Here is a 72089-nt window from a genome sequence, read left to right as displayed (position 1 = left end):
CACGGTTTTATTGGCGGTAAGAAATTCAGAATCATACAGATACCGCCACTACAATGTGTGATTTACACCATTTCTGTAATACAGGTAAGAAAAAACACATCATTATTTGTGTAAATAATATGTTACGATTGGATAGGTTTGACCTCATCATTCACTTGTCAAGATACAAATGATATAAATGTGATTAGATTAATTAGGGGTGCGCGGGTCATAAATCCGCGGGTTATAGTAAAATTCACTCTCGTCCCGTCGATAAACGGTTCTTGATTTTAAGGAACCAAACTTGTGGGTTTTTTACGGGTTTAGGATAGACGGATCCATGGTGAGTTTATAGAGGGACCCAACCTTCACGGGTCGAAACCTGCATAATTTAAACATGTTATTTGTTTTAATAATTTTTAAGTTTTACGCGAAACTATTTATATATTAAAATGAATGACCAAACGTAAAATCTTAAATTAAAACCAACGTGAATAATATCGATAAATGTCAAGAGTAGATCAAAATTAATATGATTTAACTATAAATTCATTACAGAGAATATAAATTGAAAGTTTTATAAGACAAGATTTAAAATTAAAATATATAACTATAGACAAAATGAGACAATATCGTTGTTAAAGTAACTCCAATGCTAAATATCAAAACTGAGTTATCAAATATTTATTTGATATTTGAGATAATATTTTAATATTGATTAAAATTCATGTATTCCAACCATATTAAATTAATTATCAATTGGAAGTTTATGGGTGATTTTATTTGTAATTGTCACGTGTCAACTTGTGATTGAATACTTAGATAGTTACATTTTTGAAAACTCAATTTCCAGCAAGTATTTTTACATGCCAAGAGATGAATTATCAAAATAGAACCCTCATTTGATAACCCCGTTGGAGTTAAAAATTCATATTTTTTAATGTGTAAATGGTGGTTAATGGTTTGAATACCATGTTTGATAAACCCATTATTCATGCATTTTATATTATTAAAGTTATTATACTACATAATATAATAAAACGACGTCGTTTTGTATGGCAGGGCGGGACGGGTTTCACGGGTATTAAAAAAAATTGAACCCGTTTTAGACCCTAACCCACGAATCTTTTCCATTTCAGGATTCATTCCTATTGATGGATTTATCTGTCCGATCTTAGCTGGAATGTTTTTACCGAGTTTGACGGGTTCAACGGGTTGATGTATCTGACCAGCTCACTTCGAAGATTAATCATAGATACTTAATTTATAGAAATTAAAAGGACGACTATTGAAATTATGGGGAAATAATAATGGTGGGAGGTTTCCCGACAAAGTATCTAATTGAGATTATATGTATCTCAAAAAGACCCGACTCTCCAACAAATGAGCATTTGGATTCTGAAAATACACTTTGTGCACTCCGAAATCTACGGAATTGTCTTTTATTAATCATTCAAATAATGAATTCGTCTAGTCGCTGATCTGATTGTATTTGTTATGTGTCGAAGTCTCATTGGGTGTGTACTTCTTTAATTTGGACATTTTTTTTTTAAACCGGGTTTTTGTCCATAAGTCCCCAACCAAGCATCTTTATTATTCTAGGTTTAGGGGTTATATCTCTTTCACCAATAAGTCCATCCCTTTAATATTTATTATAAATAAAGGAAATATTCATGTATATGTCAATATTACCCCAAACATTTATTTCCAATTCTTAATTGTAACCCAAATTTAATCAATTTTGTCCACAAAAATTAAATTTTGACCACAAAAATCCAATTTTGACTTTTTTTTTTCAAAAAAATATTTTTGCTGCCGGATTCCGGCGTCGATTTTTTTAGTGTTTTTTTAAGTTTTTTTTTTTTTTTTTTTTTTTTTTTTTTTTTTGTTTTGTTTTGTTTGTTTTTTTTTTACGTCCGCCGCTAAACGTTGACCGTAATTGTGCTGTCACTGACAATAAATTAACGTAATTATACTGTCAATGACAGTTAATTAACGTAATTGTACTGTCGTTGACAATACATTTATGTAATTGTTGTGCCGTTGACAGTAAATTAACGTAATATTATTATTTTTTATTTTTTGTTATATTTTTTATTTTTGTTTGATTTGTTGACAAGTCAACGTAATTATATTACTGTCGTTGACAGTAAAATAACTGTAAACACAATAATATTACTGTCAACAACATCAATATTATTATTTTTTTGGGTTTTTTGTTTTGTTTGAGTTATTCACGGAGTAACGTAATAATATTACTGTCTATTATTGTAATATTACTGTAAACACAATAATATTACTGTGGTTGACGGTAATATTACTGTTATTATAGTAATATTGTTGTCAACCACATCAATATTATTATTTTGTTTGGATTTTTTTGTTTGTTTGAGTTATTCACGGAGTAACGTAATAATATTACTGTCTATTATTGTAATTTTACTGTGGTTGACGGTAATTTTACTGTTGTTATAGTAATATTACTGTCACTCACAATAATATTAATTCTTTTGGCTTTTTGTTATGTTTACATTTGTTGAACGGTCAACATAGTAATATTACTCTATTACACAATAATAATGAGTTTTGTTGTGTTAATATTACTGTGATAGAGATTAATATTGCAATATTACTGTGTTAAACTGTAGTTTAGTTAATTTTACTGTGTTTAACAGTAATATAGTTAATATTACTGTCAATCACAGCAATATTGTTGTTTAAACGAAAAAAAAATGTTACAGAAAGACAGAAAAAAAAAAAAAAAACGAAAAAGTCAACGCCGGAAACCGGCGAAAAATTCCGGAAGAAAAAAAAAATGAAAAGTCAACGCTGAAATCCGGCGGCGAAAAAAAAAATTTGAATTTTTTTTTTTTTGAAAAAAAACAGTTTTGCGTCAAAATTGAATAATTTGTGATATTAAGATTGATTGATAATATCACTTAAGTAATATTTATTTGATATAATAGTTCAATAGTTCAAATATATATATATATATATATATATATATATATATATATATAGTCTTTAACATTTTTGTTTTTTTTAATCGATGTATGGCTTAATCATAAAATAATTTATGGACAAAATAAATTGTTTCATTAAATCTCATCTCTGTTTTTTTTTTTTTTTTTTTTTTTCTAGTAAACAGTATTAAGCATTTCACAATGAAATATATACATTGATGAATTATATAAACATTATTACTGTGAGACTACTTGGAAAAGAATCGTATGATAAATTTGATTCAGTATGTCATAAAGAAGAAGCTACTCCATAAAAATTCAACGGCCGTAGCATCATAACATAGCATGTCATCTGTCCGGCCATTACATAAAGATTATTATTACAATCTTCAGAAATCAAATTGTTTGGACCATATTTATTTATCATATTTCCTGATTCAAAATCCCTTGAAAAATCTTAGAAAAGATACTTATGTTGTGTATAAGAATCTACGTTGGATCTTCTTTTTTCACTGCAGCCTTTCCCTTTCCTAGAGAGAATCCATTAATAATTATCCCTTTTCTTTCACGACAAAAAGGGGACCAATTATGAATTATTACATGCAACTATCCTGTACAATCTTCACCACTGTCCTAGCTACTAGCCCTAGCTACCTTTTTTTCATGCAGCGGTCAAACTTTGCGGCGATATATAAGATTTCTGATGATGTAATTATAATGTTATATACAAGTAATAATATCATGATTTTCGACTATCAAATTAATTTGGGTTACATGATATTAGATTACTTTCCTGACTAATTAATTATTTAATTATTAAGGTGTTCGGTTTTTTTTAATTAAAATTTATATTAGATTTGCTAATTTTGTTATTTTATGTGATATTTGTATCTATAAGTTTTTATTTAAATTGTTTTAAGTTTAAAATTATCTCCTTTTTTGCAGTTATAGGTCAGCTTAATTGGCGCTTCAATATACTTCAGAGCAATGTTTTGAAATTCGGTCCGGACCCGTCGGTTCGACAAGTTCAACCCGAACCGGTGCCCTGTCCGGAAGGCTAGCTATATAAACCACAAATTTACAAAACAAACAGTCTAATTGTTAAAAACCGTTTTTTTGACTGGTCGGAACGTAAACCCGAAAACCGGCTAAAAATCATTTTTGGCTGAACCCACGTGTTCTTAATTAATTCAAAAAAAAAAAAAAAAAAAGAAAAGAAAAGAAAAAAAGGCCAAAACGACGTCGTTTTGATGCACATAGAGAAAAAAAAAGGAAAAGAAAACCTCTAAACAAGGGAAGTTGGAACGTGCGTTTATGTTTCCCTGTTTCACAAGAATTCCATTGTGATTTAATTAATTTATGCCCTAATACGACAACAACAGAAGTCGTTTACATATATATATATATATATATATATATATATATATATATATATATATATATATATATATATATATATATATATATATATATATATATATGATCCGAACTGTTTTCCCCCAAATGATAAAAGAGTAATAAGCCCAGTTAAAGTAAAGCCCAAGAGTTTTTAAATGGAAAAGCCCAAGAGCCCAAGATAAGAAAGTCCAATAGCAAAATAGGCCAAGACAAGCGAGGTAAGCGAAGAAAGCTGCAGGTGAGAGAAGATTGGGTCAGACGAGGTAACTAAGCGAGGTATCACTGTACCTCGGTGGCAATGTACTTCCTCGGCACTGCAGAGACCGTACGGGTACAACTCTGAGGAGAAAGAAACATGTGGCAGACTTGCACTGGCAGATGAACAGTAAAAAAAAACCAATGGTGGCTGGCCGCGTGGCAGAGTAGGTAGTAGTAGGGTGGCGGCTTGGGCCTGGAAAATGTAATGCATGGCCCAAATGAGGCCCATGCTTGTAGTAGTATTTATACAACGTTATTTTTTAGGTTAAAGGCTCTCTCCACTTTTTAGATTGTTCCTCAAGAAAAAGAACGTTGTTTGTGTAATAATGCTTCATTCTATACATTATCCACTGATTTATTATATTTTGATTGATTGAGGTCCATTTTAAGGTTGTTTTCTCAAAATACTAGGTATACATGGCGATCGGGGATGAGAATTTAGAAGCTCGCTTCATGGCTACGGAGACGCCGTCACCTCGGCTGGAGGATCCTCCTACACCGGTCACTCATATGGTGCGAATGGTACCTCTTGTCGAGATACCCTCAACTCCCCTCTCACTTACTGTAGAGAATGTTCAAAGAATAGTTAACCAGGAGGTGCAGCAAGACTGGGCTAGCAGACGAGCAGCCAAAGCTCGTCCACCTCGTAAAGCAGCCCTAAAAAACAACCATTCAGGGCGAGAGATTAACAGAGGGCCCCTCTGCAAATTCGCTTACTCCGTCTCTAAAGCAGCAACGTGGTAATCCATTTTCCGTGGAGATTATGGCTTGTGACTTGCCAGTGGGGTTTCATGCTTTGGAGCACCTCGCATATGACGGAACTACTGACCCGTGGGATCATATAAGCCGATTCCAAACCACATCATACTTGCACACGTTCTCGGATGGGATTATGTACCGAGCATTTGCCACCACGTTGCGAGATGCAGCCCAACTCGGGTTTGGTCAGCTGGCTGAGGATTCAGTGCGGGATTTCGATACTTTTAGTTCTATGTTGTTAGATCACTTCTCCAGTTCCAAGAAGCAGAAGAAGTCTGCTCTCACCCTTTTTGGTGTTCGGCAAGAGGAACATGAGCCTTTGAGTAATTTTGTATGTTGGTTTACGAGTGCTAGTCGAGAGGTACCAGGCCTCTCTCAGGACATGCTTACCAATGCCTTGATGCAGGGACTGAAAAATGGGGAGTTGTTCAGATCTCTGGGCGCCGTCAACGTATGATAATTTTGAAGCGAGCAAAGAAATATATCGCTACGGAGGAAGCGAGAAAGATGAAGGAGGAAGAAACCGTGGTGGTTCCTATTCAGAATGTCCCAATAAAAATCCCTCAACGGGGAAGAGATCTGGCTGGACCTCGCCGACATCCCCCTACTCGCGAGGTCCCGGTCCAAGAATATCGAAAATCCTGGTATGCGAGTTATGCTGTTCTCAATAAAACACCCACCCAAATTCTAATGGCTGTGGAAGGAGGGCCGGATATTCGTTGGCCGATGACATACCAAAGGACGCCACCTCGGGTTCCAATGAAGATGAGTATTGCCGATACCATAACCGATATGACCATCATTCCGACGAATGCAGTCACTTGAAGGATGAGCTAGAGAGATTAGATCGGGAGAACATGATAGGACAATTCGTTAGAAGGCAAGCGGAAGACCAAGTCCCTAACATCCCCGTCCAGCGACATCGATCCCCAGGAGGACCGATGAATCATATCAAGATGATTATGGGAGGCCCGATGGACGGAGACTGATATGCGTAAAACCTACGTGAAAAATCGCAAGTGTACAATATCGCGTTTTGTAGAATAGTGAATCCAGATATCGATCCACAGGGAATTAAGTTCCTACATTTACCAAGTACCGTAATTATACTATCCGAAACTTTATCTAGACGATAAAAAATGGATGGGAGAAATGAAACTAAAAAGAAACAATAAATAAAAACAACGGTCCGCCAGGACAAGCGACGAATTCTGACGTGTGATGGCTTCTAGGGTAAAATCCAGCAATGTACTATTGATAAAGATTTACAAATCCGAATCTAATATCAATTCTATATTAGCTAACCCAGACACTAAAATACCCTAATCCCCGTCTCCAGTGTAGTTAGAGTCTACCCACAGGTCCGACGTCTCCGTTCAGAACCTGATATTAAGAGAGCATTTAGGTCAAGTCCTTAAGGCTACCCGAGGTGCATCACGTCTCCGTTTCCACAACCTGAGCTATATTTTCCTAAAATCAAACGAGAAATTCTCTCTCGAGTTCATTCCCATTTACAATATATTCAACTGTTGGCCATGTTAGAGTAGGTGACCAACAAGCCAACATGTGGCTGTGGTCTTTCCATTTATTCTTGTAATAAATAAACCTTTTTCGTATTAATGATAAAAACACCTTGACATTCTATATCTTTGTCCATTTGTCACAAACATAGATATAGTCCTTACAGTTATTACAAGTACTAGTAATTGATCTTTAGGATCGTGAGATATTTACTTTAGTATTATAACTGTTAAACGTGTTCCTAGTCGAAGGGTTACGCCACCAATGAGGATATCGGCCTTTCCCATTAAGAGACTAGCACTTAGTGTATGTGTACTGCATCTCATCAGTAAACGATATTGTGATATCGACATGTATAAGTGGGTGCTCGTAAGTTGACGAGTTCACTGAACTCCCTCACCCTTGAAATCTCTAAGTGGTTCTCAATAATCGAGTAGAGATATCTATGGTATAGTTGTACACCATTAGTCCTTATGACCTAGACATCACCGTGACTTCACTAGAGGACCAGCTGTATCGTGACCTGTCCCTGAGTTCCACCGAGGACCGCCCCAAGGGCCAGTGTTCGTGCAGTCCGAAATCTAGTGGGAAGTCTGTGCATTGTAGTCGGGGATTCGATCGCTAGAATAGTCTTGGATGTCCTGTGTGTTCTCATAGTTTGTAATCTCTAAGTCTCTGGCCAGAGCTGACTAAGTGATGATTAGAGAATTTGATTCTCTAAGTCATGCACGTAACGATTACAACACTTAGAACGATCGCACAATCATTGAACTACTAAGGAGGTCTCGATGAACCAATGCCTCTAGTTCAATGCGGGAAATATGAATCGAAGGGATCGTACTATACGTTAACTATATCAAAAGGTTCTTGCATGCACTTCATTTGTATCTAGGGAATCATGACGCGTAGTTGCTAGACGCCAATCTTGATTCGTTGGGTGATTAAGGTGAAACGAGCTTCATCTTAATCGTAACTCTAAGGGACGAGTTTTGACCACAAAGGGTTGTGGGCCCACGGCTAGCTTACACCTGAACCATCGAGGGTCACACTGCTCGTGCACATGAGATCTTTGAATAAATTGTCAGAGATAAAAATGTTTTATCTTTGCATGATTGGAAGTCAATATGATTGGGTCCAATATTCGTAATTTGGAATTATGAATGAGAATAAGAAGAGGAAAAGTATACGCGGACATCTTAGTGGACTTTCTAAATCGGGAAATTTCCAAATTTAGAAAGTGCATTAAATTAGAGTTTCCACTTTTAGAAAGTTGGAATTCGAGCATTGGCACTCGTAATGACGAGGACATTATAATGATTTCGAAAATGTAATCGTTACAATTTTCCGATCATTGAATTGAGAGAAACGAGCGAGTAAAAGAACTAACGAACTTAAGCTGTTGGGCCCGGTCCAACTTAAGCCCGTTAGGGCTTTTATGCAAGACACTATAAATACTTGATTTATAGGTCTTGCACACACAACAACACACACGAAACCCTAGCCGCTCATTGCCTCTCTCTCTCTCGGCCACACCAGCTCGCGGCCACCGCCGTTGCCGCTGTTCCACTGACGGAAATCGGCCTCTCTTGGCCGATTAATCGTGGTAGTCCCTTTTCCTTTTTATTCTTTCCGTTTATTCTAACTACTGCGTGTCTAGTGCCACGTTTTAGTAGATCGAAGTATACGAGGTGAAATCCGAGAGGAGGAAGATCGAAGAATCGATGAGCAGCCCCCGAGCCGACGACGCACGCGCTCCCACGCACCGCCCGAATACAGCGCGTGATCCTCACGCGCCGCCGTTGCTCACGCCGTCGCCACCGCCGCTTCGCCGTCGCCGCTCCCGGATTGCACGGATTGGTTTCTGTGGCAATCTTGCTTCGTTTCGTGCGCCTACCTCACGCTTCAAGAGGTAAATTTTCGAACTCGGTATTTGTTTGAAATTAATTTAATTAGATTAAATTATGCATGATCGTTTTCGTAGTATGTTTTATGAATTTGTATGTTTTATGTGATTACATGAAATTCGTAATTTACTGCGAGCATGTTAATTGATTTAATGCGAACATGCTAATTGATTTACCGTCGATTAAATAATTCGCATGTATGTTGTTTTTAATTTCGCTCGAAGCACAAAGGTACGCAATTAATTGTTTACAATTATCGGGCATGTAAGGTGCGCTCTTGGTGTGTCGAGATGGGCGTCACCCAGCGGTTCTGCTCGGTAGCGCATCCCCAAGCTAATGGCCAAGTGGAGGTGACTAACTGAATAATTGTGTCGGGCATCAAGAAGCGATTAGAAGCGGCTAAGGGTACATGGCCAAAAGAGCTAGCGTCGGTATTATGGGCGTATCGAACTACTTTTAAATCCGCAACAGGGGAGTCACCATTCTCGTTGGTTTACAGAATGGAGGCGGTGTTACCGATCGAGATAAGGGTGCCAAGCCGAAGAATCCAGTCCTTTGATCCGGCACAAAACGAGCTCTTAGTTAGAGAGAATTTGGATATGATTGTGGAAGCGCGAGAGATGGCAACAACAAAGATTGATAAAGATAAAGTGGCTATGAAGGCGGCATATGACAGGAGAGTTCATAAGCGACGATTCGAGATAGGCGACTTGGTTTTATGCCGGGGTGATGCTCTTAAGATGACAGGCAAGCTTGAAGCAAACTGGGAAGGACCTTACAGAGTAGTGCAATGACTCAACGCATGAGCATATTGGATTGAAGATAGACAGGGAAAAAGGCTCCCGCGACCTTGGAATGTGTGCCATTTGAAGAAGTGTTTTTCTTGAGCGACGTTTATGTTTTATTGTTAAGTACTTTTGTTGAGGATATAAGTACCTCCAATTTCTCTCTGGCAGTGGACCCCCTTCTTTCGTGAATGAAGAAATGTATGAACTAGTATGTTTTGAGATATGAACCAGTGTGCACCCTAACTTGGAGAATGTTATACGATGTCGGTAAAAAGAAGATTGCGATCGGTATTGATCGCACTGGATTAAGACGAGGTCGGTATCAACCTCGCATCAAACAGAAGGGTGCGATCGATATCAATCGCACTGGATTAAGACGAGGTCGGTATCGACCTCGCATCAAACAGAAGAGTGCGATTGGTATCGATCGCACTGGATTAAGACGAGGTCGGTATCGACCTCTTATCAAACAGAAGGGTGCGATCGGAATCTATCGCACTGGATTAAGACGAGGTCGGTATCGACCTCGCATCAAACAGAAGGGTGTGATCGATATCGATCGCACTAGGTTAAGACGAGGTCGGTATCGACCTCACATCAAACATAAGAGTGTGATCGGTATCGATCGCACTGGATTAAGACGAGGTCGGTATCGACCTCACTTCAAACAGAAGGGTGCGATAGGCATCGATCGCACTGGATTAAGACGAGGTCGGTATCGACCTCGCATCAAACAGAAGGGTGCGATCGGTATCGATCGCACCGGATTAAGACGAGGTCGGTATCGACCTCGCATCAAACAGAAGAGTGCGATCGATATCGATTGCACTGGATTAAGACGAGGTCGGTATCGACCTCGCATAAAAAAGAAGAGTGTGATCGGTATGGATCGCATGGGATTAAGACGAGGTCGATATCGACCTCGCATCAAAAAGCAGAGTGTGATCGGTATCAATCACATTGGATTAAGACGACCTCGATATAAACCTTGCACCAAAAGAATCAGTAGTATTTGGCTTTGATCAAGGATAAAATACATCAAATATTGATGTCAAAAAAAAAAATCCATAGTATACAGAACGAGAATAATATTTCGCTTCATAGAATGGAGTCTAGAATGAATTTAAGTTAACCGAATACTTTGCTCAAGAGGCAAGAATAATATCTCGTTTCATTACAAAACAGGAAAAAGAGAAGAGAGCAACACGAGATAAAAACAACAAATCTAGAATTAAAACGACAAATCCAGAAATTCTTAAAGTTAACGCCTTAATTCTGCTGCTCGTCAGGGTCGCCATTTGGAGTCCCCACCTCCTCTTCCTTGGTTTCCTCTTCCTCGTCGACGTCGTCCGGGGCAGCCTCTAGCAACTCCATAGGCCCGGCTCTTGTATAAGGCCTTAGCGCCTCGTCAAAGGGGATGGTGTACCATGGTTGCCGATCTCGGCGCGTATTCAGGAGTTGCCAAACTGCTGGGGCATTTCCTTCTCCGGCTGTCTTCCCATCCCCTCGACCGGATCTAGGTCGACAGTTGCCCCAGCCTTCATAATATCCGCATGCGCTATCTTTATAGTGTGCGAGACGGCGAATTCTGTATCGGGCATAATGTCGGTCATAAAATCTAGCGAGTTTGTATACATATGTTGTAGCTCTGATGAGAACTTCTGCAGAATGGCTCTACCCTCGTCGGAAGGAGAAAAGGCGCGAAACCCCTCCTGCCAAGCACGAGACTTCTCCTCCTCGAGGATAGCCTTCTCGCGAGCATACTTCGCATTTTCCTCCAACAATGCCGCTCTCCCTTTGTCCAAGGCCGCTGTTAGTTCCTGGGATTGTTGCTCTGAGGTAGCGATTTGATCTCGCAACGCTCTCTCTTGAGCAGTAGCGACAACTTTTTCTTTCTCAAGCTCATCCTTCAGACGGGATATTTCTTGTTGTGTGTTGGCCGAGGGTAGACCCCTATTCGCGAAGAGGCCTACAAGATGACTAAAGGCAGCACAACTCTGGCATTGGAGTTTGTCTTCTCCCAGTTTCTCTAACACTTTTTGATCATTCAGTGATCGGAAGCTTTGAATGAAGACCACCATCTCGTCGGACCCTGGTTTCGGTATGAGCAGGCAGGCCAACACCGAAATTGCTTTGGGGGAAGGTCGAGGTAGCGTGATCACCGAGCTGGGGGGAACTTTGGTAGTCGGTGGCAGGTTGTTCTTTTTGGAGCTCGACGGGTTTACCGTCGATGTTTTCTTGGGAGCTGGTGGGGCGGTATGATCGTTGGAAGCTCGCTTGCGGCGCGAGGTTTTTGGTGCGGTGGTGGTGCGGGCCAGTGGTTGAGCTGTGGTGCCGACTTCTGTAGCGGTAGAAGGAACAACCGGGATCTCTTTCTCGGCGACGGCTGCTGCGAGGGCCTTCTTAGGTGTGGGTGTGGAGTATAAATGAGCAAACATCTTCGCTTGTGCATAAAGTATACGACAATTAGACAAGTAAATGTAACAATGAGACGAGAAATGACGTAAAGGCATGTTGCGATTTATTAATATTTAATTTATATTTAATTATTGAGTAGGTTAGTATTTGATTATTAATTAATTAAAGTAGTATAGGTAGTTTTATAGTGCCGTGAGTTTAGTATTTAGGATAGAGATTAAGTATTTTATTAGTATAGGTAATTATCTTTCCTAGTTAGATTAGGATTCTAGGGTTTTATTATCTTTAAATATTCGTCTTGTGCTAGGGTTTTATTATGAAGAGAAATATTAATGAAGTGTTTTCTTACGTTTCGTAAAGAATTCTTATGATACTCGAGAGATCGTATCAATTGGTATCAGAGCGAAGTTGCGATTAACACCAACGCTTCGTTAGCAAGGCAGCGATTACATCAAAGCTACGCTGGAGCAAAGTTGAGATCACATCAAAACTTTGTGAAAATTATGATGTCAGAAACAAGACGGTTGGAGCGATTGGAGAAATCCGTGGAGAAATTACGGATTAAGTTTCAGAAATTGCTCGAACAAAATCAAGGACGACGCCATCACAAAAGCCGAAGAGACCGCCGCCCGTCACCGCCACTGCCACCTCCGCTGTCGAGCTTATTGCCGGAGGAAGAGGAAGAGGACGACGATGATTTTTTCGAAGAGCCCCAATTTATTGTGTGTTCGCCGAAAGAAGAATTATCGGATTCCATGAAGGTAATTTGGGACGAAGACGGGGAATTAACTAAGGAAGAGGACGAAGAACTACAGTGGATATTGGGAGATTTCCATGATGTTCAAAGGAAAGAAGACGAAGGAGTAGTGCCGATTTTCAAGGAGATTAAGAGATCTAACAATGCTATTGAGAAGATTGATGTATCACTAAAAGTGTCAAATATCTCCTTGATGATGTTTAATGAATTGTTTGACCATAACAAACAATACGTTAGAGAGTCAATGATGGTGGAGACATGTGATGAAGTAGTCGATCAATTGATTGAGATTCGTGTTCTCAGCATCCTACATGGGAACAAATTCTTTTTGAATAAATTTGATGGCATTAAGCATAGATGGAAACGCAAAAAGAGAGAGACGTAATTATTAGAACCTTGAGGACAAGGTTCATTTCAAGAGGGATGGATTGTTGCGATTTATTAATATTTAATTTATATTTAATTATTGAGTAGGTTAGTATTTGATTATTAATTAATTAAAGTAGTATAGGTAGTTTTATAGTGCCGTGAGTTTAGTATTTAGGATAGAGATTAAGTATTTTATTAGTATAGGTAATTATCTTTCCTAGTTAGATTAGGATTCTAGGGTTTTATTATCTTTAAATAGTCGTCTTGTGCTAGGGTTTTATTATGAAGAGAAATATTAATGAAGTGTTTTCTTACGTTTCGTAAAGAATTCTTATGATACTCGAGAGATCGTATCAAGGCAAAATAGCTACCGCGCTGTGCGGGAGTCATGGGGGGGCCTTATGGCCGAAGTAAACCAAAGGCGGCGAGAAGCCCCGGAGTCCGTACGACATTTTCTACGTCTAAGTATTGTACATGAAAAAAAGACTCTATGTACGCGATATCGATAAGCATATCCTCGGTATGAGGGGGTGGAGTTTGAACGGCGCCAGGGATTATGTTAAAAGGCCAGGGCTCATGGGTCCGAACAAAGAAAAATTTTCGATGCCAGTAATTGATTTTGTTCGGGATATTGGTGAAGATATTTTTATCTCGCCGATTAGAGAGATAATACATCGGCCCACTGTGGCGAGCATAGAAAAAATAGTCAAAAAGTCCGCCGCAGATATTTTGGATATTGAGGAGGGTGCAGATCATGTAAAAACAATTCATTATATTAAAGGTGTTGGAGGAGAAACGACATAAAGGGACTCCGAACCGATTTGCGACGTCTACTAAGAAACGGTTTAGAGGAAATGATAAACCGACTCGCGCCTGGTCCTCATACCAAGTAATGAGCCCGTCATCGTTGGAATCTGGAAGCTGGGATGGGACCGAGTTGGCGTCTACCGTTGAATAGGGACTTTTGGTAGTTGCTGTAGGATGTACGGCGGGTTCTATGCCGGTTTCTAGGGCGGTTTGCGATGTCCTAGGGGCAATAGATGCGACGTTATCTATGTCGCCCACGCCTAAAAACATGGCGTCATCTAATAAATGCGCCGAGGTGTATGAGTCACCTAATAAACGCTCTAAGGAGCTACCTAATGGGGTGGATTCGCTGGAAAGTTGGGACATCCTAGGCTGAACCTATCTTTGTCGAAAAGGGGAAAGAGGAAAGAAGAATGCAAATAGACAAGTCACCGGCAAGGAGGATCTCTGGCGAAGCTAAGGGCAGATCCAGGAAAGGGCGTCCGCGTGCCGTTGGAAAAGACTTAAAACAAAAGCCGGTGAGAAATTAAGGGCTGGATCTGGCACTCCATCGGAATCAAATAACGTGGAGGTGTGAGGAGGAAATGAGGCAAAATAAAATTTCAGAAACCTAATAAGGGGTATTTATAGATTTTGCAGATTTTCTATAAGGAATTGGATAAGGAAATCTAACCGCGTGATTACATTTAAAATTGGACGGTCACGATTAAGCCGTGTCAGACGGCGTTTCGTATGCCCCAATTAACTTTGATTTACGGCCAGTCTGCCATTGGGATGCGGACGCGTGGATGATATGAAACGACACCATCTTTAATTCCCCTGGTGTGTCGATCCACGCGCCTGCACGCTTCCCAGTAAAGTCATGATTACATGGCCTTGGTATTTGTGTGCAGAATATGAAGCGATGGACGCCGACGTTACTGACATTTCAAACAAGTACTTCGCCTTGGTTCTAGTGAACTAGGGGGAGTAAAAGGAGAGTACCAAAAAAAAACAAAAAAGCAATCGAGGAAATAGTTCGCCACAACCAAATACTTTGCCTTAGTTCTAGTGAACTGGGGGGACTAAAAGGAGAGTACCAAAAAGATTTTTTTTTTTTTTTTTTTTTTTACGAATGTCGGGACTATACCTAGCCACCGTTATCTCGTCAACTAGGTATAGTGGGGGGAGTAGATGATCCGGATTGTTTTGCCCCAAAGGATAAATGAGTAATAAGCCCAGTTAAAGTAAAGCCCAAGAGTCTTAAAATGGGAAAGCCCAGGATAGGAAAGTCCAATAGCTGAATAGGCTAAGGCAAGCGAGGTAAGCGAAGAAAAGCTGCATGCGAGAGAAGATTATGTCAGGCGAGGTAACTAAGCGAGGTAACACTGTACCTCGGTGGCAGTGTATTTCCTCGGCACTGCAGAGACCATACGGGGACAACTCTGAGGAGAAAGGGACATGTGGCAAACTTGCACTGGCAGATGAACAGTAAAAAGAACCAATGGTGGCTGGCCACGTGGCAGAGTATGTAGTAGTAGTAGGGTGGCGGCTTGGGCCTGGAAAATGTAATGCATGGCCCAAATGAGGCCCATTCTTGTATTAGTATTTATACAATGTCATTTTTTAGGTTAAAGGCTCTCTCCACTTTTTAGATATAAACCAACATTCTATATTTTTGCATGTTCCTCAAGAAAAAGAACGTTGTTTGTGGAATAATGCTTCATTCTATACATTATCCACTGATTTATTATATTTTGATTGATTGAGGTCCATTTTAAGGTTGTTTTCTCAAAATACAAGGTATGATTATTTCAACCCACCAATATATATATATATATATATATATATATATATATATATATATATATATATATATATATATATATATATATATATAAAGAACGACTTGTATTGCTAATTGTAGTTTTATGATTAACTCATACGAATATTTAATATTGGTGATAAATAGGTTATTTTTACGTAATTTTTTGCATAAATAATACCATATAAATTAAATATTAATAATTCCAAAACTCCTGGTCCAACCGAGACCTGATAGCTTGGCCGGATCAATGTCCGGTCCAGTTTGCAGATCATTGCTTCTGAGACGTAAATTTTGCTTCACACAATCTAGCCAGATAGGCAAATTCTGTAAAATGGAATTGTATTGTTCTATCCCGTTTCTTATTTTTGTGATGAAGGTTCTTCGATCATTGACCCTTGTACTTTATTTTCTATTAAAATTAATTCTCGCAAATCAAAACAATAGCTGTGGGCCGTGATTATCAATGAATCATGTGAACGATCACATAATATATTGTTCAGAAATGCAGACAACTTCTTCACAATGATGCGAAATTGGTGCACATAAATTGTGAGCAAAATTCAGTAGTTGATAGGCTTGCTAAGTTGGCAATGATAAATATTTTACTAGAATTCATAATTGTATATATAGATGCTAGGGTTCTTTATTGTATCCATATGTATAGGTGTCACAATGGTTTCTTTACTTAAGAAATTTTTGCCCGTGCGGCCTCATCTTCTTGCAAGATCTGTCAGCCTTTCTCTCGATTCTCTTCGCACAAATGCACAAATATATAAAGTCTTTTAAGCCAACGTAAACATAAACAAGAGTATGCAGCGAAAAACAACACTCAAACACATTTACGGGCAATGCCCAACCTTTATATTGATTTCCCAACAAAGAATACAAAGGAGAGTAAGGTGCACACACAAAATCCTCACTCAGAATGCCCATAGTTGCAATCTAAACTCTATAATACTATATGGGTCGGATTTGTGCACTCATAGCCCTATAAATACAAGGAAGAATGTAGTTTACACATTAAACTACCTAGGGACATTTGGCGGCACACATGCCTAACTATTACAAGTAATAAGGGGCAGTTCCGCATGCTTTCTAGGTCTCAACCGTTCCGCAACTTCCCTCAAAACCGTCCACATAGTCGGTTATCATGTCTGCCTTGCTTGGGCGCGTGCACACGCCAAACGGCCAAACATCCCGGCCGGTTGCTAGGCAGCCCGTCTGCTTCCCTTGTCCGCACACTTTGCTTGCCTTGTCAATCACTTGCCAGCTCTTGCCTATCCAGCCGTTAGTACGCACGCTCATCGGGCTGCCTTACTTGTCTTGCAAACCTGCCCTCCCTTGCTATGTCATGATCAATTTATTTCGGACGCCCAGTTGCCCAAGTTCTCGGCCACATGCCAATACTCACTTGTGCCATCATCCAATTACTCCCGATCACCGTTCCCACTTGAGCCAAACTATTCTTTGCTTTCTTGAACAAACACCCCAAATGCTTGCCCAACACTCGACCACTCATTGGCCGATTGTGTAGGTGTCTTCTGCGAACCCTCGTTTGGCACCATTTCTCGGGCACAACTCGGCCACACTCGAGTCTTAGCCGATATCACCGGCTAAGTGGGTAACAATATGCTAGGTCTATATAATTTTCGTAGAAAAGTGTTTTAGAGGTACTCTTTCCTTGTGTGGCGAACAAGGTTTTAATGAGGCTCCATTGTTATCATTTACAACATTAATAAGGGGACAACTGATAAGTGTTTGTTTTACATGACTTTTACTTATCGAATCTTCGAGTTTTGGTCTTTGTTCAACCGAGTTTCGGCTTTATTTGTACATATTATGCGTTTCTTGTTTTATTTCTATTTTTAGGTTTTCTTAGCTCTTTTTGACAATTTGAAGCCATTTGAAAGCGAAACCGATTTTTCAAGCCAAATTACGTGGCCATGAAGACCCAGATCGCGATACCGGGTATGTGTATTGCGATCTGGGGGTTGTCACAGCAAGTTCCTGATCCAGACCCAGATCGCGATCCAACAATCTCGTATCGCGATTTGGGGGTTGTCACATTAGGCTTTTCACTCAAGATTTAGATCGCGATCCAGCAACTCCGTATCGCGATCTGTGGGGTCTCACAGTGGACTTTTGTTCTAGACCCAGATCGCGATACACAACTCCGTGTCGCGATCTAGCCAGGCGGTGGGCAGTTCCCCGAGGCCACTAGATCGCGATCCACAACTCTGTATCGCGATCTGGGCACGATTTTCGAGAGCAGATATTTTTAATTAATGCAAAGCTTCTTGAGGAAGCTTTGGATTAATTATAAATAGGAAGGCCATTTCATTCTCATTGCTTCTTCCACTTTTTATGGTTTTCGACAGTTCTTCGCGGGAATCTTCGACGGGGGTTTCGACTTGGGTTTTTCTTACGCAATTTCTTTACGTTTTATTCTTCGTTTCTTGTGTAAATTCTTTTGACACTATGTTTGTTATGAACTAAGAACATTTTCTTCTAGGGCAACGAAACCTTGTATATATTGATTTCGATCTCCATTTCTGTTATCTATTTGTCGTGTTTTGAGTTCGTTTATGTTTTCCTATACTAAATGCTTCTGATTGATTGGTCATCTCTTCGATTGATATTAAATAGGAATGAACTCGGAAGATAATTTCTTGTTTGAAATTAGGAAAACATAGCTTTGGGTTGTGGAAACGGAGACGTGATACATCTCAGGTAGCCCTTAAGGACTTGACCTAAATACTCTCTTAATAACAGGTTCTGAACGGAGACGTCGGACCTGTGTGTAGACTCTAACTACACTGGAGAAGGGGGTTAGAGTATTTTAGCGTGTCGGTTAACGAATAGGAATTTGACCTTAGATAACGGATTTGTAGATCGTTGTTGATTATACATTGGTGGATTTTGCCCTAGAAGTCCCTTTTAAATCGAAACCCTCCCGTTTAGAATTGTCGCTATTCTATTTACGTATATTCTATATATTTGCATGTTCTCAACCTTGTTTGTTATTAATCTAGGATTTATCACCATTCCAACCATTTACGATCGGCTAGATAATATTACGATAATATAATTACATTACGCCGCATGTGAATTTATAGGTCCCTGTGGATCGATATCTGGAACCACTGTTCTACAAAATGCGATACTGTACACTTGCGGTAATTTATACGTGAGGAATACGCGTATCAAGTTTTTGGCGCCGTTGCCGGGGACCAATTTGATTCTATCTTTGTTGATAGTGTTACCAATTACCTGATTATTACTTTAGCCATTTATTTGCTTTATTTTTCATTTTTAATTTGATTTTAACCGATTACTTTGTTTTTGCCTAGGCGTCGAAATTTTGAAACCATACCTTACGATCCCGAGATTGAAAGGACATTTCGAAGACGATGAGCCACGCGCAGCCAACAAAGTGAACCAATGGCCGATGATCAAGGATATCGAGAGCCAGGATGAGAGCACGAGCAACAAAGACCGAACCTACCACCCGAGCGAACAATGCGAGAATACCGAACTCCAGATGTGAGTAAGTACTATTAGGGAATCAGGAAACCGACGATAGCCGCAAACAACTTCGAGCTAAAGACGTGGCTCATCAACATGGTCATTGCGAAAAAATTCTCCGAAGCAGCCACTGCGGATCCGAATCTCCATCTTTCCAATTTCTTAGAGATTTGTGACATAATCAAGGTTAATGGCATTTCCGATGATGCTATTCGGTTGAAGCTATTCTCATTTTCTATCAGAGACAAAGCGAAGAGTTGGCTTCTGAGTCTTAATCCCGGATCACTTACTTGTTGTGAAGAATTATCACAAGCCTTTCTGGCTCGATTCTTTCCACCATCGAAGACAACACAACTACGAAGAGATGTCGGCAACTTCAGACAAATGAGTAAAGAGCCGATGTACGAGTCATGGGAGAGGTTCAATGACTTATTACGACAATGCCCACAACACGGATTCAACTCAAGGGATCAAATGGAGTTGTTCTACAATGGGCTCAATCAACCCGCCCGATCTCTCGTCGATGCTACTTCAGGTGGATCGTTGCAAAACAAGACTCCCACAGATGCTTGAGACATTGTCGAGCCAATGTGTGAAAATGCCTACTATTGGCCGTCCGAACGAAGTGGTACACAAAAGGTGGCCGGAGTCCACCACCTCAATTCATTAGCTTCGTTATCAGCACAGTTGGCATTATCAAATTTGGTCTCCCAATTGTCAGTTCGAGGGCCACAAACCGAACAAGTAGCAGCGGCAAGTACTTCGCAAGTCACAAATGACGATTGGGAGCAGGCACACTATATGAACAACCGATTCAACAATTTCCAGGGAAACAACAATAAAAATCAAAACCCTACTCACTACTACTACCGGGAATTCGGAATCACGAGAACTTCTCCTACGCCAATCCAAAGAATGCTCTCTAACCACCTTCAAATTTTAACCATTAAAGAGAGAAACGAGGGCCGACTTATGACGAGCGTCTTCACCGACAATGAAGAACATGGAAAAACAAATAGGTCAAATTGCCGAATCTATGTCCACGATGGCAAAGGGTGGATTTCCGAGCAATACCGAAGTCAATCCGAAAGAAAGTTGTCAAGCCATAACCTCCCGAAGTGGTTTTCTAATGACCAATCCTCTTTATCTGACAGACGAATCACCAAAGCCAGCCGTACGACCAACCCCAGTCGAGCCGGAAATCACCATTTTAGGGAGTAGTACAGAAGAAGCTAGTAATCCCAATAACATTTCTTTCCTGATAATCCTCCTCTTCTAATAAATCCTATTACTTTTCCAAAGAGATTGAAAAAGAAGAATCTCAAGGATCAATTTAAGAAGTTCATCGAAAAGATCAAACAAATTCGAATCAACATCCCTTTTGCAGAAGCCATGGAGGTAATGCCAAACTACACCAAATTCATGAAGGATGTACTATCCAAGAAAGTGAGAATCGAAGAAGACACACCAATAACACTCACGGCAACTTGCAATGCCATTCTCTAGTCGAATTTACCATGAAAAATGCAAGATCCAGGGAGTTACACTATTCCTAGTATTATTGGAAATTTTATTTTTGATAAAACTTTATGTGATTTGGGGGCAAGTATTAATTTGATGCTTATGTCTGTGTTTTTAAAACTGAGCTTAGGAAATTTGAACCGCACGCACATGACTTTGCAATTAGTTGATCGTTCATTGAAATACCCTGATGGGATTGTAGAAGATGTGCTAGTTAAAGTAGACAAATTCATTTTGCCTGTTGATTTTGTAGTACTTGAAATGCCTGAAGATGATGAAGCATCAATCATTCTAGGTCGTCCATTCTTAGCCACTGGTAAAGCGATGATTGATATGGACTTAGGATTTTTGCAACTTAGGGTAAATGGGGGTGATGTTGTTTTTAATTTGATGAATGCATTTAAACAATCTGAGCTTGTTGAGCATTGCAGTAGAATAGACGTGATCGAGGACTGTGTTTCCTCCATTTCTGATTTGTATGAATTATGTGATTATGTTGAGAACTGCTTTGTTAACTCTACTGATTTGCATTCTGCTTCCCCTGAAACCCCAATTGAAAATGATGTGCTTGATTGCGTGTTGTTTCTTGAGTGTGCCGAGATTTTGGGCATAGACAAGGTAGGAGTCATTCCTGAGATACTAGTTAGTGTGAAAACGACCCGTGTACTTGAATTGAAACAATTACTGGATTATCTTTGTTATGCTTTTCTTGGAGAAGACAAGGCATATCCGGTGATCATTTCTTCCAGTTTTTTAGCGAGGCTGAAACAAAAACACTGTTGGAGGTCCTTAGAGAATATAGGTCGGCTATAGGTTGGCCTCTATTGAGGATATTAAGGGAATCAGCTCGTCTATTGTCCAACACAGAATTCTAATGGAAGACGTCTATAAACCGAGAGTCCAAACTCAGAGGCGGTTAAATCCGTCAATGAAAGAGGTAGTCAAAAAAGAGGTCTTAAAATTGTTAGGCGCCGGTATGATATATGCAATTTCTGATAGTGCGTGGGTTAGTCCGGTACAGGTTGTGCCAAAGAGGGGTGGGATGACGGTTATTGTGAATGATAAAAATGAACTTATTCCGTGTAGGACAGTCACTGGGTGGCGTGTGTGCTTTGATTAGCGATTATTGAATGCAATCACTAAAAAAGACCATTTGCCCATTCCCTTTCTCGATCAAATGTTGGACATGCTAGAAGGATTCGAGTATTACTGTTTTCTAAATGGTTATTCGGGGTACAATCAAATCTCAATCGCCCCGGAAGACCAAGAGAAAACTACTTTCACTTGCCCCTACGGTACTTTTGCATTTCGTAGGATGCCTTTTGGTTTGTGTAATGCACCTGCTACCTTTCAACGATGTATGATGTCTATTTTTGATGATATGGTAGAAGACTTTCTTGAGGTGTTTATGGATGATTTTTCTGTGTTTGGATCGTCTTTTGATCATTGTGTGCATAACCTAAAACTTGTTTTGAAAAGATGTACAGAAACGACCCTTGTTTTAAATTGGGAAAAAAATGTCATTTTATGGTTCGCGAATGTATTGTTCTAGGTCACAAGGTCTCGAAAATGGGTCTTGATGTGGATCGAAACTATTGAAAAATTGCCTCCACCGAAAGATGTCAAGGGGGTTAGAAGTTTTTTAGGGCATGCTGGGTTTTCTCGTAGATTCATTAAAGATTTTTCGAAAATAATGAAACCATTTTGTCATTTGCTTGAGAAGGAAGCCGTCTTTGATTTTGATTCTGTTTGTTTGCAGGCTTTCACGTTTCTCAAGGAGAAGCTAACCCATTCACCGAGTATGATCACTCCCGATTGGGAAGAACCGTTCGAGACCATGTGCGACGTGAGCGACTATGTTGTAGGTGCAGTATTGGGACAAAGAATGGACAAAATCTTCAAAGCCATCTACTATTCCAGTCGTACACTTGACCAGGCACATAAGAACTATTCGACGACCAAAAAAGAAATGCTAGCAGTTGTTTATGCCATTGACAAGTTCATACCTTATATCTTGGGCTCGCATGTGATCATCTATACAGACCACGCAGTTATTCGATATTTATTCGCCAAGAAAGACGCCAATCCCCGACTCTTTAGATGGGTACTACTACTCCAGGAGTTCGACTAGGAGATCAGAGACAAAAAGGGGAGCGAGAATGTGGTGGCCGATCATATTTCCAGACTCATTTTAGACGAAGCTCCAGCCGAGGGAAACATTCAGGAATCATTCCCAGACGAGCAATTGCTCGCCATTAGCACTTACACTCCGTGGTATGCTGCCAACTTCTTGGCCAGTGGGATCATTCGTGACGGTCTATCTTATCACCAAACGAAGAAATTCCTTCACGACAGTCGTTTCTTTCTATGGGACGAGCCATTTATTTTCAGAACCGGCCCATATCGAGTTATCCGACGATGTGTTCTGGAAGCCGAAATACAAGAGATCCTCACACATCGCCACTCTTCACCTTGTGGCGGGCATCACGGGGAATCTTGCACAACCGCCAAAGTTCTGCAGTCAGGCTTCTTTTGGCCAACCCTATTCCGAGATAGTTACGAGTTCGTGAAAATGTGTGCTCGATGATAATGGACCGGGAATCTATCCAACAAAAGCCAAATGCCATTAAAGAACATGCAAGAGGTGGAACTTTTCGATGTTTGGGGCATAGATTTCATGGGACCATTCCCTCATTCGAATGGAAAGTTGTATATTCTGCTGCCGTGAAAACTCTTTTTTTTCGACCTTTTTTAGTTGAGAGAGTTTTGAGTTTTTTAGAAAGTTGGAAAAAAGTGAAATGAGAGTACCGTTGCAAATAAACAAATTTCAGTAAAAGTCCCACTGCAATTAGCATTTCAGTTTATAAATGATAAACTAATCAAAGTTGATTTTTAATCGTTGACCGAAAGCATACGACTTCACAAATACTTCATGCTACATGAATAAATAATAAATGTTACACCTCACAATTCCCATTAAATAAATTTAAACTTTTACCAACATTATAAATAGAAATCCACACCCTTAACAATATATATATCTCCATTCACCATCAAATTAAATATCCTGTATTTTAGAAATGGGATCCATTCTTTTTCAAACGTTCATCACTTGTTTGCTCTTGCTAATCTCGATTTGCCATGGCCAACCGTTGTTCCGGCTAGCAGCCCTAGCCATTCCGGTGAGAAAAGATGCGTCCACCCAACAATACGTCACTTCAAACAACCAACGAACGCCCCTCATACCCGTAAACCTCGTCGTCCATCTCGGTGGCCAGCTCCTATGGGTTGACTGCGACAACAACTACGTCTCGTCCTCATACCGGCCCGTACGATGCAGATCAGCCCAGTGCTCACTGGCTCGATCCAAATCGTGCGGGGACTGCTTCGACGGGCCGAAGCCCGGTTGCAACAACAATACATGCGGCGTCTACCCCGACAACCCCTTCACCCGCACCACCACCGAATGTCGTCTCCGTCCGTGGACACCCAGGGCAAATATTAGCGATGAAGGATCCCACTTCTGCAACAAACAACTCGCCAATCTAAGAACAAGTTGGGGATCCGGCACAGAATTGCGCTAGCTTATCATCCGCAAACAAATGGCCTTGCTGAGTTGACGAACCGAGAAATCAAACAGATTCTAAAGAAGACCTTGAGCATGAACCAAAAATCATAGGGCGTTGAAGCTCGATGATACACTTCGGGCCTATCGGACCGCATTCAAGACACCGATTGGGATGTCTCCGTACAAACTTGTGTTTGGGAAAGCGTGCCACCTGCTAGTGGAATTGGAGCACCAAGCGTATTGGGCCGTCAAAAAGCTCAATTTCGACCAAACAACTGTATGCGATCGTCGGTTGCTCCAGCTCAACGAAATGGAGGAATTCAGAAACGATGCTTACGAGAATGCCAAGATTTACAAAGAAAACACGAAAAAGTGGCATGACAAAAGAATTTCAAAGCGAGAGTTCCGGGCAGGTGACCAAGTCCTACTATTCAATTCTCGGCTACGACTATTTCCGGGAAAGCTCAAGTCCCATTGGTCAGGGCCATTCGTAGTCCTGAGCGCAACCCTACAAGGAGTTATTGAAATCTGAGGACGAGACGGTCCATCGTTCAATGTAAATGGGCAACGAGTCAAGCATTACTACCCGAATGGTGCTTCCGATGAAGTGGAGCGTGTCGCGCTGATTTTCTCCCAGTAAATCCAAACTAAGTCGAGCCGTCGACTGTAAAACAGGCGCTAAATGGGAGGCACCCCATTGTTGCTCATATTTATTTCATTTTTTTTCATACTTTTGTTTTTGTTTTCTTGCCTCGTTTGCATTGTTTTTATTTATTTTTTTATATAGGTTCAATCTCTCACTCTCACCCTTTTTAATTTCATTTTTTTGGCAGATTACACAGCCCAGATTGCGATCCAGCACTCCGTATCGTAATCTAGGGGGTCTTACAGAAGCAAAGAATTCGAGGACCCAGATCGCGATCCATCACTCTGTATCGCAATCTGGGGGGTCTTACAGTAGCAAGAAGTTGAGGACCCAGATCACGATCCAGCACTCCGTATCGCGATCTGGGGGGGTCTTACAGAAGCAAAATATTCGAGGACCCAGATCGCGATCCAGAACACCGTATTGCGATCTAGGGGGTCTTACAGTAGCTAGAAGTCGCAGACCCAGATCGTGATCCAGCACTCCATATCGCGACCTGGGGGTTTCACAGTAAGTAAAAAGAGAGACCCAGATCGCGATCCAACACTTGCGTATCGCGATCTGGGGACGGGAATAGTCACAAAACACTAACCCCTCTTTATTTTTTCTTACTTCTTTTTATTTACAAACTCGAAATCCAAAACCTCGAAACTTCAATTCTCTTGCAATTTTTCTCATTAAACTTGCATCTTTTTAGAATTTCATCAAAAATTAACGCTTATTGCTTGTTTTAATTGAGAATTGTGTGGAATCTTCAACCAAGGTATGTTCTTCAACCAATTTCTTGAGTTTTGCATGTATTTTCGAATTTCTTCCTAATTTCTTATCTGTCCCTTGATTCTTCAATATTTATGCTTGTACGTGTTTGTGTACTTGATTTTGGGACTTGAAAGCATGACATTATGGTTGAACCAATGTTTAGATATAGGAATTGCCCTATTATGCTTAATTTTGAAATTCTTGTTAAAACTTGATTTGGTTGAGTTCTATGATACTTGTTTTTGTTATTTGATGGCTTTTGATTGGTATTGTTGTGTTGATTGATGCACGAGGGTTAGATTTCGAAAGAATTGCACATTCAAAGATTAAAGAACTTTCGCACGCGAAGTGTTCGACATTTTGTCCAAACCAAAGTTCAAGCCAAATTTGCCTCCCTAATTCACATAATGACATCACCGGCAAACAAGATCCAAAAAACGGGTGAGACTTCCAAGAAAGCCCAAACCAAGGGAAAGGGAAAAGCCCCGGAGAAGAAGAAGGGCAAAACTCTAGTAAAAAGGGGCAAGAAAGAACTTCAAACTTGCCTCCACATTCGGAATTGCCGGAAGAGCAAGCCATTCCACGAACCGGTAACGTGCCACTCTACACAAGCGTTCGTGCTAATTAACGCACGATAGTCAATCGAGTCACCTTTGAGGAGTACGATGAAGACATTTACGTGAATGTCGAAGCCAAGGGTGAATATATCGACCGCCTCACTCGACCGATCGTCTTAGAGCAAGAATTGGATGTGCGCACGATTGGACGTGCCTCTGTTGTCAGGAACATCCAGGATAGGCATTGGAGAATCTTGGTTGACAAACCGGGAAGCTACAACAAGAATCTGGTCCGACTTTTCTATGCCAACACCGGTCACTACACAGGCTCGGTGGTATTTATCCAAGGCGTGGAAGTTCGCTATGATGCAACCGCCATCAACCAAGTGTACAGACTGTCCCCCGATCTACCGGCCGAGCCATTCCAAACGTTGAAGATGGAAACGACATACGAGCATCTCATCCTGGCACTGTGCCCGAGAGGTTCTTATTCCCAGCCATGAGACAAATGGTTCTTTCGAGCAGAGCTTTCGAGGGGGGCTAAGATTTGGATGTACTTTGTTTGCTCCCAACTTATGCCGACGGTTTCAACGGCCAGGACTTATGCTACTACTCGCCTCACGTTGATGTACGCCATCATGAAAGGAACCCCTCTGAACGTGGGTGCCATTATTTACGCGGAGATTCGACGGTGCATGGGCGACACATCCTTGGGCTCGATGTTCCCGTCTCTCATCACTGCCCTGTGCAAAGAGGCTAATGTCGCAATGTTTGCCGACGACAAGGTCAGTAAAGCCCAGAAGCCGATTTTCCCGTTCAACAAGCTCCAGCCAGCTAGCGGTCCACAGGGCGAGGGCGATGGCCCTGAGCCAGATGCACCAGGACCCGCAGGTGTCCGACCAGCCCGACCCGCACCACGAGGCTGGAAACGACAGCAGGCAGCGGCAACTCCGCCACTTCCCGAGTATATGGGTGAGTGGATGGACATTATGGAAGAGAATGTCGGCTGGTTCCCACCACGACCTCGATTTGACGGGGCATCATCCTCCAACATGAGCGGCAACCACCACACTGGTGATGCAGGTCTGGGAGGAGCACGAGCGAGGCCATCGGGAAGAAGAGGGAGGAACCAACGAGGGACGACAAATCGAGGAGGACCATGACGACTAGGGGACGTTGTGTTTTCTTTCCCTTTTATTTTTTTTTTCCTGCTTTTGAGCATAGGGACTATACTAGAGTTTAAGTTTGAGGGTGGTGTTTGTTGAACCTATTCATTTGTTTTCTATTTTTCGTTTGTTTTGGATGGTCTTTGGATTGGTATTTCGTTTACGATTTATCTTTGCTAGACTTTGTTTTTATTTTATTTTATTTTATTTATCTTATTTTGATTTGGTCTTTTGCATGCATATCATATAACTTAGTTTCATTTATGTATTTCGATTTTCGTATTGATGTTATGTTTGTCACATGCATTTCATATAGGATCGAGTGTAAGTTGCATTTCAGGATTCTATTGTAGCAAAGCAGTTAATGAATTAGTAGACTGGCTAGTTGATTTTAAAATTGAAGTTGTGCATAACCGGCAATTAATAGATGAACCTTCCGACTGCGTTTCTGCAACTTGTTTTGAGAGTTTTTCGAATCCCTTCCGATTAAGCATAAGAACACTTTTCGGAGGGGTATAATAGTCTGAGGTTTGGGGGGTGAGTTAGAATTGAGCTATGTTTTCACAATTCAAATTGTTGGCTAAAAGTTCAATAAATGGTCTCTACGTTTTTATTTTATGTTATTGTGTTAAAAAAAAAGTTGGTATTGTCATGATTCACGCTCTGATTTCCCGGCCTCTCTGACTCGAGCTTAACCCGTAGGGTTCATCGCCTAGTCTCTCGAGCTAACTAGCTTGGGAGTTTCTTGGACTAAGGTTCGATACATGGGTTAGAGGGGTAACACAGTGATATCGAGCCTTGCACGAGTCACGATAATTCCCGTTCCAAAAAAAAAATTGTGATGAAAATCACCAAAAAAATTGTTGTTGTCATTTTTCTATTGAATAAATAGACTTACTTATGCCCAATTCGAGTTTTTGAATTTCAGAATCAAAACTCACTTTTCTTCCACATTTCTACTCAAAACCTTAGATGATTGTGCTTTGTGTTTGATTACGGATACTTGAGTCTATCTAATATTTTGGTGTAGAAACAACAAATTGCGTCGGTAGAGAAGTCGAATATCTTAAGTGGTATGTTATTCTAAGATTTTAGGTTATCTAGCTCGTTTTATCTTTAGAATTAATTGCAATGCTTTGACCAATACGGCAACTTTGTGGGTGTGTTGTCTGAAAACCCTCACGAGACACAACTCGTCCTTTGGGGGTACCCAGGGGTTCAAAGGCTTGTTGCATACGCTAAATGCATTCGTGATTCCCTACGTTAGTGGCCTCGATTTAGTTTGTTGTTTTTGTTCTTTCATGTTGTAGTTTTGTTTTGATTTACTCGGGACGAGTAAAGATCTATGTTTGAGGGTGTGATAAGTGTTCGTTTTGCACGATTTTTACTTATCGAATCTTCAAGTTTTGGTATTCGTTCGTCCGAGTTTCGGCTTTATTTGTACATATTATGCGTTTCTTGTTTTCTTTATATTTTTAGGTTTTTGTTAGCTTTTTTTCACAAGTCGAAGTCATTTGAAAGCGAAACCGATTTTTCAAGCCAAATTAAGTGGCCAAGAAGAACCTGATCGCGATACAGGGTATGCGTATCGCGGGGTTGTCACCATAGGTTCCTGATCCAGACCCAGATCGCGATCCAGCAATCCCGTATCGTGGTCTAAGGGTTGTCACATTAGGCTTTTCACTCAAGATCCAGATCGCGATCCACCAACTCCGTATCGCGATCTGGGGGGTCTCACAGTGCAGTTTTGTTCCAGACCCAGATCGCGATAGACCACTCCGTATCGCGATCTGGCAAGGCGGTGGACAGTTCCCCGAGGCCGCCAGATCGCGATCCAGCAACTCTGTATCGCGATCTGGGCACGATTTCAAGAGCATATACTTTTAATGCAAAGCTTCTTGAGGAAGCTTTGCATTAACTATAAATAGGAAGGCCCTTTCATTCTCATTGCTTCTGCAACTTTTTTACGGTTTTCGACAGTTCTTCGCAGGAATCTTCGACGGGGGTTTCGACTTGGGTTTTTCTTACGCAATTTCTTTACGTTTTGTTCTTCATTTCTTGTGTAAATTCTTTTGACACTATATTTGTTATGAACTAAGAACATTTTCTTCTAGGGTAATGAAACCTTGTATATATTGATTTCGATCTCCATTTATGTTATCTATTTGTCGTGTTTTGAGTTCGTTTATGTTTTCCTTTATTAAATGCTTCTGATTGATTGATCATCTCTTGGATTGATATTAAATAGGAATGAACTCGAGAGAGGATTTCTTGTTTGAAATCAGGAAACCATAGCTTGGGTTGTGGAAACTGAGACGTGATACACCTTAGGTAGCCCTTAAGCACTTGACCTAAATTCTCTCTTTATATCAGGTTCTGAACGGAGACGTTGGACCTGTGGGTAGACTCTTACTACACTAGAGACGGGGGTTAGAGTATTTTAGCGTCTCGGTTAACGAATAGGAATTTGACCTTAGATAACGGACTTATAGATCTTTGTTGATTATATATTGGTGGATTTTGCCCTAAAAGTCCCTTTTAAATCGAAACCCTCCCGTTTAGAGTTGTCGCTATTCTATTTACGTATATTCTATATATTTGCATGTTCTCAACCTTATTTGTTATTAATCTAGGGTTTATCACCATCAACCATTTACGACCGGCTATATAATATAACGATAATATAATTACATTACTTAGCATGTGAATCTATAGGTCCCTGTGGATCGATATCTGGAACCAGTGGCGGAGCCACGTTGAAGGGTGGGTGGGCTGAAGCCCACCCTGGTTTATTTTTTTTATGAAATATTTTAATGCTAATTATGTTTAGTTATTATTTTTATACACTATTTTAATCCTAATCTATTTTAATTAGCCCACCCAACAAATTTGTAATATAGTTTAAAGAGCTCTAATAATTATATTTTGGACAATATAAAATTTAATATATATAATTTAATAAAAATATACAAATTTCTATTTATTTTGCTCTATATTTTTGAAAAAAAAACTCTTAAAAAAATTCGGGGACTCTACCTCCGAACCCCGTAAAATTTTAGCCCACCCTTACCGCAAATCCTGGCTCCGCCACTGTCTGGAACTACTGTTCTACAAAATGTGATACTGTACACTTGCGGTAATTTATACGTGAGGAAAACGCGTATGAACACCTAAAACTAATACATGTTTTTACTCACTTTAATACTTCCAAGTTCAATACTATATTTTATAGAAGTTTTTACAATTTATTCTTAGATTAATACCACAAATAATTTTTTTTATTAGCAAAGTACTAAAATACCCATTATCAAACAACATACAAATTATACAAACAACTTTTTTTCCTCATTTCAATACCAAAAAAAAAAAAAAAAACTCTCTTCTTCTTCCACAAAACTCAAACCCGTTAAACCCTCTCTTCTTACAAACCTTCCAAAAACTTTCAGAATTCAAAAAAATCAAAACCTCACAAAACTTATTAAATGGAGTCACAAGATAACAAAAAGATTGTTTACATGGAAGTAGAACCCATTGAAGTATGTATCCATGTCTATTTGAGCTTATAAATCGATTTTGAAGGTTTTTTTTTAACCCACCCCCCGTCGACAGTTTTCGACACATACATATCGATTTTTTGTCAATTTTCGACACCAACTTGTCGAAAATATTTATAATAAAAAAAAGTGAATATCGACGCATGCTGTCGAATTTCTCAAATTTCGACATGTATGTGTCGAAAAATCACTACTACAATTTTTTTTTTTTTTTTTGTGAAGGAACAGTGATTTGTCTACACATACATATATATGTCGAATTTGTTTTTTTTTTAATATATGTTTCGACTAATAGGTGTCGAAAATTGATCAAAAAATTCGACCTTATATGTCGAGGCGGCCGATTAATCGGTCTCCGGGGCGGAGACGGGCCCCTTTACGATTTTAGTGTAAAGGTTTGAAAAATCGGTTTTGCCTATGAGGCGATCTCAGACGGTTCAAGGTGGGTTGAGGCGGTCAAACCTTTATGGCGAGTCAAACTTCTGTGGCAAAAATCGGTCAAAAATCGGGTTTCTTCTTCTTTTTTTTTTTTTTTCCAAAATAAAAATCGGGATTTTAATAAAAAAAAATGAGTTTATGCTTTATTTTATTTATGTTAATTGTTATTGTTAAATAACCTAATGATGTATGCCAAGGATGTTGAAGAATAAATTTAAATTCAAAAAAAATGCCTTTTTATTTATATTTTATAAGGATATTTATGTATTGTGATCTTACTATTATTAACCTTTTATTATGTTAAGTTCATTGTTATTGTTAAATAACCTAATGATGTATGCCAAGGATGTTGAAGAATAAATTTAAATTAAAAAAAATGCCTTTTTATTTATATTTTATAAGGATATTTATGTATTGTGATCTTACTATTATTAACCTTTTATTATGTTATTAGGATATATACATTATGGAAATATATCTATGCTTAAATATCTCTTTATATATGTTTTGAGTATTTATAAATAATATCTTGAAATATATTATATTAAATTTTAAAAATCAATTTATTTCCGATTTATCAACGATTAATCACCGCCGCACCGATTAATTGTGAGTCAGTACGTAACCGCCTCCGACCCGATTACCGTTTTTTACAACCTTAATCATAGGTATACATTTATATAAGGATTCGTGTACTTGTCTATTCATGTATCCTGTCATACATTGTACATGCATGTGGATACATTTCCAGAAAGTGCATTAATTTGATCAATATCCACCAAATTTTGGAACTAGTAGTTTGATAAACCATCATTCGATCACTTGCATATAAAATGACCAAGAAAGATCGATATTCGGTAAAGTCTTATGATGGAAAATAAGAAACTTAATGGAAGCCGAGGGTTGAAAATCTTGTATATTCAATCAAGAAGATTCAAGACATGAACTTGATATGATGGAAATTTTACATGAATATCCTCTTAGCATAGTTGAACATATCGGCTTTCGAAAATTTGTTTTTAATCTACAACCTTGCTTTGACGTGGTCTCAAGAAATACACTGAAAAATGTCATTGTAATAATCTACAATGCTATGAAAAGAGAGTGCGGCAAATTGTTGGACAAGCTTAAGTGTCGAGTGCAATCATAACTGACATGTAGACTTCAAACAACATTAAGAAAGGTTTTATGGCAATTACTGCACATTTTATTGGTGAGTCATGGATTCTGCAAAATTGCATTTTGAGGTATTTTCAGTTATATTAAAGTATGTTATATTTGAAGTATTCATACTACATACATATATATATGATATTTAATATTTTCTATGTAGGTTTATATATGTTCCAGCACCACATACAATTGAAAGTCTATCTGATGTACCTACTGAGACATTGATGGATTGAAATATTGATCGTAAAGTGTCAACAATCACAATAGATATTGCTCAACCAATGATCTAATGTTGTCTCTTCTTTCGGATAAGGTGCCTAAGAGAGATTTGTTATTAAATGGGGAGGTACTTCATATGCGTTGTTGTGCTCATATTTTGAACTTAATTGTTAATTATGGTTTGAAAACAATTAATGATGCAATTGAGAAGATACGTGATAGTGTTGTATAATGGATTGCCTCAACTTATAAAATAGAAAAAAATGAGGAGGTTGCGTGCGCCAGCTGAATATTAATTGTAGTAAAAAATTATATTACAAAACTCGTTGGAACTCAACTTATTTGATGTAGGAACTACAATAACATTTAAAGATGTGTTCACACAAGTTAAATGTCGTGAGAGAAATTACAAAAGTTTGCCAACAAATCAAGATTGGAAGAATGCAAAAGAAATTTGTAGTTAAAAATATTTTATGAAGCAATAAGATATTTTTCAGGTACGCTCTATCCCACTTTTTTTTTCGCAAAAAAATTGTAATATCAAAGTTAAATTGGATGAGTGGGTGAAGAGTTCGAGCACGGTAATGAAAAGTATGGCGCGGTGAATATGTTGCGGAGATATCAAATGTATTGAGATAGTTGTCATATATTAATGGGGGTTGATGTTGTTTTGATACTTGTTGAATTTTACTTTATATTAATTTATGGAGAAAGATCATCATTGAATGTAGTTGAAGTCCATCAATATTGCTATTGTTCGTCGATTATCAATCGAGGGATGAAGCTTCGAAGCAAAATATTTCAGTTCGTAGTAGTTTATAAAAGGGTAAATAGCACTTAACCCCCTGTTGTTACAAGCTTTTTTGCAGATGACCCCCTTGTGTTTGTAAAATCAGCACATAACCCCCTTGTGGTTGATGAGGGTAGCTTACGTTAGTTTTTTCGTCAAACTTAACCGCATGTGTCAAACGTCAAAGTATTTTTTTTGCAGATGGCCCCCTTGTGCTTCATTTTTCCTTTCATTTTTGTAGATGGCCCCCTTGTGCTTCATTTTTCCTTTCATTTTTGCAGATGACCCCCTTGAAGTTTGACACATGCAGTTAGGTTTGACAGAAAGACTACCGAAAGCTATTCCATAAACTCGGGGGTTATGTGCTGATATTACGAGCACAAATGGGTCATATGCAAAAGCTTGTAACGATAAGGGGGTTAAGTGCTATTTACCCTTTATAAAAACTGAAGGAACATCTTCTTCTGGATCCTTAATGCATTTGAAATGATCCTTTAGAAATGTACGACAAATATGAGGCTACAAGGTCAAATTCTACCGTTGATACGGTATCTATGACAAATGAGTTGGATTTATATTTAGAAGAAAGACTCTTGTCAAGAACTGAATTTTTTTGATATTCTTAGTTGGTGGAAGACAAATGAAGTTAAATATTCCACGGACAGAAATGACAAAAAATATATTAGCCATTACAGTTTCAACTGTTACATCTGAATCCGCTTTTAGTACTAGTGGAAGATTGATGACTCCTCGTCGTAGTTGGCTACCTCCAACCACTTTGGAGGTATTGATGTATGGTCTTAGTTGGTTGACCAATAATACAAATGGTAAGTTAATTTTTTATTTTATTTTATATTATGATGATAATATATGATATAATTGTTTTGTTTATTAGTGTAGCAACAACTTCTTTAACTACAAATGATTCAATTGTCCTACAATGCTCGACGAGGAGGAAGAACTTGAAGAATGTATTAGATAATTAAATTATGGTTATTTTCTTTTGTTGTTTATATTCAAATCAAGCCCGTTCCTGAGATTCCTGGGCCCAAGGCGAACTTTGTGAAGGAAGTCGAAACGGGCCCCTATATTTAGCTAAATGTTAATATAAAAATAAATGCATGTTATATTTTTTCCCGACAGCATATTGACATTAAAATAAACATTAAAAAAATTGTAGTAAAAAACACATACATAATCTCGAACTAATATATATATATATATATATATATATATATATATATATATATATATATATATATATATATATATATATATATAGAATAATACTGTTACGAGTCTTATGACTATTCAAATCATTGAAATATACAGATTGTGATGTAACAGAAAAATTACTCTTCTTGCTTTCTGAGCTGCAAAATTACTAATCAAACTATTGAAATCAAGTTTGTTCGTCAAATCTTTTTCAATGGAAACAGAGCTAATCCATTTAGTCTTTCCTGGCTCATGGTTGATCGGAGGTAAGACTTGATTAACTTCAATTTTGATAAACTTCTTCATGCAGAGGCAACTGTGACCGGTATAGTTCATAGTATCCTATAAGCAACCCATGCATTTGGAAAACTACCATTCATCGCTTTCAAGTAATTCAACACTCCAATTGTCGTTTCTGCTACTTTCGATAGAATTTCTCTCAACACTCTTAGCTCATTAAATAAATTTCACATCCAGAAGGATATACTCTAGGATTTCGACCGATGATCACAACAATAAGAAATTATGTACCAACAAAATAAACAACTCGTCAAAATATGTATTATAAATTTCAAAATATAATGAAAATACCAATATTGAAATATCAGTCCTTCATAGTTTTATTTTTTTTAAAGCAGCATATATTTTTATTCCATTCGTCAACATAAAAAAAATATCAATTACCTAAAATTATGGTATGCCAAATAATGAAAAAGACTGGAATTTTGGGAGGTGTGGAGGACGTAGTCGTTTTTTTATTTTAATCTGGGTAGAGGTCGAAAAAACGTAGAAAAACGACGATTGACAGAAAGTGACAAGAAAAGGATCAAGAAATTTGGAGACTTGAATTTTAGAATTTAAGAATAGAATTTGAGGAAACTTGGTTTGAAATTTAAGAAGATGAGTGAGAGTTTGGGGTTTCAAAGTCTAGCATTGAAGATTAGGAATTGCAATTTTGGGGTATCTAATCCCCTTCTTGACGATGAAAATTGAAACCCTCAATTTGTTTGGCAGAGAAAAAGACGTGGATGAGGCACGGGAGAGAAAGAAAATAGAGAGAGAAGGTAAGAAAGAATAGAGAAAAAATAAGGGGAAAAATATTGCATAAAAAAGAAAATAGGAAAAAAAAAATTCTTAATTGATTTGATGCTTTATTTGAGATATTCTTTGGAAAAATTAATTTATGGGGTAAAGTTTATTTTGGAAACAAAAGGCCATACATAAAAATATTATAAATGAATTCTAATATAATATAAAGATTATTTTATTAAATCGGGGCCCCTAAATTTCGTAAAAAAATGGGGGTCCAAGGCGGTCGATTTTCTCATCTCCCTCAGAACCCGACCTGATTCATATTTTGTAAGAGATAATGAAAAATTTACATTATGAATTTCAAATTTCAATCATTAACTTTGTGCTTCTTTATGTATTTACAAATTTTAAATCGATATGCAAAGTTGTTTTGTCTGGTGTTAACGGGTCTAGTGGGATAGACCTGTTAAATCCGGGTTTCGAGCGGGGCGGGTATGGATTTAGATTTATACGGGTTTGGACGGATCTAGGTTTTAAATTTTTCACTGGTCTGTCATTGGGTTTAGACAAACCCGGCCCAGAACCGACCCGTTGCCATCTCTAATTATACTCATCAATATTGGGAAACACCAATTTCAGCGAATTTGATAGAAAACACCAACAGAGTGCCACCACCTTCCAAGCACACGTCCAACCTGAAATAGATACTTATTGAGTGCATGTTGTGGACACAAAAAGCAATTCAAATGCTAGAAACGCAAGTGGAGCAGCTCGTACTCGCAAGGCAATCTCAATCACCTGAACCGCTTCTAGACGATATGGTCAATACATGTAGTGGCGAAAACTACTTTGAATTATGTAGTGATAAAGCTTCTTCACTGCCATAAGATAGCATATATGAGAAAGAAAGAAGAAATCCTCGATGCACTAGAGAAAAAACTCTTTGAGAAAACAATTGAGTTGAATCTTGACCATGTCATGGTTTGCATGGATAAAGAGGAGATGGACATGGATGTAATAGAACTTAAGAGAAGCCAAATTGTGGACTCCTTTATTGTTGCAACTGAGGAATTGAAACCATTTAAAGTCGTCCATGAAAAGGTGACTGTAATTGTGGTCAAGGTTATACGCTGATTGAAAATTTTTGTTTAGCGATTTGTGGGCCTATATGATGAACACCCTACCTTGGCGTCATACCATTTTTTTACAAACAAAAAACACTAAAAGCTATGATATAAATGATACTTGTCCTTGAAAAGGTTATATATATATATATATATTATGAGATAAGTGATCAGCTCGAATGTCTATTTAACCTTATTATTTTCGAATTCTTATTGAGTCTTTTAAAGACTCATATAATTGTTATATGGTGTAGGTATTCCGGATTCCAGACCTAAACATAAGTGTCACTGGTGGCAAGGGGCCAAGGAAGGAGCTGAATTGAGCAATGTCAATTGGGGGACACTCTTACCTCATTTTTTAGAGAAAGGCTTCACCAGAAATGTTTGTGCCTTAAATATGAAGGAAATCTTAGATCTTAAGCAATGTAATTGGAGTAGAATATGTTCGACAATTTGAGAAGGGATGCATGTATGCCTCCTTTATATCCAGAGATGCAGACAAAAAGAAGAACCACTTAAGACATGTCTGAATGTCAACATCTTCAACTTATCGAGAAATGGCGGATAAGGCTCTCATGGCAGCTCATGACAAGTAAGAAAGTCGGAAGTTCTGTTATTGTGAAAGTGGCGGATGAATCGACATATATTTGAAGAGATGACGCGTGTATAATATTTATAGTTCGAAATCGACGTATTAGTTGATATGACCCATATCGTCATATTGGGTTTAGGTGGCCCAAATTGTTAATTTGGGCCTTAAAGGTGTCTTAGAGCATCTCCAACCAGTTTCACCATTTTTTCACCAAATGTCATTTTTTGTGGTGAAAAAATGGGTTCATCTCCCACCGGTAGCACACCATTTTACCCTTCCACTATTTTTGGTGGAAAAATTGTTTTTTTGGTCTCCAATAGATTTTACCAAAATTTAGACCAAATATTAAAATGATAACATTTCACTATTTCACCAGTACTTATAGAAAATGGGATTTGGTTTGATCTCCCATGACATTTCACCATATATGCCCCAAAATTACAAATTTAATGTTAACCGTAATTTTATTATATTTTATTTCATAAATATTAATTATAGATCCAATGTTAAGTAATAAATTTTTTTAACTATATAATTTAAAAATTATGTTATCAATTTTATATATCATGGTTTTCAATTAAAATGTCTCGTCCTGTATTTCATCAATTAAAGTGTATTTTGTTAATCATTCTATTGTTGCTTATTATATTTTATTAATAGCAATTAGTGTATTAGTTAAGTAAAGAAATTAACTAATCAACATTGATACCAAAAAAAATATACAAGTTAAATAAAAATAAGCATATTTATATTATTAGAATTAATGTTTTTATTAATAATAACAAATGTATTTATATTTTTAAAACTAATTTAGTATTTAACACCGATGTATTTACGATAAATATGCTAATAAGTTGGTAATGAGGTGCAATTAGTTAAAATCGTCCTTTTATATGCTACTTAATAAAATGGTGTTAATTACATCAAATCCTATTTTCATCTCTATATTTGGTAGGAGAAATAAGATTTAGTGGAAAAAATAGGCGACTGGTCGACCGGTGGGAGATGAAAATTCTTTCACCAAAAATTTGGTAGAAAAATAGGATTTGAGTATATGATGATACGGGGGTTGACCACGGTGGGAGGCTAAAACCAAATCTCCATAATTTTAGGTGTAATGGTGATAAATGAACTTCGGGTGGGAGGCTAAAAACACCGAAATTAGATGAAAAAATAGCTATATAGCAACCGGCCGGATGCTCTTAAGATCGCTAGCTAAACCCATCTCGTTGGGAAGCGACAACCTTTGATACCGATAAACCAAACAAGAAGCAAGTTTCATAACTCGAAGTCCCACGAATTAACGGTTCACATAAATAATCATCGTGTTACCTTTTTGAACAAGGAATCAGAGTAACTTTTTTGATCCTAGCTCACTTAGAATTTTACGAAAAATTCCCATTGTTTTGGAAGTAAAAAAAACTAATTTCAATTCGTTCCAGGAAAAAAAAATGTAATATTAGAAATCAAAATTTAATGCCGAAACTTGATTCCAGATTATTTTTTATCAGAATTCAAAATTTTCAATTTTTAGTTACCTAAATAATAAGGGCACTTTACAAATAAGCCTTTCAATGAGTATTTATTCATAAATAGGTCTAGACAATAAACTCTTTTACAAAAAAGTCAACACATGGTACAGAGGTTTGTAAAAGACTAAAATAGCCTCTCATACTTTAATATGCTCCAATTTCATCATTTAATTTAATCTAACCTCAATTTTATCCCAAATTTCACAAATTATTCTATTTTGACCCAAAACATATTGTTATGGACAATTTCGTCCCTCACCGCCGTTGATTTTTTTTTTCTCTTTTTTTCCTAATATTTCCGCCACAGGTTTCCGGCGTTGACTTTTTTGAATTTTTTTCTTTCTTTAACCCCCCCCCCCCTCGTTTAAGCAGCGATATTGCTGTGATTGACAGTAATATTAACAATATTAATGTTAAACACAGTAAAATTAACTATACTACAGCAATATTGCTATATTAATCTCTAGCACAGTAATATTAACACAACAACACTCATTATTATTGTGTAATACAGTAATATTAATATGTTGACCGTTCAAAAAAGGTAAACATAATAAAAAGGCAAAAGAATTAATATTACTATAAGTAACAGTAATATTACTATAACAACAGTAATATTACCGACAACCACAATAATATTATTGTGTTTACAATAATATTACAATAATAGACAGTAATATTATTACGTTACTCCGTGAATAACTCAAACAAAACAAAAAAACCCAAAAATAATAATACTGATGTGGTTGACAGTAATATTACTATAACAACAGTAATATTACCGTCAACCACAGTAATGTTATTGTGTTTACAGTAATATTACAATAATATACAGTAATATTATTACGTTACTCCGTGAATAACTCAAACAAAACAAAAAAAATAATAATATTGATGTGGTTGACAGTAATATTATTGCGTTTACAGTTATTTTACTGTCAACGACAGTAATATAATTACGTTGACTTGTCAAAAAATCAAACAAAATTAAAAAAAAATTTAACAAAAAAAAAATAATATTGTCATTGACTATAATTGTACTGTCAACAGCAGTACAATTACATAAATGTATTGTCAACGGTAATAAAATTACGTTAATGTACTGTCTGTGACAATATAATTACGTTAATTTACTGTCAGTGACAGTATAATTACCGTTAATGACAACACAACTACGGTCAACGTTTAGCGGCGAACGTAAAAAAAAAAAAAAACACTAGAAAAAGTTAACGGCAGAGACCGGCGGTCAACGCCGGAATCCGACGGCGGAAAATACAGACCAGAAAAAAAAAAAATCAACGCCGGAATCCGACGACGAATAAAAATGACAAAAAAAAATCGAAAAGTCAACGCTGGAGACCGGCAGCAAAAAAATATTTTTTGGAAAAAAAAAGTGTTTGAAAAAAAAGTCAAAATTGGATTTATATGGTCAAAATTGATTAAATTAGGGTTACAATTAATAATTTGGTGTAAAGGGTTGGGGGTAATTTTGTCATATACACGATTTTTTTCTTTATTTATAATAAACTAGCATTTTTCCCCGTGCAATGCACGGGATATTATTTAAATAGTGAAAAAAAAATCAATTTAATACATAATAAGAAAATATATTACACTAATATAGTAAAATTTAATAATGAAGTATTATTCATATTTTATATAACATTAGTTTTTTGAAATCTTACATATTAAGATTTATAATCCAAATAAATAGACTAACATTTAACAAATCGAATTTCTAACTTTATCTCTTAAGATTTGAGATATATTGATAAAAATTAGGAGATTAATAATTGTTGAAAATTATAGTTAAAAAATTAGTACATAAAAATATTAAAAATAAATAATTACATAAGTAGCAATAAGGCAGGATTCTTCACTGGCTAGTTTTAATTTTGATAATTGTTAAAAATTAGTAGAGAAAAAATATTAAAAATAAATAATTACAGAAATACCATTATGATATTTTAGGGTTGCCAGCGTTTCTTTCTTTTATATATAAGATATTAAAGGGATAGACTTATTGGTGAAAGAGATATAACCCATAAACCTAGAATAATAAAGATGATATTATAAGTGTAATTTCGAAAATTAAAATTGGATCGGAAATTTAAATCTCAAATATATATCATGCAACAAATTCAAAAAAGTTTGAAAATAAAATTCCGAGAATTTAAAAATGAAAAATGTTGTTCCAAAATCGGAAAATTTCTTATTTGAACCCCTAAACCAACCAATTAATTAGAAGGGAAAATCGGGGAGCAAGTGCACCGAGAGCAGCCGAGCCCAATTCCAGATAAGTAGCCATTTTCTATTGCTTCTTTTGAAAAAATTGCAGCGTGGAAGTAGAAGAACCTCCATCTCCATGGAAGCCACTCTTCTCCAACCTCAATCCCATTTCTATGTTCAAGGTTTCTTTCTTCATTAACATCTTTCTAATTTTTTTTTTCTCAGGACTACTGCGATTATATTTTCCTTTTCTTTTTTAATTTATATAATCCTCAAATTAATTATCTATACTGCGGTAAAACACGACACCATGTTAATATGAAATTGCACTGTTTGCTTGCTTTCTTCTGCTACGCAGTCTAGAAGACTAGAATTTAAGTTCTACAATTGTAGGTTTTCAGGACGTAGTGATTTTTCCCCTTTTGTTTATTGTGTATTTGAAAAAAAAATTATTTTTTTTTCTTTCTGTGTTTGAATTTTTTATTCCTGTAATCTGAATTATGTAGTTTGAGATTTTATCAGAAACTCTTAAACTTTTGTACTCTGGTCTCGATTCGAGTCGTGGGTTTTATGTTTTCGTACATTTTGTAGTTATGTTTCTTCCAGTTAACTGCATTGTTTTTCCAGGTAGGAATACTTCGTGCGAATCTCGGTTCTGCAATTCAAGATTATCCAGAAATCGTGTTTCACTCAAACCATTATCGTCAGAATTATGTCGAAAACAGTCCTGTTCATTTAACAAACATGTGCTCTTCAAAGAAAACAAAGGGTTGTTGTTACTCGATCGTTTTCCGAGGAACCCTGTAAAAGTTTGTGCCGCGTCGACAGAATCCATAAACTACGAACAGTTTATAGACACAACAAGTGGGGAAAGTGCTTTGGATGTGAATAGTTCTGAAAGTTCAGCGATTTTGGAGCCGAAGCCTAAAGCATTTAGGAATAAATTTTTAAACTTCGTCCGGTTTGGTTCGATAATTAATAATGCCGCAGAATCCTTTTTCAAGAGCGAGATAAGAAGAAGGCTTTTTGTGACTGCAGTCTTGATAGTAATCAGTCGTATTGGATACTTTATTCCCTTACCGGGATTCGATCGGAGGTTGATGCCCAAAAATTATCTCAGCTTCGTCTCTGGTGCTGTTGGTCAGTAAACTTTCACCGTTTTTTTTCGTTGACGTTAATAAATTCGGCTTCTCTATACATTGATTATGCAACAGTATATGTGGATTTCTTTTCTTGAAATTCTTATTTGTTTTGACTGCAATTTTGTTTTTGATATCCATGGTTAATTCTTTACTGGGCTGCTTTAGTAAATTACTCCCCGTTCGTTTTCTGTACTCATAGACTTATTATTTGTTTGCATTTGGATCTTCGACTATTTGCAGATGAACTTGGTGATCTCTCTCCAGAACTTAAGCTCTCTCTTTTCCAGCTTGGAATCAGTCCTCAAATAGCCGCATCAATCCTTATGCAGGTTAAATTACTTTGAGCTTTTGAGATGTGTTTTATTAAAAAGGATTTTGTCGATTTTATTTTTACCTTGTATCGTACGCATGCTACTCATAACAGCTTTGCAAATGACCTTAGTCTTGCAAATGATGCTAATTAACGTAAATTCTCGTTCAGGTGCTTTGTTATGTCGTCCCGTCGTTAGTGAAGCTGCGGAAAGAAGGCTTAGATGGTCACGAGAAGATCAAGAGTTATATGTGTGTCTAGTTATTTCAACTCAAGCCGTGAGACTAAGTCCTTCGTTAAATCTCTTGTTTGTACAGTAAATTCTCTGTAGTGTTTATGTATTTTTAATCTCTTTCAGATGGTGGATCTCTCTAGGCTTTGCAGTTGTCGAGGCACTAATCCTTTCCTTTTACTCTCTCCCGTATTCAATTTATGCGTCCAGCCACAGGTAATCACGGCAGAATACATTCATATATTATTTAAGCTCCCAAATCCCAATACGAGTTATTAAGATGGTCTGACGGTCGTAGCTTTCCACTTTATATTTATTCTTTTGTGTGTAAATTTGAATGTTGAGTCTAAAAAGACGACAAGTTGAAAATCAGGGACTTGGATTGGATCTTGTATATATTGTAACAAGAAAGACATGTATTTCCTTCAAGGGCTTCTTTTTATTTCGTTTTACGAGGGTGATTCTGCTTGCCTTATGATGGGATTTTTTAATTGACCGACAATATGCAGGGTAAAGCATGTGATGGTCACAACTTTGTTCATGGTGTGTGGTGCGATGACTATGACTTGGATTTGTGACAAGATTACAGAGTCGGGATTTGGTATTTTCCTCGTGCATATTTTCAACTTATGTTTTTTTGCCGGCGTCTTTGCGGAGTATTTTATCTAGCTCTGTAAACTGCCAGGTCAAGGATCGTCTTTGATTATCTGCGTCAGCATTTTGACCGGGTACACAGATACACTGTACAAGATGTTGACTCAGCTCTCAGGTGAGTGAGACGAATAAAAAGTATTATAAATATTTATTTCTCTCACTTAGTAATACTATCGGACGACACATCCATAGAACAAATCGTGCTATTTGTTTCATCTTAATGTAATGACTCTGTTAGTTATTCATTAAAATTTATTAGTGAATACACTATGATTGCATACTTTATTACAACCTCGAAAATAGTTCTTTCTCTGCTGTTTCGATTACTACCGGAGAACATTGCCTCTGTAGTATCAAATTATCTAGATTTAACAGCTCTTTTTTATTTATTTATTTATTTTTTTTTTTTTTATTTATGGGGATTTTCTACGCAAGTGCAGGAAGTTCGGTGAACTGGGGGCCTTACGTACTTGCAGTATTAGGTGTTTTTACGGTGGTGACTATGTGGGCAGTTGTTGTAACCGAAGGTTGCAGGAAAATCAAGTTGCAATATTATGGTTTTAAACTTGCTTCTGCTACCAGGTATTTAAAATATTATAACAAATTCCTAATTCAAATAACATAGTGTTTTTTTAAGGGCAAATTTATTGATTTTTTTTTCGTTTTTTTTTTCCGCTGATGTGGACAGAGAAGATTCTCCTCTGACTGAGGTGGAGCCTTATATTCCATTCAACATAAATCCTGCTGGAATGCAACCTGTACTTACTACTTCTTATCTCTTGGCTTTTCCGGGCATTGTTGCAAGGTATTGTCTTTTCCTAGTATGTTTTTGCTTTCTCAAGATTTCATTAGGGGTTTTATTTATTTATTTATTCGAAGCTATCGATTGGTTTCGTAAATGATTTGGCAGTGCAGTTTGAATCTAATATTTGAATTTTGGGTTAGTCTTCTTGGCTTGCGATTTTGGGAACGTCTGAGAGATATCCTGAATCCCGACACACCTCTCGGTGCAGCGCCTTGGGTTTACTATTCAATATATGCGTTTTTCGTCTTCCTTTTCAACATATTTGACATTGTAAGTCAATTTCCGACTTTGATATGCATATGTATTTTTTCATTAAAGACACCTGTAGTTGTCTCATATCAGTATCTCGTTAATCTCTCTTATCCAGGCAAATATGCCGAAGGAAATTGCCGATTACTTAAATAAGATGGGAGCCAGAATTCCGAATATAAAACCTGGAAAAGCCACCATTGAGTATTTAACGAAGATCCAAGCATCTACGCGTTTTTGGGGTACAAAACAATCATCGCCACATTCTTTACGCATGCAATTCAATTATTTATATCTTTATTCACTCCAATTTTCTTAACATACTACGACATCTTATTATGCAGGAGGTTTATTACTGAGTTTTTTGGCGACTTCATCGAGCATTCTAGATCATCATTTACGTAGTATTAATCAGGGATTCTCCATAGGCTTCACATCGATTCTGATCATCGTAAGTTCTTTTTTTTACTAATTTTTGTTTTCATTTATTTTATATATATATATATAAGATATTTGTGGTTTAATCAACTTGTCTTTGTGTTGGTATATCCAGGTGGGTTCGATAATTGAATTACGAAGATCCTACCAAGCATACAATGTTATGCCAAGTCTTACTAAAGCATTGCGGCGTTACGGACTATGATTTATGTCCACTGATAGACAAAATCTCAATCATCTGTGGAAATCGATGCTTAATCGACGGATCATTCACAATCGAGTTGCGAAATTATCAACACGATAGAGTCTCAGGTTTGCAAGCAAGGGTTGTATGTATATTGGTTTCTTCGTAGACATTATTTTTTTCTATGTAGTGATTTATTTGATGTAGTACTTGTTATAGGAACTGTAACGAATCACATTGAGCGTCGACATTCATTTTACGTAGATTATATTGATGGAAATTTATTATATTCTTATATAATTCCAATTTTTGAGGCACTATATATATATATATATATATATATATATATATATATATATATATATATATATATATATATATATATATATATATATATATATATGGGTAAATTACGGTAAATTACGGCCAACCCCTGATGTAAGGTCAAATTACGAAAAATGCCCTCTTGTTTGGGTAATTACAACCATACCTACAATTATGAATCTTTTTACACGTCCACCATTGCGGTGTATTATTCAATCATTTCGTTTTACCAAGTTTAATATTAGCTTTCAACTTTAAGGAAATTTTTTATATTATGTAGAATATTCTCTAGTTTTGTACTTTGACCCCCGCAAGGTCGGGTTTCTTTGGTGGGGCTTTTGTTGTTTATTGTTCTATCAGTTTGCCAGACTGCAATAAGAAGAAAAAAGAGTAAACTGCAAAAACTACCCCTGTGTAATCTTGAAATAGCAAAAACCCCCCTGTGATAAATAAACTAGCAAAAACCTCCCCTGTGAAATTATTTAAATAGCAAAAACCCCCCTATGGAACTATTTGAGGGTTGACTTGATATAAAAAGACACAAATACCCCTGGAGTCTTGCAATTAATAAATTCTTATATTTTATAAATATTTTAATTATTTTATTTAAAAAATAATCAGTTTAGTTGTTTACTATTTTTTTTAATTTCTAAACAAACAAATTAAAAAGAATAAATATACATATAATATGTATATATATAAATACATTTTGAGGGACAATTTTGTCATTTCAAGTCTAAAAAATCAGCTAGGGGGGATTCTGCCTTTGACTAAATTTTACAGGGGGGTTTTTGCTAGTTTATTTATCACAGGGGGGTTTTCGCTATTTCGAGATAACACAGGGGTAGTATTTGCAATTTACTCGAAGAAAAAAATCACGCAAATGTAGTGAGTGTTTGTCTCGATGGATGAACAAAAAACACACAAGACACAATTCAGAGTTCTAAATGAAAAAAAGAAAGAGAAAAAGAAAAAGAAAAAGAAAAAGAAAAAGAAAAAGAAACGAGGTTACAATAATAGAAAAGCCGGCGATATAGTCCAAGAATGGAGCACAAACCAATAAGCAATAAGCCCTATATAATATGTATGTATCCATCACTTCTCAACCAATCATATCCATCAATATCCCACTCTGCAAAACCAAAACAATTCTCTAGAGAGAGAGAGAGATCTAGAGAGAGAGAGAGAGATGGCCATTGTTCAGAGTTTCAACATGATGAGTATTGCATTGCTCATTGGTCTGAGCCTTCTTTTGGTTGCTAAAAGTGACCCAAACACGAGCGTGAATCTGATTGTGTGCAATGGAAACAGTTACGCGCAGAGCGATGCGTACGCAAATAGCGTGGCCTATGTACTTGCGGACATGATGAACGTCACTCCCAACCATGGCTACAATTACAAGACACAATCGCCGTACGCACAGGCTGTTTCTTACGGGCACGCCACTTGTAACACCGCCCTCAACTACAACGACTGCGCAGACTGCATGATTGCCGCCAGAGCCGCCGTCACCGACAACTGTCCTGACAAAGTTGGGGCACAAGTCTCGATGGTTGATTGTTCCATGAGATATGAGAACTATTCTTTCTAATTATCATAACTTGGAAGAAACTAGAGTGCCCAGGAGAAACGATGTTCGAGTTCTTTCATATCTCTTTAATTTATTTTTGGTTTTTTCGTTTTTTTTTTTCTGTCGAGTTATTTCAGATTTCGTGTTTTTGGCTACTTAATAAACTAAGAATCTGTAACATGTGCATGTTGTGAGCCGAATTCTTTCAAATACCGTTAAATCTTCATAAATTAATAGCATTGGGACAAAATACTTTATTGATTTAGTGGAATTGTTCTCAATTGGCCTATTCTATGCAGCTATTTGGTTTGGTGATTGTGAATAAAGTAATGTAGTATCACATAAACCACAATGTAAAATGATAGAAATAGATAATGCAAATGAAAATAGTATGTAGAGAGATAATCGTGGGATAGATGCGATGAAGTTTTTGTCATAAATGTAGGCATAAACCACCAAAAAGTAACAAAAGGTTACAAAGTGAATAAGTTAAGACCTAGTCGGAAGTTGTGAACCCTCAAGTGGTTACGTTAGAAAACCTCAATCTTATATTATTTACAACATTTTCTCTTGGAAATCCTATCAAGCCACTATTGTTCTTTTCATACTGTCTCGTTCAAACCTTTCGAGTAATAAAACTCAATTAGAAAACAATCTGGTCAAAAAATGAAAAAGAAAAGAAGAAGAGTACAACCCACAATATTTTCAGTCAACATGTGTTTCCTCGTTGAAGCTTTGGCGAGTAATGAAAACTTTTTAGGAAAAATAAATCACATAAAGGAAAAATAGTGCAACTGAACATCCTGGTATCTTCTGGATAATGAGTACCTACTCCACCTCTCAAGTTAACTTCCTCTGATGTTTATAAGGGGCGAGCTCGAGTAATTTACACAAGCCAAATAGTCTTAATATGCTATCCAACAGTGGCTTTATGCAAAAACATAGTACATAAAATAAGTAATTATCCCCAACTTCTGATATGTTGTATCATGATTGTTATTATTGTTTGAGCTCTTGTTGTTGTTGATTAAAGAAAAAACTTCGAAGTTATATTCTTGGTATTGTCACTTTTAATGATCCTGGAATATAATCTCGTACGATCTTCTGTTAGCCAATACACGTGAACCTTAGACATGCCCAATCATGACTTTAGGCCATGTGCATCACGGACTACCTTGTGAAGCACTAATATCTCTGCTTGATTCGATGACATCTCAACATGTTTTCAAATCAGAAAATGAGTCTGACGTTGTACCTTCCATCCAACTTCACACCGTTGTTCACTAATATTAGTGTAGACGTTCTTTGCTGATCTATTAGATGGCCACACGACTTCATAATATTTTTCAGGAATATTAATATGGACGTTATGTGGAAATCTATCAGTCATCTCACACAAATTCATGTCATTCTTCAAGAATATTAAAACGTTCTCTATTAGTCGTCCCACACGACTTCACACTGTTTTTTAGGAGCGTTAATGTGGACGTCATTTGGAGATTTGTTAGTCATCTCACATAAATTCACACTGCTCTTCAAGAATATTAGTGTGGACGTTTTTTACAAATATACTAGTCATTCCCTACGACTTCACGTTGTTCCTCATAAATGTTAGTGTTAGGGGTGTAAATGAGTCGAGCCGGCTCGCGAGTTTCGGAACTTGTTCGAAAAAAGCTCGTACTTGAGCTCGAAAAATCGAGGTCGAGCTCGAGCTAACGAGCCCGAGCATTTTGACGAGCCGAGCTCGAGTTTCATTTCAGTTGTTCGACAGCTCGCTAGCCGGCTCGTGAGCTTTATCTTTTTATATATTTTTAATACATATTAATAATATATAATAATGGATATTATTAATAATAAATAAAAAAGAATAATATTAATTTTCTAATTGAATGAAAATTTGGTTGTGCCGAGCTCCTTAGAAACACAACGAGCTCGAGCTCGAGCCTTATATAGTTGTAGCGAGCTCGAGCTCGAGCTCGTGAAATAATGCAAGCTCGGCACGTTTACACCCCTAGTTAGTGTAAACGTTACTTACAGATCTATTAATCATCTCACACGACTTTACGACTTTACTCCGTTCTTCAAGAACATTAGTTTGAGTGACCAATTAATGTATATATAAAATTCTCTAACTTAATTAAACAGCACACTTGACCATCCTTCTTGACGCTTCAGGACTTGACAATATATTTTTTAAATGATGATTTGAGAGAAAAACTTCTTGGTGGGATTGGAAATAAGGGACAACCTTTTAGCAACTATCACTAGAGAACAAAATCAATTTATCTGTATTGTTTTACCGCAGCTCAGTGCCTTGGAATGCTCGGCTAACATAGTATAATAGAAGGTGTTCAAGATCTACTTATGTCACAAGAACAACCATTATTGTTTCTGGTGGCACAATTAGATAAAAGGGACAATATACTTCTTCAAATCTTCAATCTTGAAAATCGTTTTTTTTTTCTGTTTCTGCAATTTTTTTTCATTCGACGACGGTGGTCTTGCCGGAGGTGTATTTTGTGTTTCACCAGTCGAATTTTGACGAGCTATCCATCGTTGGATTCCTCTTGTCGAGATCTATATTTTGATGGTAATTTCGTTGTTTTTATGTTTTCAGATTTATTTCTATAATTTTTTGCATTTGTGGACGCGCGGAACTGTGGGTGGTTATTAGCGGCGCCTAGGGTTTTGGTAGGAGGCGAGGGGGTGAGGAGTCACTGTCTGTTTTATTTAAAATATGTAGCATTTCCCAGCAATAACCTCTCTCTCTCTCTCTATCTCTCGATCTCTTAGTGTTTTTTGATTTTTGAGTGTTTTAATGTTTCTTCAAATTTTGTTGATTTGCACTAAAGTAATTCTTTTTTGTTTTGATTTTACAATTGCAACTTAATGAAAGCCATTGATCCTCTCCTTTAAGGTGTTAAAAATTTGGTTGAAGTTACATGTGAAGCAGTGTTCAACAAACTGTATACATTACTATACATTATTATACATATAGTAACATGTAGTTACATATACATATATTTGTCTATTTTCGATTTGTATTTTATTGGTTCTGGGGTGATTTATAATAAAAATATTGAAATTTGTAAATTTTTCTTGGGGTTTATGAATTTCTTTTGTATAAGCCAGTATTCGTGTATGTATACAATTGATCGACTAAAAATATTGGGAAAAAAAACCGAACATAACTACAAATTACTATAGGTACTATAGTTACATGTAGTTATTTTCAGTACAGTAAACATATTGTTTTGAAAATTAAAAAATTAAAAAAAAAATAATTTTTGTTTAATTAAAAAAAAGTTAAAAAATAAAATATATATATATATATATATATATATATATATATATATATATATATATATATATATATATATATATATATATATATATATATATATATATATATATATATATATATATATATATATATATATATATATATATATATATATATATATATATATATTTAACAAACAGATTTATTATTATTTAAAAAAAAATAATAATAAATAAATCAACGAAAATGATAAATGCAGGACCAGAAATGCTGAATGTAGTTTGGTCGAAAATTACATATAAGGGTAGTATAGTACTTTCGCTTTTCTAGGGGAGTATGTCAAAGAATGATTTGGGTTTGGGTTTATCCCTAGTTTATTTGGTGGCTAGAAGTATGTAAAATAGCCCCTATTTTTTAATTGGCCCATTCAACGGTGTGAAATATAAAAATTACAATGTGATAAAAAAATCAATTAAAATTACAAAAAATCCTCTAATTCCAATTAAGAATTCACAGAGGCCTTTAGGAACAACCATGGTAATTGCGAATGTTTATTTATTTTACCATTTAATAACTCATTATCAAATTTTGGCGAATAGCTATTTTCAACTTGACAATTTAAAACAAACTTTTCAATTAATTAAATATTATTTAGTCGAGGAAAATAAGGATTTATAATTTTTTTTAATCCATGCAATAACATTGTCTTTAATTTGAATTAGGATTCAAATCCATTTGCCTCATCTCTTCTTAACCAGGACAACATTAGTAAACCATTCTGGAAATCGGACAAGTCAGATGTATTTAGATTCCAACACTTGTTGACTTCTTCTTTGACATGTTTATTTATGCCCGGCTTGAGCACTGTCCTCTGCTTGATATGTTATGCGTTGAAACTTTTTTCTTTCAATCAATTGAATGCTTATTTTGCCTCAACATATATAATTTGTTTTTCCTTTGACATGATTTTTTCGAAGGAATTCGTATTCACTTTCTGCTTCTTTTTTTTTTTTTTTTTTTTTTTTTTTATTGTAATAATTGCCCAATTCATTATGATTAACTAAATGTGTGATTAGAGGTGGAAATCGGAATGGAATTTTTGAATTCCGCCAATTCCTATCTGAAAGAAAAAAAAAAGTAATGTAATTTCCGTAATTTGGAACAAGAGATTATAAAAATAATGTAATTTCCGAAATTCCGCCGGTTCCGATGCATTCCGAAATTGGAGTGAATTTTTGCATTCCGATTTTTTTGGAACGGAAATTGGAATGCATTGTTTACTTGCGAAATTTTTTGAAAATTTTCCAAAAAAGCCATTTCCGTTCAATTCCGTCCGATTTACACCCGTACGTGTGATCACAGGTAATATAACAAGTATGCAAGTAAGATACATATGATGATACAATATTAGTTTTTCCTCCCTCAATGCGTTAATGCCAAAACTTGAAACCATTGCTTCAAAAAGGACAAACAAATGCAACTTTGTGCATATGGCAAAAAATGGTGAACAAACCAAAGCATCCATACTCTATATAACTATCAATCGAATTAATTGGTCGCATAACTTACCACAACCCACAAAATAATCGAAAATAGAAGCAAAAAAAAAACTCGAAAATGAGATCCAGGACCATTATAATCATGATGATCACATTGGTAATTATGGCCATATTTACCGTGGTGAAGAACGAACCACACACGACCTTAAACTATCGTACTTGCAGCCTACAAACTTACGCACAAAACGACCCATTTGCAGACAGTGTGGCCTACGTTTTTGCCGATCTAATGAATCTAACGCCTTCCCAACAAGGATACAATCGATACACCGTATCGCCGTACCCCAGATCCACCGCCTTTGGGCATGCAACTTGCAACCAATCACTAGCCAACTCCGATTGCGCCACCTGTTTGGTGGCGGCAAGAGCCACATTGTCCACCACATGCGGTGGCTACATTGGTGGCCAGGTTGGGATGGCTAATTGTACCATGAGGTATGAGAACTATCCCTTCGCGTAAAACTCGACTCCATCCGGTATAAATTACTAGACTAATTGGCAACGACGCATGTGCTTGTGTTTTTTATTTATGCATTTCTTGAGTTGTAACTTGTAATTGAAATAAATAAATAAGGATTTTTTTTCTTTTTTTTTTTGCCATTCCTACCAAATTTTAGTCATTATTTCATAGTTTGTGTTGCCTCGTATTACTCTGCTTTTGAAGATAGTAGCATTCTTCAAACACTCAACTAAAAAAAATATAACACTTCAAAAAAGTTCGGTTCGGTTTTACCGATTTAACATCCCGAAATTTACCAATTTACCACTGAAGGGGATAATACATATTTGAGGGTACATAGTTGAAGTTGATGGGTGACTGTAATTACCCAAACAAAAGAGGTTTTCGTAATTTGACCATAACTCAGGGGCGGCCGTAATTTGGGTCGTAATTTGCCCAAAAAATTAAGATGCATTCTGCTGGGATGAACTGGAACAGAAATTCAAATGACTGGTAATAAAAACATTGAATTGAGCAATGTGCATAGTTGTTGATAGTTAACAATTGCAATTAGTAAATTTGATTAACAGGGTAACTAAACCTAGAGAGAGAGAAAAACAAGACCATGAAAGCTTAATTTTGAATTCCACATGTGAAATCAACTAAAAAAACCTGGTACTACTAATCATCTGTCTTCTCAACATCTTCGTCAACGGTATCTGTCTTTTCAACATCTTCGTCAACGGCAGGTTTGGCGGCGGCGGAATCATCCGGGTCGGAATCATCCATGGCGGATCGGGCCTTGACGAGCCACGGCTTGAGCGCCAGCTCAATCGCGAGCCAGCCGAAAGCCAAGGCTCCAAATACAATTCCAGCCGATTTCGCCGAGCTTGATTTCGCCATCTGTTGATTTTCTAGGGCACGAGGAAATGGAGGTGACAGAGATTACAGTCGGTAATTGTTTCCTGCGACCAAGGGTTTTATACAAGTCTCATTGACTTGGGCCCAACGCCATAGGCCCCTCTTTACTTGCTCACAAATTTATTTGAAAATTTAAAAATGAAAGGTACATAATAATATTATGGGTAAATTTCGTTTTGCACCCTTATCATTTACATCAAACACACGTTAGCCTTTTTCTTAATTGGGGTAATGGCAAATAGGCCCATGACAAGGGCACTTAATTAAAAGAGGCTATACATCCAACTTTTTTGTCTTTCAAATAAATTCACCCCATTCAAACTTATTTGCAAATAAGGAAAATTCCTTTATATATACCAAAATTACCCCAAATTCATTGAAACTCAATTCAATTCCAATTTCATGATTTCACCCCAATTTAGCTCAATTTCATTAATTAACCAATTTTAACCCTAATTTCAATTTTGACCCCAACTTTGACCCGCCACCACCGGCGTTGACTTTTTTTTTTTTTTTCTTTTTTCTTAAAAAAAATAATTTAATTAATATTACTGTCTTGGTTGCTAAATTACTGTCTCCGCAAGTTATTTAATTGTCGGAGACAGTAATTTAACTGTTAATTGACTCTTTTTTTTTCAAAAATATTTTAATTAATATTACTGTATTCATTGCTAAATTACTGTCTCCAACAGTTATTTAACTGTCGAAGACAGTAATTTAACTGTTAATTGACTTTATTATTCTTAATAAAGATATTTTTAATTAATATTACTGTATTCGTTGCTAAATTACTGTCTCCGACAGTTATTTAACTGTCGGAGACAGTAATTTAACTGTTAATTGACTTTTTTTTTTCTTTAAAAAAAATTATTTTAATTAATATTACTGCATTGGATGTTAAATTACTGTCTCCAACAGTAATTTAACTGTCTTAGACAATAATATTAATAATATTACTGTTCGGAAAAATATTATTCATAATATTACTGTCCCAAACAGTAATATTACTGTCTGTGACAGTAATTAATTAGTCAAGACAGTAATATTAATTAAAATATTTTTTTTCTAAGAAAAACAATTCAAAAAAAAAAAAAAATGTCAACGCCGGAGACCGGCAGTCAACGGTGGTTGACCGGCCGGAAAAAAATTTCAGGAAAAAAAAAATTTCAAAAAAAAAAAAATTCAACGGCGGTCTCCGGCGGTCAACTCCGGAATCTGGCCGGAAAAAAAACATTTCAGAAAAAAAATTATTTTCTGGAAAAAAAAAAAGTTTTGGGGGTTAATGTGATATATTTGTTTAAATCTGGGGTCAATGTGTAATATTAAGAAAGTTAGAGCATAATGGGTGGAATTAATGAGAATTATATTATTGAGAGTATTTTAGACTAAAGACATGGAGATGGGCTTAATTGAGGAACTGTTTTTTTGTTGGACCAAAATGCATTTAAGTCCCATGTGATGGGCATTTTTGCCATTTGCCCTTCTTAATTTTCGTTAGTCTTTGACTGACTGTTGCAAAAAGAAATGTTGGCCTTTTTTTGCGAAAATATCTCAAAAAAAATTCTACATATAGGTTGCTTTTTTTAATAAATGTTCTCTGACTTGTTTACCTTTTTTAGCTCTTTTCTTTTCACTTTATTCAGTCATTTTGTATTTTACTATTTTCAGCCATTTTTCTTATAAAAAAAACTCAAATGTAGAATAAATAAGAATGAAGCTTTGAAGATTATGAATGTAAAACCTATAAAAATGAAAACTAAAAGGCCTGAAATCTAAAAGAAACCCTAACATTGGAATAAAAGCATATGAAAGAATTGCAAATTAAAAACAAAGTTTTTCCTATTATAATGGGAAAATCTCCCGAAAAGGAAAACTGAAAATCCATAAAATCAAATACTAAAATCGATAAAAAGTCATAATTTGAACGAACGCTAAAAATCGTTAACAGTCCACAAAAAATACGCCTAAAAAATAAGGGAGTGTATCAGACTAAAGCAGGGTAAAAAAGTCGTTGCACACTCAACTTTAACACCGTTAAAAGTTTGACCATTGATCGTTTAGAAATAGGGGGTGTTTGATGTTTTCTATACATTAAGGAGGTAAACGACACCTTTCACATAGTACAAGGGTGCAAAATGAATTTTACCATAATATTATTCATATTATAAATATAAAGTATAAATTTAAAAAGTACATAATAATATGGGTTAATGAGGGAGAAACTCTCAAAACATATTTACCTAAAGTATGGGGCCAATCTCTTTTTTTGTCATTTAGCAACACTCTCTTGTTTGATTTTTATAATTATGTTAAATCCTAATGCAACTGATATGCCTATCATACATATTTTCCACCAAAAACACCATCCAAAACATATCTCGTCATTTGCAGTCTTCTCTTTATCTTCTATGTTCTCATTTTGTTTCTCTCGCTAATTTTACATGCACTTCTCTGTCCCTCCTTTCTTCTACGGTGAGAGCACAATATCGGCGATGCGGCGGTTGTTCTTGCTAAGGTAGATCATGGTTGTTACTAGGGTTTGTCATCGGCCGCACGCAGGCAGTGCAAGATGGCAACGATATATATGGTAGAAAGTGGTATTTAGCTAGTGTGTGTATATATATACCCACTGGGCCACCCTGAAGTTCATATAATAATCTTCTAAAATCAGTTTTAAACCCTAGCACTCACATTTCGGTCTCTCTCTTCTTCTCCCAGATTCCAAATCCCGCTTCCACAAACCTCCCACCGGCGTAATTGCTTCCCGGAGTCATAACTCTCTCTTCGATGGTCGGAATTCGATGGTTTAACTACCGTTGGATTCCTCTCGTCAAGCTCTTTCCTTTGGTGGTGATTTCATTCAGTTTGGAGCCAAGATCTGTTTCTGCAATTTTTTTCCATTCGACGACGGTGGTCTTGCCGGAGGTGTATTTTGTGTTCCACCCTTCGAAATTTGACGGGCTACCCACCATTGGATTCCTCTCGTCGAGATCTATATTTTGATGGTAATTTCGTTGTTTTTATGTTCTTAGATTTATTTCTATATTTTTTTGCATCTGTGGGCGCGCGGAACCATGAGTGGTTATTAGCGGCGCCTAGGATTTTGGTAGGAGGCGAGGGTGTGAAGAGTCACTGTTTGTTTGATTTAAAATATGTAGTATTACCCAGCAATAACTCTCTCTCTCTCTCTCTCTCTCTCTCTCTCTCTCTCTCTCTCTCTCTCTCTCTCTCTCTCTCTCTCTCTCTCTCTCTCTCTCTCTCATAGTGTTTGTTGATTTTTTTGTGTTTTGATGTTTCTTCAAATTTTGTTGATTTGCACTATAGTAATTTTTTTTGTTTTGATTTTGCAATTGCAGCTTAATGAAGGCCATTGATCATTTCCTTGAAGGTGTCAAAATTTTTGTTTGAAGTTACATCTGCTTTGTTCAAGAGAATGTACATTACTATACATTACTATAGTAACATGTAGTTACATATGCGTATATTTGTGTATTTTCGATTTGTATTTTATTGGTTCTGAGGTGATTTATAATAAAAATATTGAAATTTGTAAATCTTTGTTGGGGTTTTATGAATTTCTTTTGTATAAGCCAGTATTCGTGTGTATATACGATTGATTGACTAAAAATATGGGAAAAAAACGAACATAACTACGAATTATTATAGTTACATGTAGATTTTCAGTATAGTAAACATATTGTTTTGAAAAATAAAAAAAATAAAAAATAAGAAAATTAAAAAAAATTAATTTTTTTTAATAAAAAAAATTATTATTTTTTAATTTAAAAAAAAATAAAATTTAAAAAAACATATATATATATATATATATATATATATATATATATATATATATATATATATATATATATATATATATTTAACAAACAAATTTATTATTAATAAAAAATAATAATAATAATAATAATAATAATAATAATAATAATAATAATAATAATAATAATAATAATAATAATAATAATAATAATAATAATAATAATAATAATAAATAATTCAGCAAAAATGATAAATGTAGGACCAGAAATGCTGAATGCAGTTTGGCCGAAAATTGTATATAAAATAACCCAAATATATATATATATATATATATATATATATATATATATATATATATATATATATATATATATATATATATATATATATATATATATATATATATATATATATATATATATATATATATATATATATATATATATATATATATATATATATATATATATATATATGGGTGTTCCGGCATAGTTTCATTTATGTATTTCACATATATAACAATATTCAGACATATTTGTATAAGATTTAAATATATGGAAATTGTACTACTAGATTATGCAAGAGAATGAGGGCCAAATTTAGATGCAAAAATAAACTTCAATCACCAATTTGGAAAAATGAAAAAACACCATTCCTTTCTTTGAGCATTTTGGTTAAGGTGGTGTTTTTGCAGAAATTTATTTACAAGTAGAAGTTAATGATTATGGATTAAGTGCTTCTCTTTACATTTAGGGGTGTTTGCAAATTAAATGGAAATCACTAAAATGAAAAAAATAAGTAAAAAGTAAAAAAATAAAAAAAAACAGGTTCACGGGGTGTTTTTAAAATTATAGCTTAAAACAATTTCTTTTTTTAGATGTTGCAAACACCTAAAAACAAATCTCATAATCTATGTTTGCAAACTAGGGGTGTGGGCGAGTCCAAGCTTATTTTGATGTTGTTGTTTTTTTTTTTAATATTTTTTTAATTATTATTAAAAATTATTTTTAAAAAATTACAAAATAAACAATGAAATGCAATTATATACATTTTTTGATATTTATATTTTATTTTTATTTATTTCTATAATATTTAATATTATTATACATTATTTAAATAAAAAATAATATATATAAAAAAAATTGATAAATAAGGCTCGCGAGCTAGCTCGTAAGCTCACGAACAACTAAAAACTGACTCGAACTCGGCTCGTCAGAAAGCTCGCTCGAGCTCGAAAAACTCGAATCCGAGTTCGAGCTTTTTTCGAGCCGGCTCATCGAGCTCACGAGTCAGTTCGACTCGTTTAACACCCCTATTGCAAACACCACCTAATTATGTAGAATAATCTGAGAAGTGCTTCTAAGCATTTCCACGCACACCCTGAAAAATGACCTAATATGTACTGTACACTCCCAAAAAGAACAAATAATTAACCAGCCAATTTACAATATTGAAAACTCAGGCAGGTCTCACTGATTGTATTGGAACTTTTAAAAAGAAAACGAAACAAAAAGTTAAGTACAAGATCCTCAAAGAAATGATTTTCGATACAAAATATAGCCACTTTAAACAAATTACGAAAGATTATTAGAAGTTTGAACGATAACTTTGCTGCTATTAACGGCTGTTTCAAACGCATACATCATGATTAAGATCAACGGCCACTGCAAACTTTGCATTTACGAAAAAGACTGCTTCAATTAGCACGAAAATAACAAGGACTAAAAATGCCAAATATCTTTTTACTCGGTACTCACAATCAATTCCGGTTAGGTACGAATCCTAGTACACGATGATCTCTCCATCAGTTACACAGATTTATCAAAAAATAAAGATGATCGAAGCTGTATCTAACGGCCCCTACCACGTCCACGCCCACGACCGCGACCCCTACCACGACCCAAGGCTCTCCCTGAATCAGCACAAAATGCAGCATTAGATATAACTGTAGCATATCATATCATACAGAACTGTAGAGAAAAAGCCACGTGCAATAATTTTTCGTACCAGCAATTGGCTTCTTGGGCTTGACTCTAGGTGTCTCTTCCACCAACAATGTCTCGAGGTTTAAACTGTCGGGAAGGATGTAATAACGAATATTGTTACCCCTTACACTAAGGTGATCCATGCTCACTGGATTTTTGCCCTTTAGAGTAAGCTTTACAGCCTTCAGATGAGTGTTCATGCTAATATCAACACCTATTAAAGAACAAAACGCTTGTGAGGAATTGCAATTCAAATGTCTACATTCCACATATTTGAACTTAAATAACGAGCTGGAAAGTGCAACTATCTTATGTGACACACTTGTTCATCAAATCATGTGTTAGTGATACGTGTGTGAAAACAATTAAATTTTGAGTCGCAGTTACTTTTCATGGATTGTATTTTACAACTTTTTTACAACGGGTAAAATTGCTTCCAAGGCTAAGGTGACATAAAGAAAGAGTCGGATGAAGGGCGATGGATTCAAAATTTTGGCATGATTGATGTTTGGATCTCGATAATGCGCAGTGAAAGTAAGCTTAGTCGTTTTTACCTTGTGTTTCCAAAATGTTTGTTTCACATCCAAAAGCACTTTTCTCTAACCAACCATGGAACATAAAATAGTACGGTAAACCAAATGAGTAGCCCGACCCCCTGTTTACCAATTATTCGAGTTAACAGTGCACATACCACATTTTCTAAATGACAAAGTACTTAGAATGTATAGCTATGTAGAGGGTCTGAACAAAGGTAAAGTGAATGTAATTACTCGAAAAATTATGTATGCATATTGGCACTTAGGAATGTCGGCGTCAACATAATCCTCTTTATCCATCACCCCACCCCCGAATTACCCAAAAATATATGTATAATTCGGGTGAAAATTTAAATGTGAATAAAAGCAAAAGAAGTTATCTATCTTTATTAGATCTCTAAGTGTGATATTCATAAGTAGAACAGCATTATGGCAGCCAATATTTTTGTTACCAAATGCAAGTGTAAAACAAAAAACGAAGAGACTATTGAATAGGTGCTCCGACAAGTATTCAACGATAGGTTACTTGGTTAAACTTCCAAAAAAAATCAGGGACTCGAGCGACATTAGAAGGCTTGGATCGGGCGACAAGAGGTAGCAAAAATGAATACAATAAACCGCACGGCTTCAATAATAATCAGAAAGTCTAAGATTCATCATAAACATAAGATTTTTAGGTCACAAATTCTTCCTCAGGGAACGAGAATCTACAGACGAACAAAAATCGGTGGGGTTTAAATTTGAGAAACTCATCCCTTTATTGTGCAATTTACATATGAACGAATACGACACTATCCAGTCACTTTCTACGATCTCCAATTACATACAAACAGTGTTTAAATATGTTCCAACTCCGATAAAATCCCGATTTTTCATTAGCACTAAATTAATTGCAAAACTGAAATAGCTTGAAATTGAGTGAGCTGACAGAAGGTCATTAAATCAGGAATCGGGCTTCACCTAGTATGAATCTGTGCTCAAGTATGTTGCCTTTTTTTTACCTTAATAAATTCATGCTATATTTATACTGAATGCATCATACTTATGAAGCTGCCATATTTCGTCATCTAAGAACACATTTCATCCAAATTACTATGAATCAATTGAAAAAAAAAGAAAAAAGAAAAAGATGAACAGACAAAGAAAAGAACCTATAATAGTGCCTTGAACAACAGTGCCGTTTTTCAGCTCAATCGACACGCTCTCATTGATCAATTTCATCAAAAACCTGAAAAATTGAAATGCAATTTAATCACAAAAATTATCGGCAGCGAACTGAAGTTTATTCTCAGAGAATATCAATTGGAGGTAGAGAAGAAACACAAAACCTGACGAGCTTCATTGTTTGGAGTTGAAAGACGACGACGAAGCTAGGGTTCCGTCGAAGCAACAAAGAGGGAGAGCGAAAACTTTGCGGAAGGAGGGTGGGGTGTTTACAGCTTTCCGCTTTCGTCTGTAGCGAGCGCCAATTTATAAATTCTGACGAATGATACGGCGTCGTTGGCTGACTGAGAGTTTGGGCCTCTCTTTGTAGGCCAACTGGGCCTCATCTCTATTTTCATTTTGGCCCGCAGCTATTTACTCGTTTCACTAAGTGAAAGATCAACTAAAAGGAAGGTCGATGACAAAACAAAACACTATTCCCTCCGTTCTTAAATAATTGTCACTTTTCACTTTTAACGAAAATTAAGAAACTCAATAAATGTATCTTAATTTTAGAAAAATCATAACAAAATAACTAAAACAACCTTTAATATTTAATGATTTATAAGAGAAAACTAATGAATAGAGTTTCATTAATAAGGTTAAAACCGGAAAAATGCATTTAATGCAGTATTGGAAATGTAAAGTGACAGATAATATGAAACAAAAATATTTTAAAAAAGAGACAGTTATTGTGGAACAGATGGAGTATTTTACTAAAATGAAAACTATGAGAGATAAATATGTCTATTAATTACATTTCTCTTGTTTTCTAGTTTCAGGACCAAGAAAGACAAGTTATTTTTGCAAATTTATAAAGGAAAAAAATAAAAATAAAAAACCATTGCAAGACTAGACACAAAAAAGCCCATCACGGCAGGAGCAAAACCGGACACCAAAGCGTTGCCGGCACCGGAACCGAGCAATCCTTCATAGTCACTGGAGGAAACCGTCAAACGTAACACCGACGCCCAAGCCAAAAATTCAACAAAATATGGTTTTCTTTTGACAAAATGTCATTTAATTTAAAAGTCTCTATGAACACGCAATTGTGTCATTATGCTGAAAAAGTTTCACTTCTACTAAGCCAAAGGTCCAGCTCAGTTTGGAGAGCTTCATCAAGGGCAGTATTCTTAGCGTTGAGATCATTCTTCTGTCGTTTATCAATTTGGAATGTGATGTCTGCAATCTTGGTACGGCAGTTGTCAAAGTGAGAATAGTTCTAATCTTTCAAGGCTTTTTTAACATTTTTTTGTTTTGGAGTGGAGCTGTACCGTACACTATTTTATTTCATCCTTCAAATATTGTGGTATTAAATGTTTCATCGGAGAGCCACATAGCTTCTAATTTAAAGGGTTTAGGATTGTTTTCAGTGGTGGAGGTGGTGAGCAAAAGGGGGTTATGGTTAGAGGCAATTGCACGAAGGCGGAGGATATTTGAGTGAGGAAAAAATGTGCATCATAGAGGATCTGCCACTCCTTTATCAATTCTTTGCTGAATATTATAAATTCCTTTTCTTTTGTTGCTCTTGGTGTAGGGACGGCCATGAAAACTAAGGTCAATAAGGTTAAAACGATTGTCGAGCTTTGAAAGCAAATCATTTTTAGAAGAGGAAGTATAGTGACAACAACTTTTTTTTTTTAATTAGAATATAATTGTATTGAAATCTCCTATTATGAGCAAGGGACCTTCAACGGAGATAGATATAGGCTCTGATTGGTTCATGGAAAATGATGAGTAAAAAGGTGAAATTATTAGATAAATTAATTTTCATGTTTGGTTGTAGGGTAAAGTGCTAGTAAATGTAATTAGGAGGAAAAAGTGGAAAAAATATTACACTAAAACTAGGCAAATACATTTTTCTCAAAAAAAGTGAGGAAAATGCCGTGTAAATCTCCTCTCTTCTCTTTCTCTCTCCCTTTTTTCTTCTTTTCTCCCCCTCTCTCTCTCTTAGTCACCCTTCTCTCTCTCCTCTCTCTCCCTCTTTTCCTTTCCTCACTCCTCTTCCTCTTCTCTCTCACACACATCATAACAATAAATTATTTAATTATATTAATATTCACAATTTTCTTAACATAATAGTTTTTATTTTATTTTATTTTAGATTTTTTTTTTACGTCTTTGATAGAAAATAAAATTACTCTATTTAATAATTCATTGTCATTTTCACCTTTTTTCCTAGAAACCAAACAAAAGTAAGAAAAATAATTTTCCACAAAGTCATTTTCATCACCATTTTACTTAGGAACCAAACACAAGTGGAATTTCAAAAGTCCTTGATTTCCTTTTCCTTTACATTTTCATTTTCCTTACTTTGAAATCCATGAACCAATCAGAGCCATAGAGTTAAGGGAATCCCAAAAAGCAGTTTTGCCCATGCTGTGACATGGGCAATAAATTCTTATAAACAGCCAATGGATAGGGAGAGAGCTATGCAGGATGGAAGCATGGATGAGAGTGAAATTGTGAGAGATGATTTGAACAGTCATGGAAGGATTTCATGCAAGAAGAAGACCACCAACGATGTCAGTGGGAGAGACAAAGAAAGAGTTGGAGCGAGAGAATGAGCAGAGAGCTTTTGAAATGACAGTACTAGAATAAGTTTTTCTCTTGCCGGTTGATTATCCTTAAAAAATATGGGTCGAGAATGGGTTGGTTGGTGAGTAAAATTGACACTGGACTGCCCTAGATTTAATTTACGAATGTGCATCATACAATTCGTTTGTCTTTGTATCACACGTTCATTCAAATCCAGAGAGTGTTTTAGATTTGTCTTAGCTTTTTATTTTTTTTTTTTATTTTTTTATTTTTTTATTTTTTATAATCAGATTTGTCGTCGTTTTCAATACGTGTATCGAGTAAAAAAAAAGAATGAAACCACATAATATGCAACCTGAGTACTACATTAATCAATAGTCAATACATAATAAATTAATTGTAGTAATGTTCAATCCATGAATTAAATAATGTTTACTTTGTACAGATTTAAAGCCAATCTAACTAAATATTACCTTTTTTTGTTAGTGAGAATTAATGTTCGAAATAATATAATTTATGAGTAACTATGGTAAAATCAAAGAAATGATAAAGAATGTTTTATTAAGTTTCACATATTACATGAAATAATTTATTTTTTCCAACAAAATAGTTAATTTGAAATCCAGAGAACATATTAAATCGTACTCTATTCGTTCCTAAATATGTATCGTTTTTCACCTTAGCACAAGTCTTACAAATCTCAAATAAATATGTCTTGATTTAAAAAAGAAAAATAGATATTGATAAGAATACACTTGTTTGTTAATTAATGGTGAAGAGTTAATAACATTATAATTGAATAATATGTAATTAATGAAGCATTGTGGCGGATAATATGGAACAAAAGAAAATTCTCAAATATTGTGAGGGGAAGGATTATAATATAAAATCATTCTTTAATTTATTTGAATTTATCCACAACTGTATTAGCATCATTAAGTATCTCTAATTTAGTTTATTCTTCTTTGATACCATGGATATTGGTCAATTCATCCAATCTTATCTTATAACTAAATATTTGGTTGTACATTTGACCTGAAACCGTCTGCAAATTAAGTTTGACCAAAGTAATAGTGTTCTTAGACTTCCTAATCAAATTTGTGTGTCCAGCTGTCCAAAATCAGATGAGCCTCTCACCTAATAAAGTAGTATAATACTCTTATATTGATAATGAGAAAATGAATTGGCTTAATTCCACTTTGCACCTATAAAATATGGTTTTTTGGCACTTTGCATTCTCGAAAACTATTAATAGCACTTTGCACTTCCGAAACACAATTAATCATGCAGTATGCATCCCGAATGAGTTTTTTAAGATAATGAAAAGGCAATATTTTAGTAGTATTGCTTTAGGATGTCAAATGTCATACCAAATACTCATCAATCATTTAAGCCAATTTTGAAGCTACAAGTGTAAAAGTAAAAATACATCTCATCAACATATTTAAAAATTATATTCTTTTTATCACAAAATAATACTTTTATTGTGATTTTTTTTTCCTGCACTTTGTACTCTCGGAATTACGTTGGTGAGTAGAAGAAAATGACAATTTAATTTCTTATTTTGCACCCCTGGAAGAAAAAAGTAAATAAATTTGTTAACATCAAGTTTTAAAAATTCAGTTCAAGGTGCATTGTAAATGATTTATTGTGTTTCGAGTATGTAGAGTGCTATTAATTTTTTTCGATAATGCAAATTTTTAAAATGCTACATTTTAAGAATGCACGGGGAATCGGGGATTAAACCAAAATGAATTACAAGCTACTTTTTAAAATTCGTCATTATGCAATTATTTGAATAAAAAAAGATAGAATATAAATTTATGTTCTATTGTTATTAAAACAAAATTATTGTTAACAAATCGATATAACACAAGTTACTAAATACAATAAATTCAATAATACTTGATGCTACATGATCTTTACTTATATAACAAACCTCAGTTTGGGTAGCACGATTTTTGTTAGGGTATTTTGTTACCAACTTACCATTAACAAATTTTAAGATGACTAGCACGATTTGATGTCCTCAAATTCCTTTAGTCAAACATTATAATTCTTTAGGCAATAAAATAATAAAAGTATTTTGGTCAATAATAACGAGTTGTCAATAATTGACATTTGCAAAACATATTAGGGCTTATCCCCAAAACAACATTATTCACGACCGACAACATATCCCCTCAACCAACATTATAAATACAAGTGTTAATTAAACCATCAACACTATGAAACAATCTCCATTCACATCAAACATCCTCTTAAGTGAAAAAAAAATGGCATCCTCTTCTCTTCAAATGTTCCTCACTTGTTTGCTCTTGCTAATCTCGATTAGCCACGGCCAGCCGTCGTCGTTCCGCCCGTCCGGCCTAGTCCTTCCAGTGAGAAAAGACACGTCCACCCAACAATACGTCACCGCAATCAACCAACGAACGCCCCTCGTGCCCGTAAACCTCGTTGTCCATCTCGGCGGCCAGTTCCTCTGGGTTGATTGCGATAACAACTACGTCTCGTCCACGTACCGTCCCGTACGTTGCAGATCGGCCCAGTGCTCACTGGCCCGATCCAACTCCTGCGGGGACTGCTTCGACGGGCCGAGGCCCGGTTGCAACAACAACACCTGCGGCGTCTCCCCCGACAACCCCTTCATCCGCACCGCCACAGGCGGCGAGCTGGCCCAGGATGCTGTCTCCGTCCGGTCAACCGACGGGTCGAATCCGGGCCGGTTCACCTCAGTGCCGCAATTCATATTCGCATGCGCGCCTACATTTCTCCTCCAAGGCCTCGCCAGTGGGGCGACAGGCCTAGCGGGCCTCGGGCGAGCCCGAATTGGGTTGCCCTCCCAATTCGCGGCCGCCTTTAGCTTCCATCGGAAATTCGCCATATGTCTCACATCCTCAACTTCGTCCAACGGAGTCATTATTTTCGGAGACGGCCCGTATAGATTCCTCCAGAACACCGATGCATCCGCCTCACTAAGATACACTCCCCTGTTCATAAACCCTGTCAGCACGGCCTCGGCTTTTACCCAGGGAGATCCGTCCGACGAGTACTTCATCCGCGTAAACTCAATCAGAATCAACGACAAACCAATCAGTATCAACACCACATTGCTAACCATCGACAGCGAAGGCAACGGTGGGACGAAAATCAGCACCGTCAATCCCTACACCCTCATGGAAACGTCCATCTACAGAGCATTCAGCGCGGCGTACATTAGAGAGGCCGCGGCACGGAACATCAGCAGGGTCGCCGGGGTAGCGCCGTTCGACGTGTGTTTTAGCAGCAGCAACGTTTTCGGGACGAGGGTGGGGCCCGCTGTCCCTTACATTGATCTGGTTCTGCAGGGACAGAACGCGGTTTGGACAATAACCGGTTCGAACTCGATGGTTAGGGTTAATGATGACGTGCTGTGCCTCGGGTTCTTGGATGCGGGTTCGAATCCGGTTACTTCGATTGTGATTGGTGGATATCAGATTGAAGACAATCTGCTGCAGTTTGACTTGGCTGCTTCTAGGTTGGGTTTCAGCTCTACGCTATTAGGCAGGCAAACTACCTGTGCTAACTTCAACTTCACCACCAATCCGTAGAGAATTTAATTCGTCTTCTTCATTATAATAATGATCATATGTTATTTATATACTTGGAATAATTGGCAGCCATATATATGCTAGTAATTGATTGATTTATGTATTTGTATACAGTTTGGCTTTCTGAATAAATGTTTCGTTTATATATCTCGATAGTGTTAAAAGATTGTACTTTCGAATTCAATTTTCATATTGATTTTTGAAATTGGATGTTTATTTTTTAGGGTAAATTCCACTTTACCCCCTTGTACTCTGCCAAGAATCACTTTACCCCTCGTACTCTTAATTTCGCCGATTTACCCCCTTGTACTTGTACGATTTCCCAATACAACCCTCTTCGCCAACTTTTTTCAATTTTGACTCTGACGCCATTTGGTCAAGAGTCAAAATATTGACGTAAATATTGAATTTTTTCGATTTTGACTCTCGAGATTAGAAAAGAGAAAGTTTCACACATTCATATATTTTTTTCTTTGCAGTGGGTGGAATCGATCAATTTTTGGGTCTTGATTTTTACTAAGTTAGGGGTTCAATTTGGGATATCTTGGAAGGGGGAGTGGTGGGAGAAGAAGAAATGACAATATTGACGGAGGAGAAACGACGCGTTATAGGCAGTGGCAATTTTGTAATTTATAGAGTTGACCAAACGGCGTCAGAGTCAAAATTGACAAAAGTTGAAGGAAATGACTGTATTGGGAAATTGTACAAGTACAAGGGGGTAAATCGATGAAATTGAGAGTACGAGGGGGTAAAGTGATTCTCAGGCAGAGTAGGGGGTAAAGTGGAATTTACCCTATTTCTTATGTTTTTGAAGTATTGCTAAAATGTAACGTGTTACTCATGATGTAATTAATATATATAGTTGAGTTTTTATTTACTTGATCGACAGACTTACCCTAACATTTGTAGATCAATAAATAAAGCGGATTGTAATTAGCACAGTGAAAATGTTAATTATTCCAATCATGTTCCAAATACTTCGGAAAAATCGAATGAAAAAAAGTTGTTCCAAAACCAGAAGTTCTCGAATCATAATTGGCAGAATAAAAGTTCAGGTTTTTAAATTTACATATAATATAAAATATATAATAAAATTAGAATATCGGAGAATTTATTACAGCATTAAAACCGGATCATAAATTGGAATTTCATATATATTCCGATCCAAAATAAGTCGAAAATATAGGAAATTGGAATTTTAGGAATTTCTAAAGAAAATTGTTCCAAAAGGCGAAATCCAATTTTTTTTATTCCAAGTCTCATCCTGACCCAATACTAAGGTTGTAAAAAGCGGTAATCGGGTCGGAGTCGGTCAGACACCGACTCATGATTAATCAGTGCGGCGGTGATTAATGGGTGATAAATCGTAAATAAATCGGTTTTTAAAATTTAATATAATATATTTCTAAATATTATTTATAAATACTCCAAACATATATAAAAAGATATTTAAACATAGTTATATCTCCATCATGTATATATCCTAATAATATAATAAAAGTTTAATAATTATAAGATCATAATACATAAATATCCTTATAAAATATAAATAAAAAATCAATTTTTTTAATTAACATTTATTCTTGAACATTCCTAGCATACATCATTAGTTCTTTAACAATAACAATTAACATAAACAAAATAAAGCATAAACTAATTTTTTTTTTATTAAAATCCCAACTTTTATATTAAATTAAAAAAAAACCGATTGTTGGCTGATTTTTGCCACGGAGTTTGACCCGCCTTAAAGATTTGACCGCCTCAATCGTGAAGGTTTTGGACCGCCTCCACCTCGAAGACCGATTAATCGGTCACCTCGGCCGATTTTTAGAACACTGCCCAATACTAATACCGATAACCAACAACTCTATTATTTTATTCCTAAAATTTTGCCCAACATATTGTTATTCGATAAACTCACTTCGTGTGGTACTCTGAATTTGAATGCCACCCCAAGTTACCGGGACCGGTCCACGTTTTTTAGAGACATGTCCTTAAATCTCCTTCCGTTCCTAAATAAGTGTCTCATTTCACTTTTCACAAAGATTAAGAAACTCAATAAATATATCTTGATTTTAGATATAAAAATGACTAAAACAACCTTTATTATTTAATGATTTATAAGAGAAAATTAATGATTAGAGTTTCATTAATAAAGTTAAAATAGGAAAAATGCATTTAATGCAGTATTGGACATCTAAAGTGACAGATAATATGGAACAAAAATATTTTTAAAAAGAGACAGTTATTGTGGAACAGAGAGAGTACATGTAATGATATATACACACAAATATTTGTTGATAGAAAATCCACTATCAATAGAAAATTCTAAAAGGTTTCGTTATGGAATAAAAAAATTAAATTTTATTTGAATAAGGTAAAGGGTAGAAAAATAAACGATAATTAATTTACTATAAAAATATTTACGATAATACATATTGATTATGTAAACAAAATAAAGGCATGCATTTTACTATTTGTAGTCTACAACTATTGACTCACACGTGCGATGCATGGGGATTAATTCAAAAAACTAAATAAGTTAATATAGAAAACCAAAGAAGAAAAAATATGTCGAGAATGTAAAGAATATAATTGAACAAAAAATAACAAATTCGTATCTTAATTTATCAATAAAAAGTCTTCATGAAAAATAAACTGACAATGTTCTAACATAATCCACGTTGAAATGTAGCATATAACTCCGAGACTGAAATAAAAGCAATGCACCAGTCTTGTACATGAATCTGAATGCTGTTAAAGAAGACCACGAAACTACAATCAGATCTATAATAAGTGGACGAGTAACCTGTTTTTTTCATCATTTTCTATATGTAAGTTGAAGACATTACGTAGATAAATAATGGTGATATATATGTGAGCATATCAAAAAAAAAAAAAAAACTCGATTATTCGAGTGGAAATATGTTACATGCTGCAAATAAAATTGAACATACATAGAGTGTACACGTTGAAATAATAAATAAATATGAACATGTTATCGATAAATGATGTTTGTCAATGTGTATATTTATATTCTTTGGAATACTTCTTTATACAAGACGTTGCTAGTAACACTGGACAACTCACCGGATATGCCCTTGATGAAAATCTTTATTCCAGATGTACTCTTTACTCGAGACAACGCTACTTACAATCTGCTGTAATTTCGAATTTGTGAGTGAAAGGGCATTTTTGGAATGAATTTAATAAAGGATGTGAAACAAATTTTAGTTAGACTTGTCATTTAGTTCTAATAAGATTTGTCCTGGGGACTTATATCTTAAGACTCCTATGACTAAATAACTAAATATTTTCTGTAGGATCGATACTTGAACTTAAAAATCCATTATATTACTTGTACGATACGTGCGGCTAGACATCACTAGTTATTGTTTCGTTTCCTTTTAGTCTTTTTCCGTGAACCTAAACAATTTGATATTCGTGTTTTCCAATATTTTATTTATTACGCTTCTTTTGTGTTTACACTAATGAATTTCAAATATTCCGCACTATATTTCAAGTATTTTATTACTCAAGAGGTTATTCGTTTTTTTCATTATTCTTTGAAATTATGAAATACATATATATACTTTTAGAATTAATTAAGAAAAAAATAAGTATATTATATAACCGGCCGTAATTGGAAGGAGATGTGATAAACCCTCATAATTGAAAACAATAACAGATCGTAAAGGCGAAAATACAATTAATTGGATCTGTTACTGAGCTCTCTGTGTTTTACCTCCGGATTGCGATAACTGGTTCGTAAATTTGAATTGTAACGGATAATTGAAAAGCCGTGGAGCGTGTACCCCAAACAGTGGTTTGGAAAGAGGTGTCAAACAACGCATGTAACTTAAAAATAAAGTGAAGGGTATTTCCGACGTTTCATATAGAGCTAGGGAGTTAAAAATGTTTGTTTAGGGACTGACGAAACCCTCATAATTGAAAACAATAACAGATCGTAAAGGCGAAAATACAATTAATTGGATCTGTTACTGAGCTCTCTGTGTTTTACCTCCGGATTGCGATAACTGGTTCGTAAATTTGAATTGTAACGGATAATTGAAAAGCCGTGGAGCGTGTACCCCAAACAGTGGTTTGGAAAGAGGTGTCAAACAACGCATGTAACTTAAAAATAAAGTGAAGGGTATTTCCGACGTTTCATATAGAGCTAGGGAGTTAAAAATGTTTGTTTAGGGACTGACGAAACCCTCATAATTGAAAACAATAACAGATCGTAAAGGCGAAAATACAATTAATTGGATCTGTTACTGAGCTCTCTGTGTTTTACCTCCGGATTGCGATAACTGGTTCGTAAATTTGAATTGTAACGGATAATTGAAAAGCCGTGGAGCGTGTACCCCAAACAGTGGTTTGGAAAGAGGTGTCAAACAACGCATGTAACTTAAAAATAAAGTGAAGGGTATTTCCGACGTTTCATATAGAGCTAGGGAGTTAAAAATGTTTGTTTAGGGACTGACGAAACCCTCATAATTGAAAACAATAACAGATCGTAAAGGCGAAAATACAATTAATTGGATCTGTTACTGAGCTCTCTGTGTTTTACCTCCGGATTGCGATAACTGGTTCGTAAATTTGAATTGTAACGGATAATTGAAAAGCCGTGGAGCGTGTACCCCAAACAGTGGTTTGGAAAGAGGTGTCAAACAACGCATGTAACTTAAAAATAAAGTGAAGGGTATTTCCGACGTTTCATATAGAGCTAGGGAGTTAAAAATGTTTGTTTAGGGACTGACGAAACCCTCATAATTGAAAACAATAACAGATCGTAAAGGCGAAAATACAATTAATTGGATCTGTTACTGAGCTCTCTGTGTTTTACCTCCGGATTGCGATAACTGGTTCGTAAATTTGAATTGTAACGGATAATTGAAAAGCCGTGGAGCGTGTACCCCAAACAGTGGTTTGGAAAGAGGTGTCAAACAACGCATGTAACTTAAAAATAAAGTGAAGGGTAT

General features: G+C 36.0%; 8 protein-coding genes and 1 pseudogene across 8 annotated transcripts; 7 read left to right on the top strand and 2 right to left on the bottom strand.

Moving 5' to 3' along the window:
* The first annotated feature begins 19349 nt into the window (after nt 1-19349).
* Nucleotides 19350-19826, top strand: LOC148765388 (uncharacterized). Its single transcript, XM_088812782.1, has one exon. It carries the CDS (start codon nt 19350-19352, stop codon nt 19824-19826), a length of 477 nt encoding a protein of 158 aa, XP_088668908.1.
* Nucleotides 19827-20298: 472 nt separating this feature from the next.
* LOC148765387 (uncharacterized) lies at nt 20299-23344 on the top strand. The gene is made up of 6 exons (XM_088812781.1): nt 20299-20488; nt 20905-21506; nt 21613-21879; nt 22327-22800; nt 22906-23089; nt 23166-23344. The coding sequence occupies exons 1-6, from the start codon at nt 20299-20301 to the stop codon at nt 23342-23344; spliced, it is 1896 nt and encodes a 631-aa protein (XP_088668907.1).
* A 510-nt stretch (nt 23345-23854) lies between these two features.
* On the top strand, nt 23855-24358 carry LOC148765386 (putative aspartic proteinase GIP2 pseudogene; annotated as a pseudogene).
* A 16983-nt stretch (nt 24359-41341) lies between these two features.
* On the top strand, nt 41342-45702 carry SCY2 (SecY protein transport family protein). Its single transcript, XM_012981201.2, has 13 exons — nt 41342-41550; nt 41996-42508; nt 42751-42839; nt 42992-43071; nt 43179-43268; nt 43562-43653; nt 43738-43821; nt 44147-44288; nt 44395-44511; nt 44652-44781; nt 44879-45002; nt 45105-45211; nt 45314-45702. The coding sequence occupies exons 1-13, from the start codon at nt 41505-41507 to the stop codon at nt 45401-45403; spliced, it is 1704 nt and encodes a 567-aa protein (XP_012836655.2). The 5' UTR covers nt 41342-41504; the 3' UTR covers nt 45404-45702.
* Nucleotides 45703-46895: 1193 nt separating this feature from the next.
* Nucleotides 46896-47297, top strand: LOC105957230 (antifungal protein ginkbilobin-like protein). The gene has a single exon (XM_012981159.2). The coding sequence runs from the start codon at nt 46896-46898 to the stop codon at nt 47295-47297; it is 402 nt and encodes a 133-aa protein (XP_012836613.2).
* Nucleotides 47298-52221: 4924 nt separating this feature from the next.
* Nucleotides 52222-52578, top strand: LOC148765385 (antifungal protein ginkbilobin-like protein). The gene has a single exon (XM_088812780.1). The coding sequence runs from the start codon at nt 52222-52224 to the stop codon at nt 52576-52578; it is 357 nt and encodes a 118-aa protein (XP_088668906.1).
* A 480-nt stretch (nt 52579-53058) lies between these two features.
* On the bottom strand, nt 53059-53540 carry LOC148765384 (outer envelope membrane protein 7-like). The gene has a single exon (XM_088814301.1). It carries the CDS (start codon nt 53458-53460, stop codon nt 53239-53241), a length of 222 nt encoding a protein of 73 aa, XP_088670427.1. The 5' UTR covers nt 53461-53540; the 3' UTR covers nt 53059-53238.
* A 5296-nt stretch (nt 53541-58836) lies between these two features.
* On the bottom strand, nt 58837-61252 carry LOC105959846 (small nuclear ribonucleoprotein SmD1a). The gene is made up of 4 exons (XM_012984008.2): nt 61102-61252; nt 60925-61001; nt 59260-59451; nt 58837-59164 (listed from the first exon to the last, which is right to left on the bottom strand). Exons 1-4 carry the CDS (start codon nt 61113-61115, stop codon nt 59103-59105), a joined length of 345 nt encoding a protein of 114 aa, XP_012839462.1. The 5' UTR covers nt 61116-61252; the 3' UTR covers nt 58837-59102.
* A 4473-nt stretch (nt 61253-65725) lies between these two features.
* LOC105957265 (putative aspartic proteinase GIP2) lies at nt 65726-67251 on the top strand. Its single transcript, XM_012981200.2, has one exon. It carries the CDS (start codon nt 65743-65745, stop codon nt 67102-67104), a length of 1362 nt encoding a protein of 453 aa, XP_012836654.2. The 5' UTR covers nt 65726-65742; the 3' UTR covers nt 67105-67251.
* Nucleotides 67252-72089: the final 4838 nt, after the last annotated feature.

The sequence above is a fragment of the Erythranthe guttata genome, chromosome 14, assembly GCF_056151865.1.
Source record: "Erythranthe guttata isolate IM_541 chromosome 14, IM_541, whole genome shotgun sequence".
NCBI lineage: Eukaryota > Viridiplantae > Streptophyta > Magnoliopsida > Lamiales > Phrymaceae > Erythranthe > Erythranthe guttata.
This window is presented reverse-complemented; position numbering and strand designations above follow the sequence as displayed.

Bases quoted from the DNA above. Each gene is read 5' to 3' on its own strand.
- LOC148765387 (XM_088812781.1), top strand. From the start codon at position 20,299: ATGGCAAAGGGTGGATTTCCGAGCAATACCGAAGTCAATCCGAAAGAA. The intron at 20,489-20,904 runs GTAATCCCAATA...AACTGAGCTTAG, and splicing joins GAGTAGTACAGAAGAAGCTA to GAAATTTGAACCGCACGCAC. The intron at 22,801-22,905 runs GTGATCATCTAT...GAGTTCGACTAG, and splicing joins CTTATATCTTGGGCTCGCAT to GAGATCAGAGACAAAAAGGG.
- LOC105957230 (XM_012981159.2), top strand. From the start codon at position 46,896: ATGGCCATTGTTCAGAGTTTCAACATGATGAGTATTGCATTGCTCATT.
- LOC105957265 (XM_012981200.2), top strand. From the start codon at position 65,743: ATGAAACAATCTCCATTCACATCAAACATCCTCTTAAGTGAAAAAAAA.
- SCY2 (XM_012981201.2), top strand. From the start codon at position 41,505: ATGGAAGCCACTCTTCTCCAACCTCAATCCCATTTCTATGTTCAAG. The intron at 43,072-43,178 runs GTGTGTCTAGTT...AATCTCTTTCAG, and splicing joins GAGAAGATCAAGAGTTATAT to ATGGTGGATCTCTCTAGGCT. The intron at 45,003-45,104 runs GTACAAAACAAT...CTTATTATGCAG, and splicing joins AGCATCTACGCGTTTTTGGG to GAGGTTTATTACTGAGTTTT.
- LOC148765388 (XM_088812782.1), top strand. From the start codon at position 19,350: ATGGTCATTGCGAAAAAATTCTCCGAAGCAGCCACTGCGGATCCGAAT.
- LOC105959846 (XM_012984008.2), bottom strand. The intron at 59,452-60,924 runs GTTCTTTTCTTT...GTTCTTTAATAG, and splicing joins TGTTCAAGGCACTATTATAG to GTGTTGATATTAGCATGAAC. The intron at 59,165-59,259 runs GTACGAAAAATT...GTGCTGATTCAG, and splicing joins GCCCAAGAAGCCAATTGCTG to GGAGAGCCTTGGGTCGTGGT.
- LOC148765384 (XM_088814301.1), bottom strand. From the start codon at position 53,460: ATGGCGAAATCAAGCTCGGCGAAATCGGCTGGAATTGTATTTGGAGCC.
- LOC148765385 (XM_088812780.1), top strand. From the start codon at position 52,222: ATGGCCATATTTACCGTGGTGAAGAACGAACCACACACGACCTTAAAC.